The sequence below is a fragment of the Lactuca saligna genome, chromosome 2, assembly GCF_052625555.1.
Source record: "Lactuca saligna cultivar CGN05327 chromosome 2, ASM5262555v1, whole genome shotgun sequence".
Taxonomy (NCBI): Eukaryota; Viridiplantae; Streptophyta; class Magnoliopsida; order Asterales; family Asteraceae; genus Lactuca; species Lactuca saligna.
Genome location: NC_136418.1, coordinates 171213888 through 171285807, shown reverse-complemented (window position 1 = coordinate 171285807; position 71920 = coordinate 171213888). Strand labels below are relative to the sequence as shown.

At 34.5% G+C, this 71920-nt stretch overlaps 6 protein-coding genes across 8 annotated transcripts; 2 read left to right on the top strand and 4 right to left on the bottom strand.

Moving 5' to 3' along the window:
• Positions 1-13279: 13279 nt before the first annotated feature.
• ELF6 (Zinc finger (C2H2 type) family protein / transcription factor jumonji (jmj) family protein) lies at positions 13280-17875 on the top strand. 2 transcript variants are annotated; one of them, XM_078981689.1, is made up of 7 exons: positions 13280-13423; positions 13647-14780; positions 14961-15039; positions 15190-15257; positions 15346-15496; positions 15608-16242; positions 16341-17875. In XM_078981689.1, the coding sequence occupies exons 2-7, from the start codon at positions 13649-13651 to the stop codon at positions 17711-17713; spliced, it is 3438 nt and encodes a 1145-aa protein (XP_078837815.1). In that variant the 5' UTR covers positions 13280-13423; positions 13647-13648; the 3' UTR covers positions 17714-17875. The 2 variants fall into 2 exon arrangements, with proteins under 2 accessions (XP_078837815.1, XP_078837814.1); XM_078981688.1 differs by having other exon boundaries at positions 13515-14780.
• A 2606-nt stretch (positions 17876-20481) lies between these two features.
• LOC145029337 (H/ACA ribonucleoprotein complex subunit 2-like protein) lies at positions 20482-21481 on the bottom strand. The gene is made up of 4 exons (XM_078977903.1): positions 21256-21481; positions 21076-21145; positions 20828-20933; positions 20482-20739 (listed from the first exon to the last, which is right to left on the bottom strand). Exons 1-4 carry the CDS (start codon positions 21392-21394, stop codon positions 20578-20580), a joined length of 477 nt encoding a protein of 158 aa, XP_078834029.1. The 5' UTR covers positions 21395-21481; the 3' UTR covers positions 20482-20577.
• Positions 21482-26227: 4746 nt separating this feature from the next.
• On the bottom strand, positions 26228-34846 carry EMB2788 (ribosome 60S biogenesis amino-terminal protein). Its single transcript, XM_078981686.1, has 12 exons — positions 33472-34846; positions 32654-33389; positions 32097-32574; positions 31860-32017; positions 28609-31776; positions 28312-28521; positions 28031-28231; positions 27748-27951; positions 27199-27669; positions 26763-27129; positions 26594-26666; positions 26228-26457 (listed from the first exon to the last, which is right to left on the bottom strand). The coding sequence occupies exons 1-12, from the start codon at positions 34608-34610 to the stop codon at positions 26298-26300; spliced, it is 7365 nt and encodes a 2454-aa protein (XP_078837812.1). The 5' UTR covers positions 34611-34846; the 3' UTR covers positions 26228-26297.
• A 3280-nt stretch (positions 34847-38126) lies between these two features.
• ABCG24 (P-loop containing nucleoside triphosphate hydrolases superfamily protein) lies at positions 38127-48911 on the bottom strand. 2 transcript variants are annotated; one of them, XM_078981685.1, is made up of 14 exons: positions 48479-48911; positions 48041-48117; positions 47677-47940; positions 47521-47584; positions 47280-47426; positions 47168-47202; positions 46941-47014; positions 45949-46856; positions 45580-45876; positions 45008-45496; positions 44785-44933; positions 44420-44709; positions 44166-44299; positions 38127-38302 (listed from the first exon to the last, which is right to left on the bottom strand). In XM_078981685.1, exons 1-14 carry the CDS (start codon positions 48703-48705, stop codon positions 38146-38148), a joined length of 3312 nt encoding a protein of 1103 aa, XP_078837811.1. In that variant the 5' UTR covers positions 48706-48911; the 3' UTR covers positions 38127-38145. The 2 variants fall into 2 exon arrangements, with proteins under 2 accessions (XP_078837811.1, XP_078837810.1); XM_078981684.1 differs by lacking the exon at positions 38127-38302 and adding an exon at positions 43660-44083.
• LOC145032766 (TMV resistance protein N-like) lies at positions 39081-43070 on the bottom strand. The gene is made up of 4 exons (XM_078981683.1): positions 42455-43070; positions 41190-42285; positions 40828-41097; positions 39081-40734 (listed from the first exon to the last, which is right to left on the bottom strand). The coding sequence occupies exons 1-4, from the start codon at positions 42988-42990 to the stop codon at positions 39082-39084; spliced, it is 3555 nt and encodes a 1184-aa protein (XP_078837809.1). The 5' UTR covers positions 42991-43070; the 3' UTR covers position 39081.
• Positions 48912-55251: 6340 nt separating the features above from the next.
• On the top strand, positions 55252-58324 carry LOC145030381 (uncharacterized). Its single transcript, XM_078978758.1, has 4 exons — positions 55252-55303; positions 55397-57567; positions 57649-57840; positions 57941-58324. The coding sequence occupies exons 1-4, from the start codon at positions 55252-55254 to the stop codon at positions 58322-58324; spliced, it is 2799 nt and encodes a 932-aa protein (XP_078834884.1).
• Positions 58325-71920: the final 13596 nt, after the last annotated feature.

Below are 71920 nucleotides of genomic sequence, written 5' to 3'. Positions count from 1 at the left end.
AAAGATAAATGTTGCATAAATAAGGATGTAGTAGGCATGTGGTAAAACTTTGTTAAACTGAATATCAAGCACAATAATAAAAAAATGATGTAGGTGATGCCAATCAGTGATAAACTAGGGAAAGAATATTCAAACACGTCAAAATGACAACTAAAAATTGCAGTTAGGAGGATGATATAGTTTTATCAATGGTGCAAAGAGGAAAAGACGACCATGATGGAAATGAAAAGATACCATAAGGTTAGATTTGAAGGAGTTGACTCTTATCGAGGACATGAACTCATATTGTAGGGCATGAGCCATGAAGGCTTAGTCTAAATCTAAACATTGGATTGATATAACTCATTTTCACTGGTTATGCTTGCCATGATTTTTTGCCCTCTAACTATAATCTATCATATATATATATATATATATATATATATATATATATATATATATATATATATATATATATATATATATATATATATATATATATATATATATATATATATATATATATATATATATATATATTCACGTTGTATTGATATTATCTATTTTCTGTTTTATTGCTAATATTTGTTGCCACTATGTGTGTATTTGTACAATATTTGTATGATTACCCTTGCTCATTTTCACTTTTTTTTTTTATATGCATGTATTTGCCTTTTCTTGCTATAGCCACACAATAATGTTTATTTTTCATTGTAGGTTGACGTTTTCATATGCAAGAGATCATCTCGAGTGGGTTCACATTCCCTTTCTCACTCTCTTATATTGGATGTTATACATGGAAGTAGTTGCCCGATCTTTAGGTAGGTGCTGCCGACATGTTACCTCCCTTTTTCCCAATCTTATGAAACTTGAGTCTGTTGTTGTAAGTTTGTGGTTTAATTGTTTAATTATATGGTGTATATCGTGATGCATTTACCCCATATTAGAAGGAATAAGGAGAGCAGAATCTAATTCTTTGCTATTATCCCTAAAAATAACCAAATCCTTTACCATCGATTTTGTCAATTAAACACACCATTAAAGTACCTCATATTCAAATATCTATGGATTCTATCCGAAACAACATATTAAACGTGTCTTTAAGGTTTTAAGTTTTTAAAATTTAAATTATCAAACCAAATGGGCTATTTTAAGTCAACTTGTATGATCGAATCGGACTGAAATAATTTTATATCGACCCATTTGATTCAATTTATTATCGTCTTGGATTCATGCTAGTTTCAAGTCAAGTCAAGAATTATCACTTTATCAACCTACTTTTAATATAGTGGTCATAACTGATATGAATTATTTAAAGAGTGTTTTCCGGTTGACATACCTAGTACTCATTGACATTTTTTTGTGTAAAATGTGTTGCATAAGTCTAAGCCATTTTAATGTCGTGTTGCACACTAGCAATAATTTACTTGTTGATAGTGTCCCTGAAATATTTTGCTATAGTTAGTTACTCTGTGAAATCAAAATATATATCAAATAACACATTGTTGCATCAAACCAGATAAAATGGATATGTTGTTACGCAATCCAATGATCTTCTATCAGGTTATTTTTTTGAAGAAAGTTTATTAACTTTTAATTACAAGTAATCGAAATAAATAAGTGAGGAGATGATAATACAATAATTAATCGTTTCAAACTTCTATTTTAGATTCGTCGATTAATATTAAACTTTTAATTACAATAATATAATTTATATAAATAAAGATTTTATAAAATTGCTTAAATTGTTAATACATGTGACCTTTAGACAAATGAGTAGTTATGGCCCAAAACAAATGTTTACACAAAAAACTGTGGCATTTGGTGCGTGCGTAAAATATTTTTGGGGGAATGAATTATGTCGGTAATTGGAATGCATTATGTGTTTGGCTATCATGGAATAAAATCTGTTGTTTGGTTTGCATATTTGTCAAAAGATTGTGAAATTAGTTATATAATATGATCAAAATATAATTTTATTGATTTTTTGTAACTTAATATTATTTTTAAAAAAAATGATAAAAAAAATCATCTATTGAACTCTTACCTACCTAAACCTATGTTGACTTGTTGGTATGGGTGTGAGCATATGGGGTGTGGGTTTGGGTTTAGGTGCATGGATGTGGGTGTTACGCTGGGGGTTGGGGCCTTGGGGGTGCGGGTGGGTGTGATTATGGGCGTAGGGTGGGGTGAGGATGTACGTGCATATGTGTAGGGGTGATGTGGGGTGAGGGTAGCGAGGTAGATGTGGGCATATTTGTAACATTCAGTTCAGACAAAGGATTGCTAAAGTTTAAAAATTCAAGATTTAAACCTACTCACGACATGAGCCCTTGGATGTCACGTCGTGAGAAAGATGGTGCAGCAGGGCATCATTTTTGGGCATCACAACGTGAGTGTAATGGCTCACAACATGAGGTTAGTCATGGATGAAACCTTAATTTTGTGGTTTTATCCCGTATTTAAAGGGAGTGAGGGCTAGGGTTAGCCCACCCTCATCTTCCATCAAGCCTTCTGTCACGTTCTGGAGCCTTTGTGAGTTTCAAGTTCATTGCTTTATGAGTCTATAAGCTTAGATCTACGTTTTTATGATTAAATCCTTCATTCCCATGATGAAATAGTGGTTAGAATCCATAAAGTTAGCAACTTTATGGATCTCCAGTGCCTCTTGAGTATTATAAGTTCTAGATCGGGATTTTGGTGGAGTTTTATGACTCTTGCATGAATATTTGGTATCATTTTCTCATTTGCACTTAAGTAGTGTTTGGGACATGCATGTCCAAAAAGCCATGATTTTTATGATACTCTGGATTGGCTAAGACCCTAGGAAAGATTTGGTTGTTTGGCAAAACGGAATAAGAACTTCATTAAGAACTTCTGTTCAGGGACGTTCTCACGACGTGATACCCTGGATGTCACGACATGAAGATGGCGATCCTCGTCTATTTTGGACTTATTAGGTTACAACATGGCCATTAGAGTTCATGACCTGACCAACGAATCATGGACATGACCAAGTTTGACTTAAGGGTATTTTGGGAAATTGATACTAATTTAGATTGGAAAATGTTTTAATCACTAGGTGTCGAGTAGTTCCGGTTGTCAGAGCAAAGATTCATTCAGACTGTGTTCGACTTGAGATGTGAGTTTTCCTCACTATACTTATGGGTCGAAGACACCGACGCCAACTGATTGGATTGATATTCTGGTTTACGGTAGGTTGCTATGTTGTAATGATCAGTTAGATATGTATCCTGGTATATAAGATGTTGCTATGCTGTAGTGATTTGTATATTGGTATATAGAATGTTGTTATGTTGTGGTGATCTGTTAGATCTGTATGGCTGCATGTATATGCTAACTATTGATTGTTATGGTATATGTTGTGTATGTGATATGTGAGGGTATATTGGGTTGAGGTGATCCTGCTTTGTGCTGAAGGATAAGATACCCGGGGCGATCCGGATAGACTGAAGGCCTGCGAGGTGAACCAGTCTGGCCGAAGGCCCGAAGAACGGTCCAGATAGGCTGAATACCCAGTGAGGCAGTCCAATCATGCTGAAGGCTTTGTATGCATTATGTTGTTTTTTATGTTTATGTGGTGATACTTTGGGGGAACTCACTAAGCGTTGGTTTACACTTTTATTATTGTTTCAGGTACTTCGAACGATCGTAGCAAGGCGAAGACGTGACCGTACACATCATTGGTTTCGTGTTTTTGATCTTGGGAGACTCGGATTTTAAATAATGTTTTGGAAACAATAATTTTGTAAACACTTCCTTTTAGTAAATGGGTTGTTTTGAAAAGTTTAAATTTGTTATGATTTTTGAGACGTTACAAGTTAGTATTAAAACCTTGGTTTGAGCGAATTGAAGGAACATCCGTGTGAATCCAATCTCAAACTAAGGAACTGCAAAATTTTTAAAAATGATTTCCAAAATTGTTTTCAAAAATAAACAAGAAAGGATGTGATGTGTACGATCGGTTAAAGCCAGTAAGTAGACCTTAAGTTACCACATTATCATTTAATGTTATGGTATGTTAGAACAACATGCTAGTGATAGGCTAGGGATCTTCAGAAATTGCATGATAGAATTGCATGATTATATGATGCCTGATAGCCTAGGGTTTCTTCCTAATATGAAATTTACATCATTATTGTAGTTTCTTAGTGTATGCATCATAATTGTACATAATTAAGATTCAATCTCCTGAGAATGTTGGTTTAAGCCTTATTTCTTAATCTTGTCTGATGAAGGTCTTAGAGTTGAATCAGGTATTGGACTTCCTATAGGATCCAATGTTATGTATGATTAGCATACATAAGTGTTGCAGGTGTGGTGGAAGTTTCATGGATGAGTTATGTGGGATCAGCATGCCAGTGGAGTAATGTCTATCCTTTCTCTAGGAAGAGAGAATATGATATATGCGTATTCTAGTGTGTGTTGTTAGGTTCGTTGTGATGATCTTCTGAGACAAATACGGGTAGGTGCGAAAGGTAGTATGAGCTCGTACTACTGGAAGCACATGACGCATATGTGTAGCAAGGAAGTCACAACCCCTAGGGTTTTGTTGTGGAATGGTTCATACGGTATGTTATATGCCTCATCTGATATTTTCTGGTTTATTTTCAGTATGGTGGTTACAAGTCGAATTTAGTCAGGATCTGGATTAGGAGCAGAAGCTGGTGGCTAGAATAAACTAGGGTTGACTGAGGACCGATTATAGAGATGATTCATGATGAGGTGGTTTCTATTGTTCGGGGGAAAATGTCGGAGTTGTTTGGGTTTATCAAGACCACCATGATGGAGTTCTTTGATGACCGATGTGATGCACTTTCTGAGGCTGTCGCCGCTGTAGCTACAGCGACCGTCGCTGCAGAAGGGATTGGTGATGGGAGGGCCTTCCAGTATCGGGACTTTGATAATACAAAGCCCCTGGCATTTGACGGGGTCTAGGATCCAATCATAGTGATGAGGTGGTTGTTAAGCGTTGAAAGGTGTTTTTTTTACTTGCTCATGCCCAACTGACCAGAAGGTCAAGTGAAAGACCCAAACTCGGTACTTTCATAAATTCCAATACCATATTACTCCAAAACATGCTACATGCATATTCATAAAATAATATTTTATATTGATAATACGATTACAAAGTTGGATACAAACGATCTATTACAAAAAGTTATATATTACATAACTACCCATGATATTGTAATTTTTATACATACTAAAACTTAAATACAAAAGTAATAATATAAACTATTCTATTACTTCCGACAGTATAAAGCTATACTGGATGCTTATTGCCTGCAAATATTAAAAATATTGAGAGGGTAAGCGGTGACGCTTAGTGAGTTCAATAATATATACAATATAACGTTATGCTATATATATATATATATATATATATATATATATATATATATATATAGACACACACACACACACATCAATATGGCAGAAGTAAAGAGGAACAACAAAGATGTATGTGAATCATGTGATAGGCGTTCATATCAATCCAAGACATTGAATAGGCATTCTTATCAATCAAAGACTTTATTCAAAGATATACAGTCAAGAGACTTAACAATTTCAATATTTGATAAACATCAATAACGCTTTGGCCCAAATGGCACAGAAGACATACAATTTCTGGTAAATATTTGGTTATAGATTTCAGGTATTCACGCCCTGATTAACCATCAACCAATGTCATAGAATAGAAATCATTCTCTTACGGAGACCTGTTCTACATGGTCAGAGGCTCGTACCAGTACCAATGTGAGTCTAAGTCCTTTCACTGATCACATGGTCAAAGGTATTACAATTGCTAGCAAAATAGCGAATAAAATTTAACACGGGAAAATAACCCGGAATAATAATACTGAAAAGTACATAGCACATATAACACATAACATACAATTGTTCATATGTATTGAACTCACCTTGGAATAACCGGGGGTTAAAATAGTAATTTGAACATCACTTTGGCTCTAAATACGACTTTATGGGGAGAAACCGGGGTTTTTAGTTGAAAACCGGACTTTATTCGGGCAGAGTTTCGACTTGAAAATAAGATTTTCTTGGGAACTTCGGGGCGTCGGGGCTTGCTTCAGATGTCGGGAATGATAACGGGACTTCTGGGGGGTTAAAAGTAGCTAAAAATGGGAGTATAGGGTGAAAGATTGTAAAATTTTCCAAACAAAACCGGGCAGCCTCGCACCCTATTTATAGGAGTCCGAAGCTGTTGACTACGTTGGGCGTAGTCTTCATGTACGCGGGGCGTACGAGTCGTGGCAGCAGCTCGGATCTCGGGCTTCTATGTGGCGATCATGTGAAGACAGGTAGACGTGGCTGACTCCAGATCATCTATGTGCAAAGTACGTTGGGCATAACTCTCGCGTACGCGGGGCGTACGGCTCCGAATAATACTTCGATTTTTCATTTATTTTTATTTAATAACTTCAAATTTTCATATCTTTCACATATGAACTCCGTTTTTGACGTTCTTTATATGCACGCGTAGGTGAGAATATACTCTACAACTTTCGTTTAGACTTCATAAACATAGTTTTACTTCATTTCTAGTAAAAACCAACAGTTAGAACTCAACACTCAATAATATATAATATTTCATAATATTATTCACTTTTATAATTTACAATACACAATTTCAAAACGTGTATGTTTCATCAAGTGCGCTTTGAACCTCCTTCGGTCTGGAGCGAAGGATTGGTGGAGGCTGGTTACTAGTTCATGCACTCCGAAGCAGAGAGATGTTGTGTCTTGGAGCAGTTATCAGAGATGTTCCATTCGAGATACACCCCTTTGGTGGAGAGAAAGAGAGAGAGAGAGAGAGAGAGAGAGAGAGATAGAGATAGAGATAGAGAGAGAGAGAGAGAGAGCGAGAGATGGATATAGAGAGAGATTAGCCCAAGAGTAATTGGGCTTGCGGCAAGGTACTAAGTTGATGACAGAGATCACCAATACGTTCACCGAGAGAGTGTTGTTCTCCCCTAAGTTTGTTACTTTTGAGCAAACTCAGATGACCCGGTACTTGAGCATGCTCAAGACATATATTCGTCAGTTTGTGTCCACCCAACGATATGGTTCACTTATTGAGTTACAGGAGGCCGTGAGGTGATGTGAGATTGAGATGAAGCTCTAGACGTGGTAGCTGAGGCAGGCCCCTGTGCAGTCGTAGCCTGCAACAAAGTGGTTCAAGGTCGCTGATGTGAGATATAGGAGTCAGAGGAGTTGTACTTGTGGCAAGTGCGGCAAGGTGCATGAGGGTTCCCGTCGATCTACTTCTGGATGCCACAAATTTGGCAAGGAGGGGTACTTTGCGAGGGATTGTCTCTAGCCGTCCACAATACTGAGCACCAGGATTTGCTACCATTATGATTAGGTTGGCCATGTGAAGGTCAATTGTCCATTGCTCGCCGCCAAGCCAGCATAGGCCCCGACACTAGCCACCTTGGGGATTAGTAATGGGCACCAGGGTAGGGCGGAGCCCCCAAGGACCTGGAGTCGTGCTTTTCAGCTCTCTGCCGAAGAGGCCAAGGCAACGCCAGTCATCGTGAACGGTATGTTTCTATTTATTATTCTGTCAATTATATCATGATATGCTTATGTTTATGTTTCTGATAGGTACATTCTTAGTGAACTCTTTGCCTGCACTTGTGTTATTTGACTTGGGCGTGAGTCGGTCCTTTGTGTCTCGATATTTTAGTAGGGATTTTGGTATGACCGTTAGTGATTTGGAGTGTCTGTTGTTGGTTTTTATTGCTAACAAACACGGGGTTTTTGCATCCAGAGTGTATCGAGGTTGTGTATTGGAGATCTTCAAGGTGCCTTATCCGATCTATTTGATTTTGATCCCCATGGGGGATGTGTGTGTGATAGTAGGGATGGATTGTCTTAGCAGGTTTGGTTCTATGATCAATTGCGAGGTATAACTCATTAGTGTGGGGGTGGGCTTGCGTGTGGTGGTGGCGGTGGGGGTGGGCATCGATTTTGGCATGGGTTTGTTAGTGTTGGTGTTAATGTGGATGTGGACGTGGGTAGGTAAAGTTAGGTAATATGGTGAGGGTGGATGGGTGGGGTGGCGTAGGGTTGATGATAATATGTTTTGATTTGATGAATCATAAGTATAATAAAGAGAAGCTAAGATGACATTTTTATCATTAAAGAAAAAATAAGAAATGTAATCTAAAATATTTAACTTCAGCTAAAAATGACAAATTTTTTTGGATAAAAAATTTAATGGAATCTAAAGAATTCAAATTACTTTTATTTTGTCAACCAAACACACGTTTTAAAGAAATTTCATTCAAATTCTTTCAAACTTAGAACATAAGATCGTGGATAATATGTCAGACTACTATTTAAAAAAAAAAATTGAGTAACAAACTATTTAAAATTTTTAAAGAGTAAATTACACGAGTTATCCTTGTGGTTTATGATAATTAGCGTGTTTGGTTCCTTACTCTGTGTAAAAAACGAGTTATGTACTAAATGCACAAATTACCCCAAAACATAAGGACCATTTGTGTAACTTATTTTATTTTAAAATATCATTAAATTAAATAAATGATGTTGGAAGGTACCAAACTTTTATTTTTGTTTTTTAAACATAATTGTAACCCAAAAATAATAGGTTTTTCACTCTTACAATGATATTTTAAAAACAAAGATAAAATTAAATTACATGTGTATCTAAATCTACGATGGGTCTCGGTGAAACTGATGAAGGTTTTCATGTGATATTATGGTAAGGCACAAGTTGATGATGACATTGAAAGTGTGTATTTATTAAGATTTAGATGTGAGTTCTAGTGTTTTGACGATGGATTTGTGGCGAAGATCCAAACAGTTTTCTAATTAGATTGAGGTTGTAGTAAGAGTGAAATGAAATTAAACATATGTATTATTATTTCATTAGTAGCTATTTAGGAAATGGATTAATGGAGTATATCTCTTTAATTTAAACCCACACATGAAAGGAGAGAGATGTGACTTAGAGTAAAAATGTTGAAAATATGCATTTTAGACTCCAAAATCCGACAATGATATTCGAAATGGTATACTTCGTGGACATACTACAAAATACTGAAATAGTGACTTTTTGTTTATATTGAATGAAATATAACAAGTAGAGAAACAAGAAATGATATTATGTTATAGTAGAAGGTTTGAAACAAAGCATTTAGATTTTGAAAATTGATAAACATTTTTGAAATGCAAAAGTTACATCATAAACATTTACCAAAGATGAAATACATTGTAATAAGGACATAAAACTATCATTTCGTTGAAAAAACGATGATCCAAAACATTTCAGAGACAAGAGTCAAGAAAGTTTTTTAAAAAAATGTAAGATGTAAATGTAAAAAACATATACTATATAATATATGGAGTTTGAAATATGAAATGAACTTATTTCAGACAATGAAATGTCATTTCGGTAAAAAAAAATAGTTCATATATATATATATATATATATATATATATATATATATATATATATATATATATATATATATATATATATATATAGAGAGAGAGAGAGAGAGAGAGAGAGAGAGGGAGGGAGAGAGAGAGACAGAGAGAGAGAGAGAGATGAATGATCATTTGAGAACTCAAAGTTTCCCGAGAACTAAAAGAGGACCGTTAGATAAAAAAAATGATGGTCAGGATGTATTGTGACATTTTTTGTAAATAAATAGATCAATAAAAGGACGGGATAACAATAAAGTGACCCCATTAAGGGAACAAATATATCAGATCCCTCTTCAATGAAACTACACACCGACTATCGTACCTTTCCGGTGGATGATCTCTCTCTAAAACCTGCACCACCACAATCAACTCCACCAATCTCCCCTAAAAAAACATCACTACCATCGCCTACTCCAAACCTACACCATCGTCGCCTCCTTTAAAACCTACACCACAATCACCTCGCATAATCTATTCGCCTGAATCGTCACATCTGTTCCGAAATCCACATCAACGAATGACAGTGAAACATCGATGCCATCTCCAACAATTGCAATGACCATCCCTTTCGCCTGTAAGTCTTTAATTCTATTGGCTTTCCCTATTGGATCTATCTCCACAAACACGTTGCTTCAACTGCAATTTTGGTATGAAAAAACACCTTGTAGAGACAACTACTCTTTTTCCCTCTTCGATACATTTACGGAACCAAAATTGAAAAATTAGGTCAAGCAAAACGGAAAATGAAGAAAGTCGGAGCCAAGAAGAAGAGGATCTGACGATCCTCCCCTGAAATCGCTAATGTACTCGGAGATGTAAACATCTTCATCGCTTTCGGAGACTTCGTCGCCTTCAATCAAGTCTAGGATCAATATGAGGTAATTACCTACTTTCGTATCTCTCTAAATCATTTATACACTCTGTGTCGAATCATCCGATGGAACAATACACATGTTCTTAGTCGATTACGTCTCCTGAGGACTCAGAACACTTGTTGAGAAATACTCCGAAATCGTGGATGACAAACGGAATTGAATTGGAGAAGGTGCGATTCTGATATACTAATCGTGGATCTGTTTAACTGTTACTTTTAGTCCAAAGATTAAAAGCAAGATTCCTCCAAATATACAGATTTACATCTACCATGACTTTTAACATGATTGAAATTTATCCAAATGTAGCTCAAGGAATATATCGATGACACTGAAGATCTCATCAACATTAAGATTGTAAGCAAACCATATTCCTATGGGTGTGAGGTTTATCTCTTTTTCATGATTATTGATTCAAAAGGAAGTTTATATTATAATTAAATAGTTTTATCTCTTTTTCTTAATTCTAATGGTAGAATAATTATGTTCTTGAAACGTTTATAATTATACAGAAAAATACTTTCATTTATAGTATGATTCTTTTGTTGTGTGGGTAGTTTTGGTATGATGGAATCAAGGAAGGAATGGAATGGTTCATTCTATTCAAATGAAAAAGGTTGTTTTTTTTTGCCCGAGGGAATGGAATGGACCATTGTGATTCCTATCATATTGTTAACTTTCATTTTGTAGCAAAGGAATGTATTTTATTTAATCTCTATCATGAAATGGAATTTAAAAGAAATGCAATATTAGCTCTTTTTTGTTTATGTAAAATTTTAATGGTGTTGTAACAAATTGAATCATTTTGAAAATTCATTTCTATGTTTAACCATCTTTTATAATGTATATCATGCTTACTTTTTAAGTTGATCATCATGTATAATATAATAAAGAAATATATATATATATATATATATATATATATATATATATATATATATATATATATATATATATACAGATAGGATTTTATTAGTTTCATTGAGTGAGTCAATCCTTGAGACTACTTATCATACAGAAAAACTCATTGTTGTCCCTACTTTCAAGAAATGAATAACCCTTAAGCTTCTTGAAACTCACAGATTACCCCTAACCTTAATGAATTTGATAATTTATCCAAACAAAGTTCATGAAAAATGCATACTCCAATAGGATTTCAAAGGTTTACAAACTGAATTATATGTGATTCACATGTAAATCACATATGAATTATATGCGATTCACATGTAATTTACATATGAATCACATCTAATTCACATATAAATCCCAATCACAAGTGAATCACATGTAATTTACATGTGATTAACATGTAAATTACATATGATTCACATGTAAATCACAAGTGAATCACATGTAAATCACAAGTGAATCATATATGAATTACATGTGATTCACATGTAAATCACATGTGATTCACATGAAAATCACATGCGATTCACATGTAAATCACAAGTGAATCACATATGAATTACATGTGATTCACATGTAAATCACAAATGAATAACATATGAATCACATGTAAATCACAAGTGAATCACATGTGATTCACATGTAAATCACAAGTGAATCACTTTTGATTATGAATCACAAATAAATCAAAAGTGATTCACATGTGAATCACAAGTGATTCACATGTGAATCAAAAGTGAATCACATCATCAAATATGAATTATGTGTATATGCACACATGCATTTTTGTGAGTGTTCTTGTACTAATCAATTTTTTTTTTTTAAATTTTCTTGTAGATTTGGAAAATTTTGTGGAAAATATTGAAGAGGTGAGAAGTGATAAATTGAAGAAAATATGAAAATCTTGACACGAAGACATGAAAACGTTTTGAAATTTTGTAGCATTTTTTGTTTCTTATATTTTATTTTGTATCGAATAAAATACTTATATTATTGTGTTTATATATTAGTAAATACAAATGAGTTTTTTGGTGATTTACTTACGAATATTATATTTTCTTTTGTATAAGAAAAATTCATATATGCACTTTAAAATATATGCATACATACACCTAAAATATTGATTTTTGGTTAAAAAAATTATAGTTTTTTTTTAATTATTCTAGTTTTTTTTTTTTTTTTTTTTTTTTTTTTTTTTTTTTTTTTTAATTTACAGTTTATAAAAAACAACAATTTTTATAAAAAAGTATATATTTTTCAATTTTTTTTTAAAAAAAATCATGTTTTCTAAAAAAAAGTTACAAAATTTGCATTTGTTAAAAAAAATCAAAAATTATTATTTTTTAAAAAATTCAAAATTTTGATGTATTATGTTAATTTTTAGACACTTTTATTAATATTTCCAATAATACACAAAAAAATTAAACACTAAATTAGATTGGTAATATAATGATCATGTCCTTAATGAGATAATTTTGATCAAATGTTCCACCTTTAGTTCTCGGATTCTCGAGAAACTATGAACTCTCAATCGATATCAACCCTATATATATATATATATATATATATATATATATATATATATATATAGAGAGAGAGAGAGAGAGAGAGAGAGAGAGAGAAAGAGAGAGAGATTACACTTTAATCATAATCATAAGTCACATGAAAAATAGCAAAAATTTTATTTTGACATAGTGCCTTTTTTTTTTGAACAAATTGGTTACGAGAAGTATAGAGAATTATTAATTTGATTGATATTGTAATAAAACTATAAATATAATAATATATTTGAAAAAAAACAAAACGTCAAAATTGAAAATTTCAATAAACATAATGACTTCAATTAACGGCTAATTTGGGAACAAAAACAATCAGAATAAAAAAACTTAATATACACCTTTTTTTTTTTTTTTTTTTTTTTTTTTTTTTTTAAATGGAAGAAGGGATAACATAGAAAGGGAAATGTTGCAAATTTGGAAATATTCTGGCGCACTTTAAGATGAGTACATCACATGCTCTAACATGCGCAACTTTCCTCTTTCGGTTGCATAAATGATAAAACGGGAAGAGAACACGCACACACGTATCTCTCTCTCTCTCTCTCTCTCTCTTGCTGGGGCTTTCGGGAGGTCAAAGACTTCGCATCCCATTGACGTTTACAGGTTCTACTGCTAATAAGTGTATTGAATTCGTTGTTATAGTTGTTTGAATAGAATAAATTTTGCCCTAAATTTGTAGTTCCCGTCATAACAGGCCCATGGGCAAACCAATTCTAGGGTTTTAATCGAATATAACAACAAATCATCTGTGCCCGTTTAGTATTTGTGAGTACTTTTTGTGGTGTCTGCTGAATGATTCTGTTATGCTTGTGATTGTTATTGATAGTAATGAGGGACGGGGAAATACCAAATTGGCTCAAGGAATTGCCATTGGCACCCGTATTTTACCCAACGGATACGGAATTTGCAGACCCAATTGCTTACATCTCCAAGATTGAGAAAGAAGCTAGTGCATATGGTATATGTAAAGTAATTCCGCCATTGCCAAAACCTTCAAAAAAGTATGTTGTAGGTAACCTAAATAAGTCTCTTCTCAAGTGTCCAGAATTGGGGAACGATGTAAAACTGAATAATGTGGAAACAGTAAATGATGGGGAGGTTCGTGCAGTGTTTACAACAAGGCATCAAGAATTAGGTCATAGCAGTGTGAAAAGAACAAAGGAGGTTGGAGAAGGGACATGTCAGCCTCCTCCTGTGAATAAGCAAGTATGGCAAAGTGGGGAAATTTACACATTGGAACAGTTTGAATCCAAGTCTAAGAATTTTGCTCGAAGCCATTTGAGTATGATTAAAGACGTTTCTCCATTGGCTATAGAGTCACTTTTCTGGAAGGCAGCTTGTGAGAAGCCTATATATATAGAGTATGCTAATGATGTGCCTGGATCAGGATTTGGTGAACCAGTGGGGCCATCTAGATTAGTACATAGGCATAGGAGAAGGAGAAAGACATTTGATAGAAACAATAAAGATTGTTCTGATGTAAGATCACAAGTAGAAGATAATAAAAGCAACAACTGTGAAAACCAGAAAGGTGAAGAATCTATAATAAGGTGTAGTAGCTCTAGTTCTTCAGTAGATATGTTAAAGAAAGAATCCAGTTCCAGTTCACTGAATATGTTGTCAGATCGTGTTGCCAGACAAAGGGTTTCAGATGAGATTGAAGGGACTTCAGGATGGAAGCTTTCCAATTGTCCTTGGAATTTACAAGTAATTGCAAGATCTCCTGGATCTCTTACACGTTTCATGCCAGATGATATTCCAGGTGTCACTTCTCCCATGGTGTACATTGGCATGTTATTCAGCTGGTTTGCATGGCATGTTGAAGATCATGAGCTTCACAGCTTAAATTTCCTCCACATTGGCTCTCCCAAAACCTGGTATGCAGTCCCTGGGGATTATGCATTCACATTTGAGGAAGTAATCCGTTCAAAGGCTTATGGTGGAGGTGTAGATCGGTTAGGTATGTAAAATGCTTACTCTAGTCTTGATTATATCATTGCAATGCATCTCTCACCTTCTTAAACCACTTTTAAGAAACAAAAATGAACTTATATAATGACTATTTGTCGACATGGAATGTCTAGGGCTTCAAATTACTTCTTTAGCAATTCATAAAGCTCCTGCCATTTTTGTTTAACAGCTTCTCTAACACTCTTGGGCGAAAAGACTACCCTTCTATCACCTGAAACTGTTGTTGCATCTGGCATTCCATGTTGCAGGTGTGTTATTTCTTTGTTCAAAATCCATGCTTTTATGCCTTGCACTTCACATTCTCAACTTCCTTTGGAAAATCTCAAACTAATTGTGTAAAACTTATTGTTGAGATTTGGGACATTCTACTGAAAATTTCTTCTGTTTCATGCTTGCAGGTTAGTACAGAACCCTGGTGAATTTGTAGTGACCTTTCCAAGGGCTTATCACATAGGATTCAGCCATGGTAATGTTTTGCAGATTTTTTTTTTTTTTTTGTGGTTTGATATATTTATACTTTTATAGACTCTAATATCAAATGATTGTCTTTAAAGGTTTCAATTGTGGGGAAGCTGCTAATTTTGGAACCCCAAAGTGGCTTTCAGTAGCTAAAGAGGCTGCAGTGCGCAGAGCTGCGATGAATTTTCTTCCTATGCTTTCACATCAACAGCTGCTTTACCTACTGACCATGTCATTTATTCCAAGGTGAGCTAGAAATCTTTCAAAGTCTTTTGACATATGAAGCTAGAAAGAGTGATTCCAAATATATCAGGAGGGGTAAATTGGTAATATTGTTTAAATGTATTTTAATGGCAGGGTGCCTAGGTCCTTGTTACCAGGGATAAGAAGCTCGCGTTTAAAAGATCGTCAGAAAGAAGAACGTGAGCTGTTAGTGAAGAAGGAATTCATTGAAGATATTCTCAAAGAAAACAAACTGTTGACTTGTATTCTCAATAGATCTTCCTCTTATCATGCAGTCCTATGGGATCTTGAATCCCTCTCACCATCTGTCATTAATAATAGTACAATCATCAATCCACAAACTGAAAGCTTTCATGGTGAAAAAGACAATGAAAAACGTGTTCATGTAGAGGATGAGGACATGTCGAGTGATTTTCAAATTGATTCAGGGACATTACCCTGTGTGGCTTGTGGTGTTCTTGGTTATCCTTTCATGTCTGTTATACAACCATCACCAAAAGTGGTGTTTGATAACATTCCAATCAAGGATGATCATCCAAATATTGCATCTTCAGAAACTCAAGTGGTTAATGCCAAGGATGAGTCTGTTGAAGCTTCAACATGTTCATCTAAAGTGAATGTTGACAATGGATGGAACATGTGTAATGGGTATTTAAGACCTAGAATATTCTGTTTAGAGCATGCAAGCAAAGTTGAAGAGCTGTTGGACTCCATAGGTGGAGCAAAACTGCTTATAATATGCCATTCAGGTCATCATCATTCACAGTTGTCTCTGTTTTTTTTCTTTAATGATTCGATTTTTTTTTTTTGTGTGATTTGAAACTAACTTATGATATACTGTTTGTAGATTTTCTGAAAATTAAGGCACAAGTTTCAGCCATAGCAGAGGAGATTGGCAGCATGTTTAGATATGAAGATGTTGAATTACATGATGCCAGCAGGGATGATTTGGAGGTGATAAATCTTGCAATTGACAATGAGCAAGAAGATGAATGTTTAGAAGACTGGACACTGAAATTGAATGTTAATCTTCGACAATCTGTTAAAGTCAGCTGCCCTAAATCATCACCTGATAAGATGATAAATATAATACATAATGCTTTGACTATAGATGTTCTGTTTGCTGACACAAGCCCCATCATCTCACAAGCAATGATTCAGTGGCAAGCTACAAAGTCTCGGTCAAACAGAAAGTCAAACCGTTGGATCAAGAAATCATCAGAGACTGTTTCTGTCACAGAGGATGTGAAATCGAAAGAGAAGTCATCTGAAGCTCAAATGCCTAAAAAGGAAGAGAAGTTTATTCAGTATTCAAGGAGAAGCTTCAAGTCAAAGCCACAAGATTCTGTAAACAAAAATCATGAAAAAAACACAAACAAGGTTATTTTGGATGATTCCATTATTCCATCACAAAAGCAGAAACAACAAGGTTATGAAGAAAAATGTGGTGTTGAAAACTCGTCAGGTTCAGTGTCATGTGCGACAACTATTGAAAAAGATGAGGAAATGAGTATGCAAAATGAGCAAGGTTCTGGAAAAGAGTGCAGCAGAGAGGAGGTTGTTAATGAAGATGGTTTGATGGAAACGGATCCAAGTATTAGTATCGGGTCAAAGAAAAGTGACGAAAATACCCCTCGTGTATCAAGTTGTTTCACTTCAACAAGTGGAAGCAAAAGAAGGAAGACAGATTTTGATGGATTTATAAGAAGCCCATGTGAAGGATTAAGACCGAGAGGTGGAAAAGACACAAACGCAGAAAAAGCTTCCACGAATGTGAAAGAAAAATCTTCCAGAAACAAGTCAAAGTCTTGTTCGAAAGTCAAAATCACGGAAAAAGAGGAGCAAGGGTCTGGGTCCCATTCCTATAGATGTGATCATGAAGGTTGCAAATTGAGGTTCGGGAGTAAAAGAGAGGTAGGGTTGCATCGAAAGAACAGGTGTCCTCATGATGGATGTGGGAAGAAGTTCAGTTCGCATAGATACGCAGTGCTCCATTTACGTGTCCATGAAGATAGCAGGCCTCTTAAGTGCAGTTGGAAAGGTTGCAAGATGACATTCAAATGGGCCTGGGCCAGGACTGAGCATTTACGGGTCCACACTGGTGAGAGGCCCTACAAGTGTACGGTTGAAGGTTGTGACCGTACCTTCAGGTTTGTGTCTGATTATAGCCGCCACAGAAGGAAAACCGGCCATAATCTGCATGTAAAGTCAAACTCTTGAAATTTTTTAAATTGTTTGTTTTTTTTTTTTTTTAAACTTTTATACAGTTCACTTGGGTTAGTAAGTTTTATAAAAACCGAAAAGAATCATTTCGTTGTTTGGGAACTATGCTTGGTTGGTGGGTTTAGCGGAAACCAATTTATTTATTTTATTTTGAAGACACTTTGTTTATTGGTAAGGTTAGGGTTAGAGTGGTAATTACCTGGGCAGTTAATCACACGCTATAGCGATTCACGGATGACGGATGTGTAAGAACGTGATTTACCAAATGGCGGTAGCATCATTAGTGCCACGATTTTCCACAATTTGTTGCGATTATGGCAACCGCTATAGCAGCACTATAACCGTTATAGAAAAAAAAAAAAAAAAAAAAAGCCCATTTTTGGGCTATCACATAAAAAAACATTTTTGTACCATTCTATTAAAACCATGTGATGTCTTGGTAATTGTGTTGAAAACTTGAAGTGTTGTATTGCTTAATCATTTTCTTTGTTAAATGTGATTGTGTTGAAGTATGATTAACATGCTAAATATTATTTATGTTTTCTTGTTAACTGTGTTAACGTATGATTAACTTTAACATTGGAAAAAAAACCCTGTGAAATAAGATTAACTAATTATGATACGTGAAGTATTGTAGTTATACTTGTCAAAATTTCAATATCGTCTGGTTGCTATTTGAAATTACGGTGGTATATTTTTATGCATAATTTTCATTATAAATGTATATAGAACTTATATATTAGAATATTAATACTATATTCCATATACAGAAAAAGACAAGTTGTTCGTTGCTTTCTAGTTTCTAATTACGTTTGTTATTTGACTGTTGGGCTTATTAAATAGAAAGTGTATTCGGCTAATTAAAAAACAAATTTAATGTTGAAATAGCCAATAATCTTTTTTTCTTTGTTAAAGTAACCCAATATGGACAAATTTGTAAAAGCTGGTGTAACGTTACTATAGCGATGATGAGATTCACGGTAAATAGCGGTCAATAGCGTCGATGATAATGCCACTACTATTCCAAAACTCTATTTTGAAAATAATAGTTCTAACCTCCGTGAACCGTAATAGCACGTTATTGATAGCATAAGTGAAATATAATTATGGTAAATAGCACAAAAGACACTAAGTTTGCACAAAAATTCTAATTTGACACTGTTTTTGTTTCATCTGAAATTTGACATTGTGTTTTCCAGTTTTTTACAATATTGATCACTTGACCGGTCAACCAGGTTACTTGCTGACGTAATATCATTCTTTCCTATTACAGTATTAAAACTTTGATTATGATATATATATATATATATATATATATATATATATATATATATATATATATATATATATATTCTACAATGCTACAGAATATAAAAAAAAACACTATACCACAGTTAAAACTGTAAAAATACCTAGAAAATTATAAAGCATCTATATAATTTATTCTGAAATACTTTTAGTTTAGAAAATAACATAAAAAGTCTTTTGGTCATGAATATTTAAAATAGCATGATAGGCTTAGTGGCAAATTTAAAAAAAAAAATTGATACTAATACTCATATTTGATAAATTCAAGTCAAGTGCATGAAGGCAAGATAAAAACAATTGTGTCCTCAATCAAAACATAGATGCAACGAAGTTATTTCTATAACAACTTTATCATATTAAGTTTTCAGTTTTAGTTGGATTTCCTTTCCAAGTTCTCCCTTTGTTGGCTTTGAGAGCACCAAAGCACAACATGTTGGCCTCTCTGTAGCACCCACATTGGCTAGATCCTGCAACCACCATACAATTTTTAAGGGCAAAATGATTATTTAGTCAAGTCACATGGTTTATTCGGTTTAAAAAAAAAAAGAAACAAAACTTATGTATATAACAATTTATCCATAAAGTCAACATTACCCATTCAACCACTTTATCTATACAGGACTTAATATGGTAAGCTATACACACATAAGCAAACATACTTGTGACTTTTAGGTCTTTCTAGAAACTCATGCCAGGAAGTATAACCATCACATAATTTCATACTAAATCCCGAGCCTCTTGTAGGAATGACAATGGCAATTGGTTGTTGAGCATCAGCAACTCAACTACAATATTTTATGTGAGAATCATGTTATTTGAAAATATAAAAATAAGAAGCTTAAAAGAGTGTGAAAGTCATTTTTAATGTGGGAAATGAGAACAACACATGTAAAAATGAAGGCTTCATACTAAATTTTAGCATTTCGGACTAATTTTATTTCGTACTAAATTTTTGAAATTTGTTTGGTGCAAATGAAAAACAAATGAACATTATATGTTTACTGAAACCCAAAATGCTGCTCATTCCAAAAACGGTCGTTGTATTTGCAAATGCCAAGATTTAAGTCATTTTCCTATATCTTCTCAAATGATGTTGTCATTTTTGTGAATATCCATATATCTTCTACTGAAAATGAAATTTTGTGTATTGGGTTTGACTAAAAATGATGAAAGACATAATATTTTGGTTAAATAATTCCATATTTGTTGATCCTTTAACAACACCCTTCTAGGATAGCTAGTCGTACTAGTATAATACCAAAACTACCATGAAAATTGCTATTTTCCAGATATAAATGTCATAAATCATAAAGATATATCTATCATCTATCTAGTTTATTCTGAAACACTGAATCTGTTTAAGAATATAGATTAACTTTTTTGGTTAAAAATACCAGATTGATGTGCTTGTTTTTGTTCATGAATATTTAAAATAGCATGACCGGCTTAGTGACAAATTTAAACAACTGATACTGATACTGATACTGATAAATTCAAGTGCATGATTTAAGTTAAGTAAGGAAAGATACAAACAATTGTATTCTCAATCAAAATCAAAACAAAGATGCAGCAAGTGAAGTTATTTCTGTAGCAACTTCATCATATTCAGTTTTGAGTTTTTGCTGGATTTCCTCTCCAAGTTCTCCCTTTGTTGGCTTTGGGAGCACCAAAACACAGCATGTTGGCCTCTTTGTTGCACCTGCATTTGCTAGATCCTGCAACCACCATATCATACCATTTTTCTCATGTCCATGTCCATGGCCGAGTCTAAGATAAATATAAGAATTAAGAAGGAAAACTTACTTCTTTTGATGTCACATACACATATGGTATCTCTGCTTCTTCACATAGAATTGGAACATGAGTTATCACATCGATTGGAGTTATGTTTCCAGCAATAACACACACCCTGCATTCATCAATGGATTCACCTTGTTGTTATCATGTAGATTTGTAAATTAAATAACAAGTAATGATCTATAACACATTAAGAGCTAATCGATCTAACTTCATACAATCAATTTTTGCATAAACAAATCTCGCTAACTTACCCTTTATTACCGCGTCTGATGCTCTTCACGACCTCCTTGACTCCTCTTTTCAAGCATTTGTGTTCGGCAGCTAAATAACATCAATACATAAACATACACAGCTAAGTAAGTTTCACCATGTTCGTTGAGTTTAATTAAAGAAGAAAATCAATGTGTGCGAGATTGTATGATTGATTGTACCTTTGCGGACGAGTTTGAGGGTACGTTTGGAGAGTTTTTTGCCAGCAAGGGGTTTAGCGATTGGAGCTAAGGCCTGAAGCTTCTTCTTTTCCTTCTCCTTGTGTGCTGATTTCTCTACTTCACTGTCGCTTCCTCCCATCGCTTTTCTTATGAGTCGAAAAATAAAGGAGGCAAAACTAAACCAACAGAAGTAGGGTTTATTTATTCGCAATTTTGATTTTAGGGTTTAAGGAGGTTGTAAAAGATGAGGGGAAGCAAATGCTTGTCATGTGCTCCGCACGTGTGTTTCGTTCGCCTACAGTTATCTTGGGCTTACAGTAGTAGTAGCCCGGCCCAGGAAAAGTAATGACAGATTTTTATAGTAATTAAAATACTTAGGGTAAATTACACCAATCGTCCCTCGAGTATGTATCCAAAAGCACGTTTGGTCCCTATTTTCAAAAATTAACTCGGACCGTCCCTCATTTGGTTAAAAGTTGCATGCTTCGTCCCTCGCAGATATAAAATGACTATCTTGCCCTTTTCTTTTTCTTTTTCATTTATTCTTCATTTGTTTATAATTTATATACTATTTTTTTTGTTAAGTATAATTTTTAGAAAATGGAAATTCCACTTAAATTCGTTCCGAACCTTCTCACCATCAACGACCTCTTACAACCAGTCACTTCTGACACCAGCCACCTCCGGCCACCAGCTAACTCCGACAAACACCACCATTCATCTCCAAAAATAAAAAATAAACCTGGAATTAAACCCTAAAACAAAACCCAAATCCATACCCTAGATCTACAAATCAATTAAATGAAGAAGAGAGATGAAAGGATATGAGAAACACTGTGGTCGGACACCAAGCGTTCAATCCCTTATCCTACCATTGCCATGAAACCTGAAACCTGGAACTCCGGTTGGTTTCTCCCCAAACTTGTTTGAAAAAAAAAATCCCAAAATTTGTTTCAATGAGGAGAGTTGATGTGATCTATTCGGACATTGTTCTTCTTCCACCAGGCATCGTCGTTCCCCTCCCTTTCCTTCCTCTTTGTCTCGAAACTCAAGGAGCTGACGATCTATTAGATGATGGTGTAGATATGAGACAATGGTGCCGATGGCTTACAGGTAGAGATCGACATTTTCAAGTGTTTCCGGCGAAGAGATGGTGACGATGGCTTACAGGTCTAGGGTTTCCGGCGAAGAGATGGCGAAGAGATGGTGACGATGGCTGACGATCTAGGGTTTCCGGCGAAGAGATGGTGACGATGGCTTACAGGTAGAGATCGACATTTTCAAGTGGCGATGACAATGTTGTAAGTGGCTTTAGACGTTGATGGATGTAGAGAGAAGTTTCATTGGAGGTTAGGGACGATGATTGGAATAGCCACCTGAGGGAGTGGTCGTCGGAGGGAGTAGCTGCCAGTGATGGTTTAAGGATGGTGGTTTTGGGTTTCTTAGAAGAGGTTAGAGACGAGAGGAAAAGAAATATCGATAGAGGAGACGATGAGGTGGGTGGGAAGGTAGGACAGGGGCCTTTTTTTCTTTTTTAAATTACTAATAATAATAATAACATTAAAGTTAATGGAAAACAAATGCACAAAGGGCATTATAGTCATTTCAGATCCAGCAAGGACTAAAACCGCAACATAATAATTTGTTAGGGACGAAGCGTGCAACTTTTAATGACACGAGGGACGGTCTGAGTTAATTTTTGAAAATAGGGACTAAACATGCTTTTGGGCACATGCACGAGGGACGATTGGTGTAATTTACCCAAATACTTACTACTATTTTATTAGAAAAAAATGTAAAAATTGTTAATGCGATGTGTATTTTTTTTTTCCGTTTCAAACCCCAATTATTTTGGATTATTTAGTTTCGTTGTTGCGTGGTCCATCTGAAAATTGAAATGCCTGTAATATTTTGATGTATTTACTTTTCATTTGCCATTAAAAAAAATTATTTTTCATTTTCACATCACCTAGTCTTTTTTCCCTTTCCCCATTTCCATTTTAGATCTGCAAGTGGCTTCTCTCTCTCTCTCTCTCTAACCTACAACCGAAGGAAAAACACACAAACACACCCACAAAACTACACTCGAAGGAAAAACACCTCACACACACATTGGATGATATGAAGGCGATGGATATTGTCAAAAAATCCCCATAAAAAATTAGTGAGCAAACAAAATAAATATTGGGTAGCAAAACTTACAACATCATCTTTCCCGGTGTTTGACTTTCCTGAACCAGTGTCATTTTTCTCATTAGTTGAAGCGCATACCCCTTAGTTAACTCTACTAGAAGCACCCGTTGTCCCTCCACGAGCAATTATTCTACCTTTTGTAGCAGAACTCCAAGCCTAAACAATATCTTGATTTGCCTTTCTTGTACCTCCTCAACCAGCTCTTGCAGATATTCTATTTGAAGTTTCTCAATTTGGTGGTCTCCATACATCAGGATTATCCATGGAAGGAGCATTAGAAGAAGTTGGTTATTCATCTAATGGTTGAAAAACAAATGATGATGTTTTGTAGAAATTGGAGGTGAAGAAGATATCCTACCCATTATAGTCCCCTTCAATGACATCTTCTCAACATCAATATGTGTTACAACCTTCTCTACTTGGCACGAATCATAGGATCATCAAAGGACCTTAAGTGTCTTCTAGAAAAAACGTAGTTTTTTTTTTGTCTCAGACAGTATCCAAATAATTATTTTTCATATTATAAGTGAACTAAGAATGGTTGAAATCTATATCTCAATCTATATTCCATGGGTTGAGAAAATGGATTTGCAGGTGTAGTTTCAATGCTTTTGGATGTGAGGGAGAAAGACAAAGGTGTGTGTGTGTGTTTTTAAGAGAGAGAGAGAGAGAGAGAGGTGGGTCCTAATATTTATTATTAATAAAACTTTAAATTAAATAGTAAAAACATTAAAAATATATCAGGAGGGTATTTAAGTCTTTATAGTTTTTCGATGGACCAAAACCACAAGCAAACTTGTTCAAAATAACCATCAATCCAAAAAGTTAAGGTTTTGACCAAAACCAGAAAAATGCATAATACAGGAACCATTTTGCAGTTTTGTCAATTTATTTTGATTATTATAGACATTAAATTTTAATTCAGAAATCAGTAGTATATTTTTAGGTTTTATATTTTGACCACAACAATTTTATATTTTGGTAGGTTTGATTTTTATGTAAAAAATAAATTATAAAAATTATTCCTATAATTTATAGACAAAGTGTAGATTTTTATTTTTACAGAAAACGATGTGTTTAAAATTTTCTTATATTGGCATGTTTTGTCTCTGTATAGAAAATAAATTTTAAAACTATCTTTGTAATTTGTAATTTACAGAATATATCATTGTACAAATTTTCTTAAAGAAATGGTCCATATATTTTAAAAAATTACAACAATGATTCATGCCTAATAGAAAATTATAGAGTACACCCCCACACACATTGAAGTTTATATCACCCTAGTTATTTATTATTTGTTAATATCAAATAGTAATTAACATTATTTTATTTATGTTTTATATTTATTATTACTAATTTGCTTTATATTATTTGTACTTGTTATTATATTTATATTTATATTTTTTTAATGATTACCGTTATTAATATTATTAATTTCCAAAAAGATATTATAAATCTAAATGGTATTATAGCAATTCGGAAGATGGTCTCCACTTAATTGCAATTTCAAGACTATAACAATGAACAACATATATGAATTTATAGATAATTAAATTATAAAATGAAAAAAAATGACATTGTAACCCATCGAACTCTTGACTTGTAGTTTAAAAGGACCCTTAAAGTATTTTTTGACTTTATGAATGCATAAAAGGTGGGTTTTGACCTGTTTATTTGGTCCATCTAACCTAAAATAACCAGTTTCATGTGTCACATAATCAAATAAATTGAAATATGATAGCCACCCTTATCTCTCCACTCTAACACCACCACAACCTACACTACCACTGCCAGGCCACCAATATACACCTTCTGCGATCGTCTCAGCCTCCTGTTCTTCGTCTCGCCATCATAGACCCACCATTAGCTCCTACCAAGACCTTCATCATCCACGATTATCACTATCCCAATATGCAACTTGAAAGAGACTCCAAAGGGAAAGGGATAGTGATTTACTAGTTGTGTTGGGAGGTGGTACATGAGTAATGTTGCTTAATTCCTTATTCCAAAGTACGAGGAAGTCGTGAATAAAATGTTAGCATTTAGGACTAGTTTTATTTCATTCTAAAATTTTGAAATATGCTTGGTGCAAATAAACAACAAATAAACATTATATGTTTACTGAAACCCAAAATGCCCATTCCAAAAATGCCAAGATTTAAGTCATTTTCCTATATCTTCTTAAATTATGTTGTCGTTTTTGTGAATATTCATATATCTTCTACTCAAAATGATATTTTGTGTAACAGGTTCGACTAAAAATGATGAAAGACATAAAATTATGGTTAAATAATTCCACATTTGTTGATCCTTTAACAACATCCTTCTATGATGGCTAGTTGTACTGGTATAATACATAAAAACTACCTTGGAAAATGCTATTTTCCAGATATAAATGTCACAGATCATAAAGATACATCTATGATGTAATCTAGTTTATTCTGAAATAATGCATCTGTTTCAGAAAATGGCATAACTTCTTTGGTTACAAAGACGAGAATGATATGCTTGTTTCTGTTCATGAATATTTAAAATAGCATGATAGACTTAGTGACAAAAAATGGTGTCGTAGATTATAGTGTTGAGATTGGAGTTGGTCTTAGTAAAAATTATTGCATTATTTGGTGAATGTAGGTGTGGGTTGGATTTGTTTACAACTTACTAGATGCGTAGAAACTTGACTTGGAATGTGGAATAGGTTGAAAAATACTTAATAGAGAGCAACTAATGTTAATACTAATATATTATCCTTCAACAAGGACAATGATAAGACTAATAATCAAAATTTGGAGGCTTTTTTCTCTTTTAGCAATGAATAACAAATACATGATTCATTGAGTCAGACTCTAGAAGACGAGTTTTGTTGAAGTTTCTACATCTAAATTTGTAAGAAAGTGCGAAAGTGACAAGTTTTTGCCAAGAACATTTGAAACCACCACTAAAACAGACTGGCACGCTTCAATCTCATCTTCAGAACAACTCACCTTCCATGGCTGCTCAAATGACCTGTACAAAGAATAAATAAAACCAAACCTATCAATTATTATTATTATTATTATTAAACATCCTCCATCATTTATATTTTATATTTTATCCAGACAAGACAAGACAAGACAAAGAGAGAGAGAGATGAGAATTTTACCAATTCCATTTAGGATCGGCTTCAGGGGGAGAGCCTATTCTGGATAGCAACGACCTTAAACTAATTTCTCCATCTGGAATGTAATGGATATACATTATTTAAAACTAATCAAATTAGGAGAAATAATAAATGATATTATTATTATAAGTATAAATTGATTTGATATTACCTGTGTCAGTGTGGGAGGAAATGGAATGAGGAAAGAGCAACAAACAAAGTGAAGAAACAACAGATGTAAGCAATACTACTTCATATTTCCTCCTCCCAACAATCTGTTGAAGGTAATATATGATTCCCCCTAATAATTCTTCATTGCCAGATTTAGATTCCACACCTCTTACTCCTACTCCTGCCTCCAGAAAAGATTGTAAACTTTTGTAACATTTCATTTTTGATCCCTCCTCATCTCCCAATTGCCATGAAAGAATTACAGAAGCCGTCAACCACCTTAAAAGCTTCAATACCAATGAACCATTACTTTTTGATGAAGCAATTGAAACTGCCCAAAACACAAACTTCTCAAGCTTTTCCCCATCCTGAAATAATTATTAATAAATATTAACTCAACAAAATTCAAACTTGAGATTAAATATTTTAATACTGACCATGGTGAGTAATCCTGGTTGGGGAGTGGTCATTAGCACAACTTCAAGTCCTAACTCTCCATTACAACAACATGCATTAACTGCTTCAAACAATCCATATACACCTTCAATTGAAAATCTCAAATGTGGCTCAAATACATCCCTCCTCTTTTCTGATATCTTCAATGTTGAACAGATTACTTCCAAAACTGAATCAACCAACTGCATTGCTTTCACCACCTCAAACTGATTCGTAAAGAGCACACACAAATGGTGTGTCAGTTGTGTCAGTTGCTCCACACAGTTTGTTTCCAACCATTGACTTGTGTTCATGGAGGTGACAACACCATTTACTATCTCCAGTTGTGTCTTTAAAACACCCTTATGTTCTTTGTGTGTGTTGGAAATAAGGGAACACAACCATGAAAGCACCCCACATCGTTCGATTAAATATCTTGATGTCTTATCAAATTTCATAAACTTCTTCACAATCTGCAGAGCATACAATCAACAGATTTGTCAGGAACCAATACAAATGCATCATAACTGTAGAAAAAGCTTGTTTGTTACCTGAAGGATTAATTCCCTTGATTCATTATCTGAAAGAGAAGAACTATAAAAACTAAGCAGTTTCTCTAAAATTGAGCTCCTGATGTAAATCTGAGCATCATCTTCCGAGTTATGGCCACAATATAGTAGGCGAAGAATCCATATCCTATCTGCTTTAAAACTAGCAGAATTACTCCAGAAGAACTCATCAAAGAATGATATCATCTGCAGGATAGTTTAAGAGCCAAATAACATTATTAACAGAATTGTATAAGGAACACAAGAACACAAGGAAACTCCATACCTTTGTATTCATAGGGGAATGCATTACAAGTTTGGTTATAGTTTTGTAATGATCATTTGAAGGATCCAATAACAATACAGAAGCTTCTGCAGCAAATAGAGCATGCACACAAGAAATCCTCTGCCATGGCTCTGATATGCCATTTTGCACATATGTTAGCAATGGGCGAACTCGGTTTATATCCTTTCTTTTTTGACTTATCTGACAAAATACACCATAATTACATCAATAATAAATAAATAAATAAATAAACTTGAATAATAGTAACAAGCATTGCTAACCTCTAAAACATTCCTGAATACTGCAAGAACCTTGTAACCCAATTTTCTCATCTCATCATCAGGTGAAGATAAGCTAACAAATGCAACACCAAGCAGGCCTAAGCTTGCAAATTCAACAGGTTCGATGTAATCCATTGACAAACCATGTAGTGACATGCGCAAGATAAAAACTGGATCATATATGTTTCTTGATTCGATATCAGCTTCTGCCTGAATTACAAAAATGCCCTCATAAAAAACCATAACAATCGACACATGAACAGGCTTCAAGAAAAAATAAAAAAATAAACATAGTACCTCAGCCACATGTCCAGCATTATCTCCTGGACTCATGTTTCTGTGATAGGGAAAATGAAGTATTGTTGCTGCACACATTCTTGGATCAATTGGAAGGTTTTCTCTAAATTGACTTTTCCGCCCTTTTTCAACAGCCTCTGAGTCATCATCCATGTCATCAGAAGAAAAGGCCTTTTCTGTCTCACGTATTTTTCTAACCCTTGTAGCAGCTGCTCCCCATAGATAATCCATATCAGCTATATAACTAGGGTTTGTTTCATCAATACTTTCAAGTTCTTGAATGAGTTTGTATATCTCCAAGTCTTTTTTAGTGAGTGTAGCACCATAAGAAGATAGAAGCAAGAACATCAGATCTCTAGTAGTTACCCCAATATCTTGTTCAAACAACATACTGCCCATCTGAGCCCTGAAACTGCATAGCACCCTAAGCAATTTAACAACTTCCAATTGCTTCATGTAGAGATCAGGATCTGATTTAACAATGGCATTATGAAAAGTAAGTGATCTCAGAATACTTGACATGGGTCTAAAAATGATACCAAACTGTAGAGAAGTAGAAGGTTTGGAGGCAGATTGAATGGTGGGTGGAAACTGTGAGTGATTCACCAGTAGCTGAAGAATTTGAATATGGAAGGATTTATCTTCTGCTTCAAATGTTAGAACAGATTGAAGCATGCTGAGTGTTGCAGGATCTTCAAACCTGTAACGAAGACAAGATCTTGCAAGTTGTTCTAGGTTAATAACAGAGTTTGATTTCATATCAGAATTCTTATGAATCTCTGCAGTAACTTCAATGATAATCCTCAAAATAAAAATCTCCAAAAGCCTGAACAATGCACATTTTGTGCCTTCAACTGAAATAGAATTTAAAGGGACTTGTTCGACTATTAACTGCCAAGTGTACACCAATGTGTTCATGAACACTACACTTCTTAAGTGTTCTTTGTTAGACATTACTTCTGAACAAGATTGCTCTTTCTCTCCATTTGCTTCATTTCCTTTAGCAAGAGGTTGAAAATTTCCTTTAGGAAATAGCAATATCTTACAAAGTTGTACCTTTGTTACTACCTTCATAACAAGGTTCAAAGATTGATCAATGGAATAACGATCAATTTTAAAAGCACCACAGTCTAGAAGATTATCAGTTCCAGATGGAAGAACAGAATCAAATAACTTCAATCGTTTGCTCAATTTGACAGTGGCCTCACTCGATACAAGATGATGTTGCATGACAGCAACTGCTCTTCCAAGAAGAGTATCGTTGAAAAGATCACAAAGTTCTTCCACAGTTGAAGGCACGGATTTGTCTGGTTTCACTTGAAATATGTCTCTAGAAACAAAGCTCTTCCAGTTAGAGAACCCATTGGATAATATCTCCCAATACAAAGCATGTATGCTTCTAAGATGTTCATAACACTTGTCCCCATATCTCATGGAGATGAAATTTGTGAAAGATAGAGCAGTTGGCAGAAGCATTAACATGTCATCATCATGTACACCACTCTTCCTCTTTTTGCTGACTGAAGATTTGTTCACCATCTCCATGAAAGTAAGTCCAAAGAAAGATAGATGAAGGGGACTCGACTCGGTTAAATGAAACAAAAGTTTAGCCTTAATCATGCTAGTTTTTTTAAGGCATTTTGAGAGCAAATTCATGGGTGTGGCTTCTATGATCCTTGAAATGACCATGGAATGTGGAAGAGATTGAGGAGTTGGAGTTGGACCAGTATGTATATTTGCAATCTTAACAGCTTTATTCAAGCAAAGATCTGCAACAACTAGTTCAGAATGGGAGGCAATCTCAACTATATGAAAATACACTTTCTCAAATAGAGCAACATCAAAATCTTGTATGCCACTAAAATTTAGAGGCACTTTCTTGACATCACAAAGCAGCAAGTCGAAAGCACAACCAGCAATGTTTAATCCAACACAGAGAGCGGAAATTTTAAAAGATTCGGGAACAGATGATTCATTAACTCTGGAGAAAATCCAATAAGCCAATTCAAGAAGCTCTTGAGGGGATATGAATCGAATCAAGGTGTGAATAGCAAATAATGTTGGAATCAGGGAGAGAGGATCTTGGGATTCTATGAACTGATCAAACCTGTCCTTTAGCATCAGAACCAATTTCTCAAGGAAACACTTGAAAACCCTTGCAATCGTCTTATTTCCATGCCCAAAATCGTCATGCATACGGTTAGAAAACATTTCTACTGCTTGTAAAACATGATAATCCATTATATGAAGTCCTTCTCTTGCTAAAGAAAGAAAACTATCTGTTGGATGCTGAAAAATGTCGTCTTTTAGTTCTTTTTTAGAAGATAATGGGCTTTCTAAAGAACTTACAACAGCAGGATGACAGAAAATGGTTTCAGCAATTTCTTGGGCATAAAGATTGGATCCAGGAGCCAACATGCTCTTTATGAGGGCAAAACAGATTTCAGAAATCTGTATATACTCTTCAGCTGGTTCATTATGGTAGGAAGCCTGTACATGATGAAACCAGAAAAACACAAGGCGGAAAGAAGAAACAAAATTATCAGACATCTCTTTTGACAGCTTAGCCAACAGCAAGCCCTGAAGGTTGGATGACTTGGATAAATACAAGCATCCAGGGCTTATAATAGCTGGAAACACCACATAAAATGGAGCATGCTTCAGAAAACAAGAGAATGCTTCACAAGAGTTTGTTGAATCCCCTTTGCTTTGATCATCAACTGCCTTTTCTAATCCCGAAAATGACATTTCAGGCCATGACTTGCAGATATCATTGAAAAAACTCCTTTCAAGTAAACAGATAGAATATAGGATAGAAAAAGGAACTCCACTTAGTTTCTGTGAAATAGATATAACTTCTGGGAAATGCTGCAATATTAGATCAGGTGAAGCACACAGCAATGATGATATAAATGCGTTGGTGACCCCAGAATCATGCTCACTCTCTGCTAGAGTGGCATTTTCACCAAGAAGATTGACAAAAGAATCATCATCAAGGCTCCTATTTCTATCAACTGAAGAAAATATGCAACTTTCTTGATTCACAATACTCCTTGAAAAGTGCAACAGGCTTTTTAATGGCCTCCACTCACAGGAATTGTCATCAACATCCTTGAGTCTCTCGGATAATGAAAGACATATCAGAGAAGATAGCAATCCAGGCTCCACCTACAGAAAGCAGATCTCTCTATTGTTATGCATGAAATCAAGACATATAGATCTTCTAATATTAGAAAACAAGAGCTACATACCTGAGTTTGCAAGAGGTATCTCAAAGTGCTGCTGACATATATAGATATCATTGATTTTTCAGGTGAAGTAAAGGTCCCAGACTCAGAACCAAGCAGCCTTAGGCACTTTTCAAGTACACAAACAAAGAGAGGACTGAATTGAGCCTGAGGATGCACATCTGATAGGAAAAAAGATAAAAAGATGTATAATTACAAGGATTTATAAAAGATATTCAGAATAATAAACAAAAGTCAAACCTTTAGTGTTTTCCAATTGGTTGATTTGAGACCTGAAAAGATCCCAATATTTGAATAAATTGTTTCCAAGTGTAGAAACAACATCACAGAAAAAGGAACTAACAACAGAAGAGAAGTTCTGTACAGTTGATTTGGTGCTAAACCTAAACCCAGGAAGAAACAAAAGCCATGCATCAATCTCCCTTTTGTTATTGTCAAAAGCTCCAGTACTTAACATGGCTGCATGTGCCAGCACATAAGCTTGATCTTTTATGATGTCTTTCACAGGTGAATTCACAACCAAATTAATGAAATGCATCAGATGTTTGTACATCAATGGTGGGCATCTCATGGGAACATCTTTCTTTGAAGAGCAACCAATGTGTTCAACTAATAGTGACAATAAAGATTGCAGCAGGATATTTGGTAATGATATAGCATTGGTTGGTAGAACTTTAAAGAAATCAAATGATCCTTCTAGAACAGATGGCATTGTACGCTGCAAGTTAACACCATACACTGTTAGAAACCAATATTATGTTATCAACATGACCATTATTCTGAAAAACTCAACTTACATGATAAAATCTGAGGGCTTCAAGCAACTTGGAGTAGAAATATGATTCTTCATCTTCTGCAAGCATGTTAAGATTATTGCTTTCATGTGATTCCCAGAGTTGTGTGATTAAACTAGCATCACCCTTCAGATTTTCAGAGTCTTTCACAACATCCTCTTCCTGAATTATTCCATCATCATCTGGGATTTCCATGTCCAGGGTAGAACTGATACCACCAACAAGAATATCTGTTTCCTCAACTGTAGTATGTGTTTTTAACTTCTTACTTCTAGAACCATGTTCAAGTAAAACAGATGTATCTGGACCTCTTTTCAAACTTCTTTCCTCACTCTTGAAGCGGCTATTGAGAGAAGAAATCAATGACAACAAGACTTGATGATCAGGGAGCAACAACTGCACTTCATTCTGAATATCTTGCTTAAATGATGCCCACTTACACTCAATTTGCTTGCTGGATTCTGATCTATGGTTTATAGCAGAAAAGAGAGAATCTAATAACATCAATGCCTCCAAAACAAGCCGTAATGTTCCATGTTGTATCTGAGACTCAGAGTGAAGTAATCCCTTATTCATGACTATTCTATTAAAAGAACGAGGACCTATGCACTTTATTATACTTTGCACTTCAGATCTGTTAATAGACAGTGGCTCCTGGGGCTTTGAATCAAGAAAATCAAAAGATAAACCTGCATTCACCGAAGCGATCAAGTTTGCAGCCAATGAAACAGCAGCAAACCTGCAAGTATTTCAGTAACATAATAAAACTAAAAGTAATATCACACACACACACACACAAAAGAGTAAAGAAGGAATGTAACCAGTTTGCATGATCTTCAAGGTTGTTGTAAGGGAACTCATCAAAGTATGCAGAACCAAATGATGGGCTTCCACGCACAATCCCTAATAGCAGATCCCTGTGAAAGTCAATCTCAGTAGCTTTGAGCTTCTTCATAACACCCAAAAGTCGTGTTGGATTTCCCTTCAAGGGAAAGGGTGATGCCTTTGTATCTGGCATCAAACCATTAGAAGGATCAGTGCAGACCATAAATAGAACCTTCTGTGCTACCTCAGTGGAAGCTTCACCATCATCTCTTCCAGATATGTCAATCAACTGTTCCAAAGTAACACTCCCGAATAGAACACTTCTAAGCCCCACAGGCACCAAAGACTCAGGGACAAGCACCTTGTCCCTCAATGTAGATAGAACATAAACAACAGTGTCTTCTTCATCACTCCCAAGCCCACGAAGAACACCAGAAAACATTTCCTTCTGCTGCAACACCCACCTTAACAGCCTAGGCTCCCCAATTTCCAGAAAGGACATAGCAAACCTAACATATGACCTCCTGGTAGAACTCTTTCGTTTTATCTTTTCCATGTTCTTCCTCCTCTTATCATACTCTGCTAGCTTCAAAAAGTTTGGTAATTTAAAATCAAAACTCTTAGCAACATCAGAAGCCAGCCCAGAACCCCTTCTAACAACAGAAGCCATCAACAACAATGCAGCATGCTTCCCTTTGCCTTCTTTATTGTTCAACTCCTTATAAACATCTCCCAATTTTTCTTCAAGAATCAAACGAGCAAATTTATCTAAAGCCCGACTGAGTGGAATCCTGGCCACATCATTGGGTTTGAAAACACCATCTTTATGACTCAAAATAACGTTAATTAGCGACATTATATAAGACAAACCAGGCTTCGATTGTCGTAAATTCCATGCTTGTAGAAGCTCTGAACAATTGGGAGATGTCTGTACATACTGTCTTAACATTTCGCCTCCTTCATCGCCTCTAAGTAACTTCATAAACTCTTTTGACGCTTCTGAGCATAACTGAAGATCAATTGAGGTGAGGTTACGTAATAACTCTCTTAATTTAGCTTCGTGAGACACTTTGATTACAAAAGTAGGAACTTTTTGGCTCTCCGGATTCATAGCATCGTCCATCTGCAAGAACATATAAAACAACGAGCAAAACTTGTGAGTTCGGTGTTCTGCGCATGAACCGTAACGGAGGTGTCTAGCCTTCTCCTGCTGCTTCGGTGGCTGCACGATGACTAATTAGGAGGGCGTTGGGGTGCAGAAGAAAACCGGTCGATTGAGCCTTGAGGAAGAGCAGTCGTGGCGGCGATAGGCGAGAGAGAACCTCGGAGGTTTATGAAGGGTATAGTGGGAACATAGACGAGACTGAAGACCTCCTAGCGTATGCTTTAGAGCGTTGTACCGTACAATTTTAATTGAAAGAATAAATATGGTAAGCGGCCGGGTTAACTTTAACGGGTTGGGTTTTGTGGACTCAATCAGACTTCAGCAAGCTTAATTTAACAAGACAAAACAAGTCACTCATGGGCTCATGGCATGCTGCATCTCCTCACATAACACTCCAAAAAAGCTGTTAATGACCATAAATGATACTCTTTTCTACCTAAATTATAGTTTTTTTTTTTTATTTTTTGGTTTATCTCAAAATAATAGTTCACTTCTAAAAATAAATAACATTTTTACTAAAATACTCCTTATTATTACTTAACCAAATAAACATTTAATGAAACATTAAATGCAAAGTAAGGATAAAACTGTTATTTTATTATATAAAGTTAGTGGTAATTAATGTTTTTCTTAATCTGTGTGTTTTTTGTCTGTGAACAATAATATTGGGACGGAGGGAGTACAACTTTAGGTTAAATTCATTAACAACATTTAGTTATATATTATTACTTTTTTTTTCAATTACAACATTATAATTTTAATATATTTACTTATTACAACTTTATACTTTATAAAATCTATTAAATTTAACAAGACATAACATCTATTTTCTTTTTGCTAGTTTGATCTTTAAACGAGGTTGTGTTTTTGGCTGACTCGGTCAGCAAAAGTTGTCTGTTAAACAAATTTTGGATGTCTGATTCGGTACGTAATATCTAAGCGGAAAAGATGAGGGAAATCGTCTGACTGAGAAATAGAGTGATGTTTCTAAAAGTGCCCTTGCTCTACGTTCCAATTTCCAGCGTCTTCTTCCCCGTTTATTCTCTCTTTTAGTGTCGATTTTCTTTACCTGCAACAACAAGCAAAACTTGTGGGTTGGTGTTCTGCCTTCTCGAACGAGCCATAATAGAGTGAAATCAGAAGATGATGGGCATGAGAAGGATACGCACATGAACCGTAACAGAGGTGCCTAGCCTTCTCCTGCTACTTCAGTGGTTACACGATGAGTAATTAGGAGGAGATGGAGGATGGATGAAGGTGAGATAACGACTAAGATTAATTTTGGTGGGACTGACTATTTAGGTTTATGGTAACATGAACATCCAACAACTAATTTTTCTATGGGTTGGGCTTTTAGTTCGTAAGGGCGTTCCTTTTTATTAATTTTATATTGAAAATTAAATATACAATATAAATCAACATTCATATAATACAAATACTTAATTAAATATACAATATAAATCCACATTTCTAGAATTACATATTAAAGTTTAATTATATATTACAGTTTAATCATATATATATATATATATATATATATATATATATATATATATATATATATATATATATATATATAAGCAGCAGAGTAAAATAGTCATTTTTCATCAGTCAACACATTCAAACAGATGGACAATCAAACAATATGGTTTCTTACTCAGTCAACATTTCTTACACAGACAGATTTTTCCCAATCATCACTTTCTCAATCAGCAACTGTCAAACTAGACCTAACTTCAACATCAGGGCTACAGTTGTTAATGGGAAAAGGCAAGATGAACTCCAAACTTCTCCACTTTGGCATCTCTATGTTCTTCCAACTCAAATGAAACTTCAATATTGTCTCCACTTTTAATCATCGACCCTAGAATCATGCACGACTCTACTGATTGTCTCCCCCTAATTTCACAATCCCATTTAACACCACTTGTTTTATTGTCAACCCTAACGCCAATGTGAAAGAACTTATCACCATCGTCTCCAAAAAAGTAAGCAACCAAAATCATCAAATGTAAGGAACCATCTTCAACACCAGAAGGTGTATCTGTGTCAGTATCGATCAACATTGATGATTCCCCTACTCCCTGAAACTCAAACTAATCTGGAATCCCCCTCCTTGAAATATAAAACTTATTAACACATAGACCTCGACCATATCCCTGAAGAAAGAAGTTGTCCATCACCATTGACAAACTACTACATCCATCCAGGTAAATTTCTTGTAAAGATGAAAGATTTTCCAACCCCATGATTTCAACCAACTTGCTGCAATACTTCAAATCTACAACCCTTAAAACTTCAAGACCTAATACATCTGGGAGCTTTAACAATGATTTACAACCACCAACATATAACATCTGAAGATTGTACAGTTGACCAAGTCCAGAAGGCAAGCTAGAAAAACTATTGTTTGACAAGTCTAACACCATTAGCCCTGATAAATCCCACAAAACATCAGATTCATAGCATCGTCATTTTCCATAGTTGCAAGAACATATAAAACAAAACACCAAACAACGTGTAAGTCAAATTACACACAAAAAAAAAAAAAAAAAAAAAAAAACTAGCAAAGACGGTACATAAATAGACAAATACACATTCATGTTACCTCTACCAAGAACTCTTCGATTGAGGGCGTTGGGGTGTAGAAGAAAACTGGTCGATTGAGCCTTGAGGAAGAGCAGTCGTGGCGGCGATAGGCGAGAGAGAACCTCAGAGATTTATGAAGGGTATAGCGGGAACATAGACAAGACTGAAGACCTCCTACCGTATGCTTTAGAGCGTTGTACCGTACAATTTTAATTGAAAGAATAAATATGGTAAGTAGTCGGGTTAACGTTAACGGGTTGGGTTTTGTGGACTCAATCATTCAGGCTTTAGCAAGCTTAATTTAACAAGACAACAAGTCACGCATGTGCTCATGGCATGCTGCATCTCGTGACATAATGCTCCAAAAAAGTTGTATTTTTTAATGGCTGTAAATAATAATAATCTAATCCAAAATTTGATACTCATTTAACAAATAAATTTCAAAAACGTTTACATGCCATTGTTATGTCATCGTCAAACAAATAAACATTTTACAATTGATCTGATTTCATATAATAATTAAAATAATATATAAAGTTTGAGGTGTTACAAATGATATTACAATGAATAATAAGCTTTCGAAGAGAGGTGTCAAGCCTCACCAAATAATCATTTACTAGCTAATTCACTAGCCGGAACATAGGCAGTTTTATGGAGATATTATTATTACATGGGAATGGGATGGTAAAAGCAAAAACCGGTTGCTTTGCTTTTCAGTTTCACACAAACAAATGAAAATGAATGAAACTCAAAAAAATGAACTTTTCTACTCCTGGTATACTACATGTATAACCTAATATAACTAACTATATCTCACTAATACAACATTCATTTCATATCTCTCTTATATGTTGCAAAGCAAATATGAAACATTGAGATTTGAGAGTTGAGTGTTTGTCTGTTTGTTAGGTCTTAATTAATTCTTATGAACAATGAGCATGCCAAAGAAGGCGGAAATACGGCTAAGAACACCAATCATGATAAGAATGAATATACAAAGACCCCAATCATGTACATTGTATCCGAATTTTAAAAGTGCCCCACAACGCGTTATCAGCCACACCCCAGAATACCTGTTTCAAACCAAAGCTCAATTTTCAAACCAAAACGCCTTATTTTATTCAACATAATAATATTTTAAAGGGTAAATTACTGAAATCGTTCCTAATGTTTGATCAAAATTTCAAGTTTGGTCCCTAAATTTTCTTTTGCACTCGGATCGTTCATATGGTTTGATTTTGTTGCGTTTTTCGTCCCTTACATACATAAAATTAAGGACCAAACGTGCAATTTTGACCAAACCATAGTGACGAAAAACGCAACGAAATCAAACCACATGGATAACCTTTTACAAAAAAAAAAAAAAAAAAAAGAAAGAAAGAAAGAACGCAAAAAAATAGTAAAATCATAGGTTTCGTATGAAGCCTATAGTTTTATTTCTTTTTTTTTTCATTTTTTTAAACTTGTTGAAAGCTCGTTAAGCCATCATATATATGTTATGATTTCATGATTTTTTTTCAAAAAAAAATAATAAATAAATAAATAACAGAACCTTAGGTTTTTTGGTGGCTAAGAGGAAGCCTTAGGTTTCCAAAAAACTACAGTTTTACAAGTTCAAAATGAATTTTTTTATACTTATCACGAAAGAGTTGACTATTTTATGAAACATTAGCCCACTCTAATTACCTATGGTTTTGTGGATTATTTTGGAATAATTCCTAACTTTTTGCTAAAAATGATTAATTACTTCATTAATTAGGCTAAATTAGTAAATGTTTACAACTTTGTACTTTACAAAATCTATTCATTTATAAGACATAACATTCATTATCTTTTTGCTAGTTTGATCTCTTTAAACGACGGTAACTTCAACATCAGGGCTACAGTTGTTGATGGGCAAAGGCAATAGATGAACTCCAAACTTCTCCACCTTCACATCTTCTCTGTGCGCTTCCAACTCAAATGAAACTTCAATTATGTCTCCGCTTTTAATCATCGGTCCTAGAACCATGCACGACTCTACTGACTGCCTTCCAGTAATTTCACAATCCCATTTAACGCCACTTGTTTTGCTGTCAACCCTAACACCAATATGAAAGAACTTATCACCATCGTCTCCAAAAAAGTAATCAACCCAAATCATCAAATGCAAGGAACCATCTTCAACACTAGAAGGTGTATCTGTATCAGTATCAATCAACATTGATGATTTCCCCACTCCCTGAAACTCAAACCAATCTGGAATCCCCCTCCTTGAAACATAAAACTTACTATCACATAGACCTCGACCATATCCCTGAAGAAAGAAGTTGTCCATTACCATTGATAAACTACTACATCCGTCCAGGTAAATTTCTTGTAAAGATGAAAGATTCTCCAACCCCATAATTTCAACCAACTTGCTACAATACTTCAAATCTACAACCCTTAAAACTTCAAGACCTGATACATCTGGGAGCTTTAACAATGATTTACAACCACCAGCATATAACACCTGCAGATTGTAGAGTTGACTAAGTCCAGAAGGCAAGCTAGAAAAATTGTTGTTTGACAAGTCTAACACCATTAGCCCTGACAAATTCCACATATCATTTGGGAAATCGTTATCTGATAGATTACAATCTCTTAGTGCTAAAACTCGAATCAATGATAACCCTAGATTCCTGCCTGGAAGGCTTTCAAGAGTCTTGCAGTTGTTTAGCAACAAAGTATGTAGATAAGGTATTTGTTGAATAGAATCAGGTAATCTTTTTATGCTAGTTCCACTAACACCAATATCTTCTAAGCGTTCCAAATCTCCAAGTTCATCTGGTAATTCTTGTATATTTGAGCAATCAGTGAGACGTAGAATGTTGAGTGTCTTCATTTTGCATATACTGTTTGGAAGACTTTTGAGGGTAGAACAATCGGTTATAGACAGACTTATAAGCTCACACATGCCGATTGAATCAGGTAATTGTTGAATCCTAGTTCCACTAGCATTAATCTCTCTCAACCCTTTCCAATCACCTAATTGCTCTGGTAAACTTTCAAGACTTGAGCAGCCTTTAAGATGTAGAATAGCAATTGATCTCAAATTGCAAATGCTACTTGGAAGATTCTTGAGGTTTCTACACCCGTTCAAGTTCAAAGACTCGAGCTGAGTCAAATCCCCGATTGAGTGAGGTAACCGTTTGATCCCAACATGACTAGCATCAAGAGTCTTTAAGCTTTTTAGATTCCCAAATTCATGGGGAAGTCCTCTAAGTTTTACACACTTACCAAGTTTTAATTCTTCGAGTGACTTTATATTGCATATGCTGTTTGGAAGAACTTTGAGATTCTTGCACTCTTCCAGATCTAAGCTGACTAGCTTCTCCAAATTCCCGATTGAAGTATGAATACTGGATAATTTTTCACACCCTCCAAGTCTTAGTTCGGATAGATTTGGTACTCCATTGAAGTTAAGAGTTGTCTTGAGGGACTTTGATTCACGAAGATCAAGCATAGTTAAGTTACCAAGAAACTGTTGATCGAAATAAAAATAAAAAGAGAAGAAATTTTAGATGATGATGAAGAATAATGATGTGACACATAAAATTTGATTAAAGAAATAGACCTTTGTGTGGCGCCACAATACATGAAGATTACTTTTCTGCATATCGAGTGAAATAAGTTTTTCAGGATGGAAATCCATTGGTAAAGACTCCAATGGGAACCGATGCCAACAAAGCCATCTTAACTCTTTAAAAAGACCTCTAAAGCTTCCAACAAGATCTATGTTATTGATTTGAAGCAATCTTAAATTTGGCATTTTGGAAAAAGGTCTTGTACTAAAACGAGATTGTGTCGATAGGTCCAATATCATACCTTCAATCGCTTCGGTCACCTAATAAGAACATATAAAATAAATGCATTAAAAAACTTGCTACAAATAAAGATTTTAAGCTTGAAAATTCTCCTAGAAAATAATGATCATACCTCATTTTTTATCAACACGTTACATACATCATCTTGCAACCACAATCGGGTACGTTTTCCGGGCTCTTGAGGAAACTTCTCCCACACAACTTTTCTTCCCATATCTTGAACCAGATCATGCATTTTAACCCTATCATCCATGTCGACTTTCAGTAAACATCTGTCTACAAGGGTACTAATTCCAATTGCTCCAAAGAATCCACACCCATCAAATATCTTGATTGCAAATTCTTTTTCGGCTCCATTGAAAAAACATGCAATATCAAGAAATATATCCTTTTCCGTGTCATCCAGAGTGTCAAAACTTATCCTTAATCTTTCCAAAACATCGTCTGGAGCAAATTGCTTAAGTTCCTCAAGCATATTTTTCCATTCTTCCATGGTCTTGTTATATAAAGAAGATCCTAAGACCTCAAGAGCTAATGGAAGTCGTCCAGCATACTTTACAATGTCTTCCAGAATGTTCTTGAACGATTCTAATGGAATAGGGCTTTTAAAAGCATGCCAGTTAAACAACATCAAAGACTCTTCATTGTTCAATTCATTAATCTCGTATTTGTAATCAACTTTAGCCTGATCTAGAAGATGTTCATCTCTAGTTGTCATAATGATTAAACTTCCCTTACCAAACCACAAAGATTCTCCAATTAAAGAATCTATTTGGGTCAAGTGGTCTACATCATCAAGAACAACAAGAACTCTCCTACAACCTAATCTTTCTTTTATTAAATCAATCCCCTGGTCAACGCTTGTGACCCTATGATTCTTTCCTTTTAAAGCAGAAAGAAGTCGCTCTTGTAAACGAACTAGACCATCAAACTGTTTTGATTCTTGTCTAACATTTTCAAGAAAACAAGTATGTTCATAGTGAAGAATGGCTTCATTATAGAATTCTTTTGCTATGGTTGTTTTACCAATGCCACCCATACCATAGATCCCAACTACACCCACATCTTCTTGTCCGAATATAGCCACTAGGTTTTTTAGATACAAGAGACGTGAATGCAAACCAACTGGATGCTTTACAACAAACTTGTTACGTTTTAGTCTTTGCACAACCTTTATTACAATATCTTTAATGAATTCTTCGGCATACCTGCATATATATATATATATATATATATATATATATATATATATATATATATATATATATATATATATATATATATATATATATATATATATATATAAACGATTTTATATTCTAGTAAAATCCTCTTGTGTAAAAAACGAAGAATGCATAGTGAATATGAGAGTGTTACCATCCATTGATGTCATCTTGTATATCCCATCCAGCTAGATTTCCAGCCTCGGTTAATGCGACTCGCCATTGTTTAATCTTTTCAGGATCAAAACAATCTTCATGTTCATGGTTTATAAAAGCAGCTTCAAAGCTCCCACTTTGTTTGCGTACATCACTAGGATCAACATGATGGAACACCGGAAGAACCAACTGTCCGATGCTTTTCTTGCAATCCATGATCTTCACTAACTTATCAAGACAAGACCTTGAAGAAGCATATTCTTTTGAAAAAATAACAATTGAAATGTTTGACCCCTCAATTGCCTCAAGATCGTTGACACTTGGTGGCAGTTGATCAAAGCCATCAGCTCTAAAAGTGTGTATATCGTCTCCAGCTAAAGTTGTGTATAGATGATCTGTAAATGTTTTTCCATGTCTATCTGGATCTTCATGTATGGAGTTGAGATACACGTCATACTTCCATTGAGGAGTTTGCCATGAAGATTTGGTGAATGTGAGGGTATACCGCTCATCGAAACTGCTTTCGGAATCCATGGAAATAAAAAGGAAATGTCAAGATCAAGATCAAGTTAAAAAAAGAACATTTATAAGCTCAGATTATTAGGCTAAGAAGATGAATATATTTAGGCAAAGAGCTTTGTAATCTACAACAGATTGAAGGTTTAGTGAAAGAGACAAGAACCCTTTGGAAATTACATTCGTGGGGTACGTGGCGGCTTAAATTTATGGTGAAACTCTTTTAAGCATTAGATTATAAGTGAGTCACCATCACTTCCATTAGTTTTTTAACATTAAACATTTGTTAAGCTAAAACTATATAAATCAGGGACGACATAATTCCATTTTTAGTGAAACGTAACATATACTGTTACTAAATTTTGGAATGAGAAATAAAGTAGGTTGAAAACTAGGGCAGGGTTTTATGATAGGTTCAAATTGAGGGTTTATGTATGGGATATACATAAGTGGACAGGGTTTTATTCCTGTAACGTAGCCAATTCTTCTTACCTAAAGTAAATAGATACAACATATATGTACTTTTTGAGGTTAATGCTATTAAATAATAATGTAATCCCAAATTTGATGCTCATTTACTAAAGATGATTTCAAAAACGTTTACATGCCATTGGTGTGTCATCGTCAAACAAATAAACAACATTTTACAATTGATATAAGAATTAAAATAATATATGAAGTTTGAGGTGTTACAAACAATGAATAATAAGCTTTGGAAGAAATAATCATTTAGTTTTTAGTTTTCAGTTTTCACACAAACAAATGAAAATGAATGAAACTCAAAAAATGAACTTTTCTACTCGTGGTATACTACAAGTATAACCTAATATAACTAACTAACTAACTATATCTCACTAATACAACATTCATTTGATACCTCTCTTATATGCTGCAAAGCAAACATGAAACATTGAGATTTGGGAGTTGAGTGTTTGTCTGTCTGTCAGATCTTAATTAATTCTTATGAACAATGAGCATGCCAAAGAAGGCGGAAATACGGCTAAGAACACCAATCATGATAAGAACGAATATACAAAGACCCCAATCATGTACATTGTATCCGAATCTTAAAAGTGCCCCACAACGCGTAATCAGCCACACCCCAGAATACCTGTTGGTTTCATGAAAGCTCAATTTTCAAACCAACGCCTTATTCTCTTCAATACAAATATAATATTTCAAAGCATCATTACCTGTTTGCATTCGCAATTACAAATGCTTCAAGGGCCCACTTAGGGTAGCACAGCTTTGACACATTCTTCAAGAAGTCACTATTTTCCGTCTGTGTCGACACAAGAGTCAAAACTACAGGAAGCAGCACCGCAAACTGCATATAACCCATAAAGACTTTTTTAAACTTTGTAAATTAAACGCTTATTTAATGAAAAATGGTTGGTAAGTAATTAATTAATAGGGTGGGGTTATGTTATTTTGATTTGTTACCCACCAGCTGTGATGGACCGGGATCAAGAAATATGGCCAACATGTAGGCAATGCCAGTGACACAGTACACAAGGCACAACAAAACCGTGTAGTTTTCTGCAAAAGAAGATCTCGGGTAGCTGAAGAAATAGAACATGGACAAATAAACCGCAGGTTTTATCACTGTACTGAAATGGTCAATTGTATCTTTAGCTAGAAAATGAGCCAGACTGCTAATCCCAGATGCACGCTCTCTCCAATATTGTAACTTATCCAATGAAAACGTTCTCAACGCCGCAACTTTACATAACAAAGCTGCAAAACCCCACACGCCACCATTTGTCAGTATCAGTATCAGTAACAGTAACAACAGTGACCAGTGATACTTACATACTGCAATAATGGAGTAAGTGTATCCAGGAGCCCCGAAAGTCTCTTCTTTTGATTTAATAATCGAACCCAAGCATGCTCCAGCAAGTAATAAGATTAAATAGTCTATTAATTGTAGCTTAGATTCCCGTAACCGCTGCTTAGCAACCCTTAAAAGTAAAAAACATTCATTCAAAATTATGTAAAAAAAAAAAAAAACTAATAAAGAAGAAGGATCAGATACCTTCCGAGAAAGTATCGATACTGCATGAAAATTCCAGGAGTAATGCGGTTTGACAAATCCTTAGTTGGCAAGAAATTATGGCGTAAAACGTCTCTTCTAACCTCCACATTTGTCTTTACATCCTGCCAAATCTCACCAGCAAAGGAATGTTCCTCTGTGGCACTTCCAGCATCATTATTACTATTAACTGAAGCTTCACCTTCTGGAAACATAGCAGAGTTTCTACGCATGTCAGGGGGTACAGGGTAACCCTTGTGAAGCATCCATCTAACTGGAAGCTGTTCATGGGTTACTACACCTGAACCCGTGCTTGGTTTCACCATTCCTTCTAGAACATCTATGAAATAATCTGGAGGATTAACACGATCTGGAACCTTGATCCCCATCCCTGAAAAGTATTCTTCAACTTTCCTTACTGGTCCATGGTAAACAGTGAGTCCGCCTTTTGCTAAAAGTATTAAGTCGTCAAACGTCTGGAACAAAGAGTAGCTGCAACAAAAGTACAAAACCAAACCATTTATTATTTTAATTCAAACTTTCAAAATTTAATTCACTACTATTTATTACTTTACCTTGGTTGGTGAACAACCATGCTAACATTCACCCCTTCAATAGTCTCCCTTCTGAGAGCTCTAAGAAGCAACTGAGAAGATGAACTATCTAAACCAGAAGTGGGTTCATCTAAAATCAAAACAGAAGGTTCCATTACCATTTCCAAACCAACATTTACTCTTTTCCTCTGTCCTCCAGAAATCCCACGCTTCTCTACAGTTCCAACCAAAGAGCTTCTCACTGCTTGCAAACCTAACGACTCTATAACTCTCTCAACAACCAAAACCCTATCTTGCTTCAGCATCTTTGCTGGCAACCTACAAACAAAAATAACAACATCAACATATATATATACGTACTTTTACTCTTTTACTCTTTTAGTTTCATACCTGCATTTTGCACTGAACCAGAGATTCTCCTCCACAGTCAGATTCCCATGGACAATGTCATCTTGTGGGACAAATCCAATGATTTTTTTATATGAATGGATTGAATCCGGTTTCCCATTTACAGAAATGGAACCGGTTATACTGCATCCATGTGCTTTTCCAGCTATTGCATTAAGAAAAGTTGTCTTCCCTGCCCCAGATGGGCCCATCACAGCTGTGATTCTTCCAGGCATGATTTTACCAGTCACACATCTCAACAGATGCTTCCCTTTCCCTTTTAAAGTTAGAGTAAGATCTTTGAAAGCAATCTCAATTTTAGGTCTTTTTCTCACCTCAGTGTTAACAGCCATTGAGATTACTCCAGAAAAAGTCAGGTTTTGATTCTCTTGCATGGCTTTCTCTTTCTCAATCTGACCATATGCATAGTTAAAGATTTGGCTATGGGTATGAATTTGTTTCTCCTTTTCTTTTTCTTTTTGCATTTTCTTTTTACCATTTGTAGCTTTACTCTCTGTGCTCCGGCTCAAACCTCCTTCATAACTGTAAAGATCCTTATCGACTACTTGTCTATCAAATGTTTGACTGCTTAGCTCCAATCTGTTCTCATTGGAAGAGGAATGGGACACATTTGAAGTGGTTTGATCATCATCGATTTCATCTCCACCATGATGTAATATGGAGAGTTCCTCGGTTTGTGGAGCAGCCTTTTTACGAGAAAATGTACGAGAGATTTGAGCTGCATGCTTCTTAGCAGCTTCTCTAGCCATTTTCCATCTTTCATGTGCCTTCACTTTCTCTTTTGCACGCCTTGAAGCTGCTTCTCTGGTTTTAGCATGCCTTCTCTCTCGGGTGCTAAGTATTTGGTCAGAGCAGTTGTAGATGATGAGCAGAATAGTAAATATTGCAGCCTAGTAGTAGATACATAAACAATAAATAAAACTTTACATGTTTATTTTTTACCATTTCATAAAATATAACTGTAATAAGCTTACTATAAGCATTGCCCCATATGCATGAATATTTTGGTGGGAACTGTTGCGATCACATGAAGTCAACTTGAAGCATGCTGAAAATAAAGACACTAAAGGTCAAATGCTCTTCCCCATTAAGTTCTAACTTTATACACATTTACTCATGATCTCAATATATATATAAACATCATTTATCCTAGTACAGCATCACCAAAGGGGAATAAAGAAAAAGAAAAAGGAGGGATTACGTTTTTCAGAGGTAGAGCCTGTTGAACAGTAATGCCTGAAATTGCAAGTGACATGGATATGAGCATTTGGCAAGAAAATGTTTTGGTTTTAGGGACATAAATGAATGAATACCCGCTGCTGCAAGGTATTTCTTGTGTAGTTGATGGACAATATGAGCCTGATGAACAGAACATCTCACTACTGCTGCGAATATCTGCCCATATATTTGCTCCACCACAAGTATGATTTGGCTGTCCAGGTGGCAGTTGGTAAGAATATCTGCATGTAAAAAGTAATAAAGTTTCTCTCAACCAAATGCCAACCAGTGCAACAAACATGAAGGAGCTTTTTTACACAAGGGACTCAAACTTACGGTGTACATATGCCACTAGCTCTATCAAGGGTTGCAGTTGGGCAATGTGAACCCAATGGGCAAGCTGTAATAAAAATAAAACAAGATTCATGAATTAGTAAAGATAGTGTCTTTGAATATTCAAGGGTTAGTGTTCCAAATAGCAATGATACTTACGAATCATGCAAGTAAGACCATTGGGGCAGAAGAAACCCTCACAACAAGGCTGACAGTTGAGAGTTCTAGCAGGAATATTCTGAGAATCTTCCATGTCAACATCATCGGTGGATGACGTGGCACATGCCCATCCTGGCTCGCAGCCAGAAATCATGGAGGTTAGATTACAGTTCCTGTTAGGCTTCATATAACTGCTACCTGAAAAGAACCCTCCAAAGTAGAACTTTAACTCTGCTGCTGTGCATATGCGCTGTGTAACATCTCCTGTTGAATGATCGGAATCCCAAATAGAATGCAGTCGTTAGAAACTAGAATCAGAGAAGCGAAATTAGGGCAAGTGATTTGTAAGAGACTAGAATCATACCGTTGGTTCTTAGAATGCAAGCAGTCAAGAAGTCCAAATTAGAAGAATAGTTGAAAGCTCGATTCCACTCAACCTCTCTGTTAACAACATAAAAAGTAGACAATCGAATCAAATTCACCCAATGAAAATGTTGATTTGACTTTTCATTCAAATAGAGCTCTACTTTAACTTTCTAAATTCAATTGCAGATCGACTGTCAAGTTTGTTGCAAATCGAAAATCAAAATGATTTTGTATAGTTGAAAATTTTCCGTGTTCGATATCTAGAAAACTACATCGTCGCTACAGTTTTTGTTTCCCTTTTCCCAAAAACTGAACAAAGAGTTTAGTCAACTATCCGTTTTACCAAATAATTCAAATCTCTTACGCTTGCTCCAATTCAATTACATCTTTTAGCATTATGCTACAGATTCTATGCAAATGAACACAGCTTGCTTACCGATCCTTAACGCAGAAGGAGGATCGATTTCCAACATCGCTATTAAGAATTGTAGAGGTGGCGTTGGAGAGACTGCTATATACTGCCTGGGTAATGAACGGGAGGAACGCAGTGTCGTTGATCTGACCGGCGAATTCGTCGCCAACCACTTGACACTGTACGAATTCCGGGAAAAGCAGCAGAGCAACAATAGCTACGGCGGCGGCTAAAAGTTTCCATCCGGTCATTCTCCGGCAAGAAGCAGCAGCTGCGTGCTTGAACGTGCATAGGGGAACAAGATTTCAGGTCGAAATAGTTAGAAATAGAAAGAGTATTAATAATTTATCTGGGATTCGGACCACGTCCCAACTTGCCGGCTTTGACATGGATCTCTTTGGAGTTTTGACAAATCTGTGTAGTAGTATCGTGTGTATCCTTGAGTCCTTGACCTTCACCCACCAGTTTTCAGCATTTCAAGTTTTGAACATACAAATCGGAGTAAAATACGGTTTCGATCCCTTTGGTTTGGCCAAAATCTCATATTTCGTCCTAGTATTGATGACTTTTTGTCATGGATGGTCCATGTGGACGGTTTTGGTAACAGCGGTGATCCTTAGATCGGTTACCCTTAGTTAAGCTTTGTTACTAATAGTAGAAAAAGACTTTGTTGCCCTCAGAATAAACTTGCTCAGAATAAACTTGATAAAAGTTATAAATTACAAGGACCATAACTATAAATATAAACTCTGGTTCTTCTATCGTCCGCAAACGCTTCCTCATCTGCTTCTTTGCCTGGAATCACTACTCCTGACCCTCAACTTGTGGCTAGGTTTGCTAGCCCTTGCATTTCAGCAGTTGGAATCTTCATCGCCAACAATGGTTGAGGAAACCATTTCTTTGCCCGTTTTTGACAATTTGATTGTGTAACTCCTTGTTCGGTTTTAAAGCGGCTAAAACAACACAAGTTGGTAAGGTACTAGAGAGTGTGATTGGATTCGATTTCATTTTTTGGTTAATCAACCATCTAAACATCTCTGATGTATCAAAGTTCAACTCGTTAAGCAAATAACCAGAGATATTAAGATGATGCATATCATAATGTTGATATGACCATTTCGCCACCTCCAATTACTAAATTGGAATTTTCTAACCCTAGTAAGTGTTTTCAAAATGTCATTTAATGGTATCATTCAAATGGGTGTTTGAATTCATACAATGATTTCTTTCTTATAACATAATTAAACTTAATTGAGATTTTGGAATTTGAATTATGTAATCAGGGTTTTGTATGTGTAACTTTGTTTCTTCAAATTAGTGTAGATGATCATCTAAAAGATGTGAAAACAACAAATATTGGGCACAAGCAGTAGAGAATTCATCAAATCCCATAAAGAATGATAAATTCAAGAAATTGGTGCTCCTTTGTCTGTGAATGGTTTAGTGTAATTCTCGATCATATCATGGTGGTGGTGATTGGTGATAGTGATGATTAGTAGTGCTCGTGGTAGTTGGAAATGGCAATAATTATGGGGTTGTTGGTGATTGGAGATGGTAATGGTGGTGAGGTAATGGTGATTGGAGACGATAATGGTGGTGATTGGAGATATTTAATGGTGATGAGGCTAGCGGTGATTAAAAATGGTAATAGTGGTAAGGGCTCGCAAATATTTAGAGATGAGCATAGGCAGGTATCCGTTCTAATTATCTGGAACCGGAACCGACGATTATTGTGATATTAGAACCGGAACTGAAACCGGCGGAATCGGTTCCGGTACTGGGTAACCGGTTGTTTTAAGCCTTTTTAGTTTTTTTTTTTTTTTTTTTTTCATTTGAAAAATATGCATGTCTATTAAGAAGCTTTAAACAAAAATAAGAATGTTGATAATTTCTCTATAATTAATATTGGTATTCTCAAAATGTTTAGCAAAATACAAATAAAAAACGAATAGCAACTGGAAAATTTGTCATTTCCGTTTAATAAAATTAAATATATCTACTGGACATACTTGATATATATATATATATATATATATATATATATATATATATATATATATATATATATATATATGCACACACACACTCTTATTTATCAGTTCTGGCGGTTATCGAACGACTAGCGGTTCCAAAAAAAATGAGAACCAAAACCAGAACCACTTAAGACGGTTCCGGAACTAGCAGTTCCGATGCGATTCCAGTTTTAAAAGCGGATAACCAGTTCCGATGATCATCCCTACAAATATGTATCATAAAAAAACAGCCAACATTTTACCAATCTAACCAAAAATGTTGGTAACCAATATGTTTGGTAGTCAATATATTTGGATGTTAGTATTATACCAATTGAGTTTTAATATTAGCATTTAATGTATTAATAAAATTTAAAGTTTAAACTCATGATGGCATTTCGTATTTTCTTCCACTATTTTAACTTTTAAACTAATGGCACATTAATAAAATCTCTTAAAATCTCTTTGGATTGAATTACCAACAATTGCAAAACTCTTAATAATAAAAACCTTATTCAAATTTCATAATGGTGAAAATAAAACTCCCATATATGTTTGTATTTAGCATTACCAACATCTATCAATCGATTTTATTGGTAGTCAAATAACTTGGTATCAATTATAGTTGGTACGGTAGTGGAAGAAATTTTTTTATACTAACTATAATTGGTATGGTACATAGGTTAAAAAAATGATTTGTATCATACCAATTACACCCATAAATGGTGGTGATGGTGGGGTGGTGATTGAAGATTGTAATTATGGTAGCAATAGTGGGTTGGTAGTGGTAGTTGTTTGTGATGATGGCGGGAGCGATTTTACTATGGTGTCTGCAGTAGCACCAACAATGTCTGGTTTTTCCAGAAACAGTGCAAAAAAAATCGATTTTTTTCTACTATAATGATACTATTAAAATTTCACATGACACTTATTTTATGAAATCTTGCTTAGGTGCATAGATGATGGTGATAACAAGAAAGTGGTAATGATGGTGGTGGGTTGGGGTTATGGTTACGATCGTGGTATTGGACTATTGGTCGATATGGTGGTTGTAATTAGTACTAATAGTCATTAGTTCTAATTAGTTAATAATAAATTATAAGGGCAAATTAGTTATATTCTGAAAATTAAGAGCTAGGTTGTTAATGATAATATTCCTAGAGGCCAAATATGTTAACACAAAAAAACCAATACTAAAACCAAAAGTATGGTTTTGGCCAAACCACATGTACCAAATCTGTAATTTACTCTAAAAACCGATAAAGTTAGAACCTTAAGCTAAACATATTTTTTTCAAACGTTTGTAAAATATCGGTTTAGATATTTTTTTATATTATGAAAGTAAATTAATCATGAAAGTATCATAATTTGGTCATGTCACGCGTTTATTATAATTTATGCTCAAATTTTAATTTTTATTATTAATTTGGTTCAAATTTGTGTTATAGATTTGCATCATCTATTTTTATAATTTTATAGTGTTTTGTTTTTAAATTATTTTTAATAACATTTTTACATATTAGTTAATATAGATTTGTTTTATGAAATAATTCTTCATAAAATTGCTGTTTTTTTACAAAGTATTTTTATAACTTATTATTATTATTTTTATTTTTAAAATTTATGAAAAAAAAACTTTTACATGTTTTCACAATCTTAAATTCATAAAAGAAATTATAGAAATTTTTTTTAATATATTTATAAAAACAAGAAAATATTACAAAAACATACATAGTTCAGAATATGTAAAAGAGTAATGTTTACATGTTTTCTTTACAACCTTAAATGCACAAATATGATTATTTTAAAAAAAAAGTTAGAAAAAAAAATCATAAAGTGAAAACTAGTTAAATTATTATAACTGGTTTAGAGTTAAAATATAAGATTTTTAATCCAACAAGTAGAAAGAAGATTATGATTCTAAGTCAGGATAGTTGACCTAGTCAATGTTAGGTACATGCGGTAATACATGTGGAAAAAATATTATAAAATGTAAGATTATAATAAAGATGGCTTTGAATATAATGTATTACACACTTTAGCAATGATATGGGAGTCGCAATGCGAATGCATGTGGAAGCATATACATTGAACTACATATGATATATATATGGCTATGTGAATGTGAGGTATTGAAGCGATCCAGCAAGGCTATATAGAGTGTGGTTGGAGTATGATTGTTCATTTTCAGTACTAACTTTTCATTTGTATCGATGAGAGTAGGAGCAGGTTTTCAATATGACATCCAATACTTCCATAATATGTTTCTTTTAACATAAAAAACAATACACTTCATGGTAGAAAATAGTGACATCGAAAAAATATCTGAGAGGCCCAAGATCCTTCATTTGCATATTCATGTGCAAGTTTAACCATGATTTTAATATGAAAGTGATATGTTGATGCTTAATACGCACATGAGTTAAGGGGGTATATGCTTATGTATTGGTAATTACTCCATTAATAAAATAACAAAGAATAAATAAAAATTTGATTTATTTTGAAAAAAATAGTTTTAGAAGGAAAAAAGAAAAATGACAAAATATAGTCTTTTATTAAATAAACTCAATAGGGTTTCCCAAAATGACTTCAATGAAATAATCATAAATAGATGAAAATTAAGTTTATATATAAAAAAAATAAGTATAAAACAGAAAAAGTTATATAAAACATAAATTGTTTATTGAATAAACTCGATGGGATAATCTAAGATAAGAAAAGTTAAGAAACTATAAATTGAAAGGGGTAATTACTAATCTAGCCAAATTAAGGAAGTGATTATCAATTTTTAGCCAAAAATTAGTAAATCTCCAAATATAGCCCACGAAACCGTAGGTTTCTAAAATCGTCTACTGTTTCGCCATATTGTCTACTGTTTCGTGTTTTGTATAAAATCATTTGAAAGCTACAAAATCGTAGATTTTGGGAAACCTACAGTTTCCTCTCAGTTAAGCTACGGTATCCCAAACCGTAGCCTACGATTTTGGGGGGAAAATACGTTTTTTTTGTTTTTTTTTTTTTTTTTTTTTCGTCTACTGTTTTTGGAGTTTCGTCTACTGTTTTGTGAAAAAAAACCTACGATTTTATTTATTTTTTATTTTTTTTATACGAAACCGTAAGTGTATAGGTCGATACTGCACAAATCTGTGCATTGGGCACTTGTACACCTTAGTTTTCGTATGAAACCTACGGTTTTATATATTTTTTTCGATTTTTTTCAAAAAAAAAAAATTAACCACATATATAAAACCTACTACTAATCACAAACACGGTAAAATTTTGATGAAAAGTAGACAAATTTGGTTGTTCTCCGGGTGTTCAATTGAGAGAAAAAAGTAGTCAAACCAAAAAAAAACAATAGGAAAAATGATCTAATCTGATTTTTTTTTTCATTTTATACTTTAGGCTAATGGGTCACGAAAAAATAAACAGGCACGTGAAACTGTAGCTCATTAGCACAAAACAATAGTTTAGGGCAAAGAATAGTAGTCAACGACGTTGACCGTAGTCAACCAAAAGTTGACTACGGTTTTAAGGGTTATTTTTGGCTAAGTATTATTTTTTGTCTATTTTTTATAAGTAATTAACAAAAATGGCTAGATTTTTATTTTTCCTTAAATTTATTATGAAGAAAATTGATGAATAGACTTTTTATTTGCATTTTGATCTTTCGTTTGACCAAATATCTATGATTTGATTTGATTTTTATATATCCGAGAGAATTTGATTTTTTCAATGGTCAAAGTTATTGAATTTCTTTTTAAAAGGTTAGTCTCGATTTTGTTTTAAATAAAAATACACACAAAAAAAAAAAAAAAAAAAAAAAATTGTTTAAGGACTCTAAACATAAAAATAAAATAATTGCAAAAATATTTTTAAGTTAACGTATATGTATAAAAGTATTGAACAAATAATAAATAAATTTTGTTAGATATTGGTTTCACATTGAATATGTGAAACTTACGACGAATAGGAATGAATACACTAAAATATCTAATATTAAAGTCAATTGTCAAATGCCAAAATAATGTTCTTATGTCCCTTTGTTATTCTTGTTGCATCTGAAAATCTGTGTTAGCGTGTAAGCTTCAAGAAAATCTCATATTAGGCCATCCGTAATGCTCTTCACGATCAAGGGTCGTGGAGAGCTTTCAAATTAGCCACCATGAGCAACCACAAACCTCCTAAACAACCGGGAAACTCTCCACGACCACGAAGAGAAAGAAAGAAGAGATGACGAATAAGAAGAAATCTGAGAGAGGAAAAGATAATGATTGGGCGTTCTCCTTCATCTTTCCCACCACGTCTGACAACAACGGCGAAGGATAACGGTGTATAGGGGTGGCGTGTACGAACCACTCTCGTTGTCACGTCAACCACGAAACCACTCGAGTTCAGTATATCGGTAGGCGGCAATCATTGTACTTTGTACAACTTTCAATAATTAGACAAAACTGTGAATTTGGTCCTTGTGGTTTGCCAAAACCTTTGGATGGGGTCCAAATAGTTTCCAGCTTGCACCAAAGGTCCAAAATCAAGGTTTTCTTGGGTTTTTAGTCCATTCCGTCATTGACCGTTTGTTTGGGGCCGTTAGTGCCTACACGTGCCCTCCATGTGAGGGCATTTTGGTCATTTTAGGTCAGCCTCCGTTGCCGCCACTTCAATTAATAAGAGTTCAGACTGTACTCACTCCTTCGTCTTCTACTCATTCCTCACTCCTTCGTCTTCTACTCATACCTCTTGATTCAAACGCAAAAACCCTAACGATCATCTGAAACTTTGAAAATGTGGGGACTTAGAAATGTTGGAGAGATTGTCAACGTTCAAGAAGTTTATGGTATGATTCAAACTTAGAAAAACTCTGTATTTTATGATCAAGCTTCAAACTTTGAAAAACTCTAACTAATAATCGTCTCTTTCTGTTTTGAAGATGGTTACCCCAACATATTCTCTATTGAACTTCATCACGGAGGGAGTTTCACAAAGTTTCCAAATATCAGGTATATTAATGGCCAAGTAAGGTACTTTGATGTTGTCGACATTGATGAATTTTCTGTTCATGAACTAGACTCGATGATGAGAGAATTAGGGTATGATGGTACTGAAATCATGTATTACCATTTCCGTTTGCCTAATGAAGGATTTGACTTTGGACTCCGAGCATTAGGTAACGATGATGATGTGCGTAATCTCTCACGATATGTTACCCATAATAACAAAATGATTAAAGTGTACACAGAGCATGGTCAAACGAACTTGCTTACATATTTTATGTCCCCAACTGGTCCAAAAAGGGTTATAATAGAAGACATGGAGAAGCAGGATTGCATTAGATCCTCATCACCTGTAGTTGCTCATGAAGTGGTAACTCCAATCCAAATTGATGTTGGTGAGGGTGATTTAGGGTTAGCATTAACCTTATACAAATCAGCAACACCTGAATTTAGTAGGTCTAAAGGTTGGAAACATAGTAAAGGGGCATCGTCTTGTAGTAGAATGCTTAAATTGGATTGGGAAGGTGCTGAAAAAACAATGGCAAGTGGTGAAGTTGATAAGGGTAAGGGTGTAGAAGGATTTGTAGATGAATTTGTTGTAGTTGATGCAGAAAAAGAGTTAAACAAAGAGATTGATGTGAATGAAGAACTTGATGTGAACAAATCCAATGGTGAGGGTATAGAAGGATTTGCAGATGAGGGGTATAGAGTTGTCATGGATAATGATCCTCAAGGAGTCAATGAATTTTCAACTAACATCAACATAGATGATGAGTTAATGACAAACTTTCAACCTTTTGAAGGGTTTGAAGACGAAGATAGCATCCCATTTAATGGGTTTGAAGGCCAAGATAATATTACTTTCAATGATGAGTGCAGACAAGAGGAGCCTGATGACATTGAGTTTGAGAATCAAAACAGTGAAGATGAAGATAGTGACTTTATGATTGATGAGGACAACATAATTGAAGATGTTGACGTTGACATGGAGGATTTCAATCTAAATATTGATATAGAAGCAGAGTTCAATGGATGTCAAAGAATGGGTGGTCAAAGAAATGAAGATAGTGTTGAAGAAGATGATTTGGAGGTAATTGACAATGACGAGTGGGATTCACTAAGTGATGACTCAGGGGACAACAGGAAAAGAAGAGAAATGATCAAAGAGCTGGGGAAACAAACCTTATGTTCTGCTGGTGAGGTGCACAAGGTAGCTTTTCATATTGGGCAGAAATATAAAGCCAAGAAAGAATTGAAAGATAAAATTGACCTGCATGCTTTAGAGACAAGGAGGAATATCTCATTCACAAAAAACGACAAGAGTAGATTAACAGCTGTTTGTGATGGAACTGTAGTTTTAAATGCAAGTGGGGTAGGTGGACCTACCCCTGGGAAAAAGGTAAAGGGTAAAGATGTAAACTCAGATAAAGTTAAATGCACATGGAAACTTCATGCATCTAGGTCAAGTGAACAGGACTATTGGTTTATTAAGACGTATAATCAGAAACACATCTGCCTCCAAACACGAAAAATCAGATCTTGCACAGCAACATTTCTTTCCAAACGTATTATGGATCAGATTGAAGCTAACCCTGGACTGCCTGTTCGTGCCCTACAAGAGCAACTCCAATCAACTTATGGAGTTAGTATTTCAGAAGAGAAAGCATTTAGGGCAAAATCATTAGCCACCAAAAATGTTGCAGGGGATTACGTAAAGCAATATGCAGCTTTGAGAGACTATGTACTAGAGCTACAAAAGACAAATGAAGGTACAACTGTAAAGATTGATGTGGTTTCAGAACCTGTGGTTTCATCCCCAACCAGGCAATTCAGAAGGATATACGTGTGTTTGGGTCCTTTGAAGAAAGGTTTTAAGGCAGGTTTGAGAGAATTTTTAGGTTTAGATGGAGCCTTCATGAAGGGACCTTTCCCAGGTCAAATACTAAGTGCAGTTGGTGTTGATTCCAACAATGGAACCTACCCATTGGCATATGCTGTTGCTGAAAGTGAAAACACTTCAAGTTGGAAATGGTTTCTTCAGTGTCTTGCAGAAGATCTTGACTTGTATTCAAATTCCAACTTCACCTTTATCAGTGATAGACAGAAGGTACTAAAGTTACATTTAATATTGCATACTAGTTTCATTACAAACTAATGATAATTTCTTATTTTGTTTTGGTGACAACAGGGTCTTCTACCAGCCATAGAACAATTGTTCCCTAATGCAGAACACAGGTTCTGTATTAGACACATATACCAGAACATGAGGATGTTATTTAAGACTACAGAGTACAAGGAGTATTTTTGGAGGTGTGCTACAGCCACCACCATACCAGAGTTTGAAGCTGTTATGGTAGAGCTAAGGAATTATGACATAGAAGCATATCAATAGCTCTTGAAAATCCCTCCACATCATTGGGCTAGAAGTCATTTTTCTGGTATTTTCTCAATTTGTTGTCTTATTTTTTATTGTAGTATAGATATACACTAACTGTTGTTTTGTTAATGAACTATTAGGAAGGGCAATTTCAGACATGTTATTGAATAACCTTTGTGAAGTGTTCAATAGCAAACTTGTAAAAGGGAGAGACAAACCCATTATCAGTTGTTTGGAGTTCATCAGAGAGTACCTTATGAAGAGAGTATGCAATGTGATGAAGGTGTTAAACAAGTGTCAAGGTCCATTAACTCCAACTGGTACTAGGATTTTGGAAGCAAAAACAACACTAGCTAGCAAGTATCATGCACGATGGAATGGGGGACAAAAGTATCAGGTTAAAGGTCCATGGAATGATCAACATGTGGTGGACATGGAGAAAAGGGAGTGTAGTTGTAGAAAGTGGGAGCTTACTGGAATTCCTTGAAAACATGCTATTGCAAGCCTAAATGAAATGGCAGACAACAATGAAAAGGTAGGAGAACTATACACCTATGTGCATAAGGTGTATTGGCTTGATACATGGAAAGAGATGTACTCCTTCAAGGTGGAGCCTATCAAAGGTAGAGCCATGTGGCCTAAGAGTGACTGCCCAACAACTCTTGTGCCTCCACCACACAACAAAGCTATAGGCAGGCCAAAAAAGAAAAGAAGGATTACAGCAGAGGAAAGGATTGAAATCCAGCAACGTAAGAGGCAAGCAAACAGTCAAAGTCAAAATGATAATGAAACTCAATCACTGAGCAGGAAGTTTTTGACTGTTACATGTAGTAAGTGTAAGCAAAAGGGTCACAATGCCAGGACCTGCAAGGCCAAAGATGGGAATTGATGTTTAAGTACTTTTTATGTTTGTCAAGACTTGTTAATGCACTTTAGTTGGTACTTTGTTGCCTTTTTTTTGCTCCATTTTGATAATGTACTTTGATGCCCTTTTGATAATGTACTTTAATGCCCTTTGTTGGTAATGATTGTGTTTTGGCATTTATCTGTTATGGTCCCCTTTTGGTAATGTTGTTTGTTATTTGTTTATGTTGTACTGTCAAAGCATGAAGATGTTATGGCAATGTACTTAATGTATGCATATAAAACCATTACAATTGCATATTCAAACGTAGAGAAAAACCATTACACTTGCATATCATGTCAAGATCAAACCTTTATAATTTCATATTCATAAAAGGATAAAACCATTACACTTCCCATTGTCATAAAAGCATTACATATACAATGATCCAAAAGATAACACTTTTAAGTGGTTACTACCAACAAAAACATATATAAACCACAATTAAACCTTCTAGCACCAAAAGACAACATTTTTAAGTGGTTACTACCAACAAAAAAGTCCTAACCTCTAATTCCTATTTCCAAAACAGCACAAACAACAGAAACAAAATCCACGAGACAAGCAAACACATCTTCAGCTTGCCTACTTCAACCTCATACCTATTCATTGTTCTCAACAGTCCTGGTATGATAACAGTTGATCTTTGACACATAGGGGGATCGAACCACCCCAAAAATGCACATCTGGATCCCTACAAGAATACATTAAAGTAGAAGAGTTATTGCTTAACTACCGACTTCTCTGTAACCTAATATCAGTTTGCTAACCATTTTAGGGCATGCATAGAAACGACGACCAGGGTTTCGTGAAGTCCATGAGGTTCGCACAACAGCAACATTCCCACAGAAGCAGAGCACCATTTTTGAATCTCGTAGCAGTAGAAGTAGACGAGAGATGAAGAAGAAGAGACGAAGTAGAAGAGGAAGAGGATTCTTCTCTGTAAATAAAAATGAAGAAGAGGAAGAGGATTGCGTATATGTATATAAGGGAGAAATATGATATTATTAAAAAGCTGACCTAAAATGACCAAAATGCCCTCACATGGAGGGCACGTGTAGGCACTAACGGCCCCAAATAAACGGTCAATGACGGAATGGACTAAAAACCCAAGAAAACCTTGATTTTGGACCTTTGGTGCAAGCTGGAAACTATTTGGACCCCATCCAAAGGTTTTGGCAAACCACAAGGACCAAATTCGCAGTTTTGTCCAATAATTATTCCAAAGTCCAATATTAAAGCTTTTTATATTTTATATAAGGGAACTATGGTTAATTCTTTTTGATATTGACGTTAGTTATTACCGGTAAGACCATCATTTGTTTCTTTTTTATCCTCACAAAATGTGTTGTTTGGTTTAGATTCTCAAATAATGACATTGGTTTCTTCTTCTTTCTTTGTTTTTTTATTATTATTATTTTATTGATTTAGCAACTTATATTTTTTTTATTATTATTTTATTCTATTGATAACGTTATTAACATAAAAAAAAAAATTTCATTCTAACATAATATAGTTTGATGTATATTCTATACCATTGTTCTTTTCATTGTTTTAAAATCGATAAGAATGATTACACGTAGAAAATTCTCTAAAATCAATCATATATTTTGGGTAATAATGATAAGAATGAACACTCAATATCCATTTACTAATATTGTGTATGTATGATTAAATCATTTTGAAAGAATACACAAATATTCTTTAAGAATAAACTTTTAATAATCCAATTTTTTAAATTACGAAAATTAGTTATTCGTAAAATTCAAATTTTTTATTTTTTAAATCTAATTTGATTGACTAAAATACATTACAATAAGACTTATATTATTATAGGGTAAATGGTATATCAGCCCATCGAACTTGTCGTGTTTGTTTTAAAATGTCATCCAACATTTTTTTTTTTGTAAATTAAGGGAATGCACTTTCGTTTTGCTGTTTTAAAATATATTTATGTTGTCTGATATCGGGTAAGACTGAAAAATGTGTGTCTTGACCACTATTTGACCATCAACTGCACATCCACCTCCATTGAAGTATATTAACTATATACACCCTTCTTGATCAGGTCAACTAGTTCTTTTCATTTTCAGATCAATCAAATGAAAAAACTTGATGATTGATCATATGACTCTGTACACTGAAAAAGAAGAACAAATCAAAGAAGGCAAAGCGGAAAGGAGATAGAGAGAAATTATCTCTGAGGCGATTGGTAATTTTTCTTTTTTCCGTTTCCTTCTATTTTACTAAAGAAAATTGATTTTGAAGGAAAACAGAATGTATAAATCGGTGGTAGCTATTTATGATGGTGAAAAAGTCATCCGCGATGTTGGGTTTATTTTAATCCTCGTATGATGAATTTGAATATGAGAGAGAAACTCAAGAACAAAATCAGGATTTCGTGCAATTTGACACTAAGTAAGAGGTGCTTGCCACTTGCTATTCTTCACATAATTACTTCACCAACAACTGGGGGTTGCATGAAAATGGAGTGCAACAAAACCATCAACTAGAACTCACAGCTCAATTTGTTGCACTCTACATGTCTTAGGGAGAACAAGATATATATACCAAACCTCAAAATAAACAGATTCACTAAAAAAAGATAAAAACAACAATCTAATGAAATTGTAAAATTGTAATCAGAGTTTAAACTCAAACCCTAATTTGAGCTGCAAACTTTTTATTACGAGGACTATGTTGGACAAAGATAAGACCCTTAAAGGAAACCCAATAATTGGAACTTTGAACGCTTTTACATTCTACTTTTTAACTACATATTGAACCTGATGAACAAATCACAAAGTAATATTAGGTTGGGCATTTTCTGAAGATTGTTCTTTGGTTTAAGAGTGTTATCCCTTTCCTTCTACTTTGTAACCTGCAATGAGGACACGCATAACTGTAGAGAAAAGGTTGGAGGAGATGAGGCTACAATGAGATTAAAACTTGTTATTATGGGTTAAGTGACTTTTTTAACAGGTTAAACGAGAGTTCATTGCCTTAATATACAAAAAAAAGTTAGGTGACCTTTTAAAACAAACACGACAAGTTCGATGGGCTAATATGATATTTTTCCATTATTATATGGTGCATGTTATTCCATTTTAATAACATATAACCAAAAAACTTAAATATTCATTTTATCGTCTATCTGTTCAAAAAATTTCTACAATCACACAATAAATCTTATTTTATTATTATTATTATTATATGTATGTATATATATATATATATACACACATATATATTGTAACGCCCCGACTCCCAGGTATTGATTTTACAGCTTTATTTTCATTTTGGAAGGTCTACTCGACGAGTTGATGCCCTGACTCATCGAGTAGGAACTTTTGGGGCCACATGTTTTAAGTGACCAACCCGCCGAGTCGGGGATATGACTCAACGAGTTGGAGCTGGAGGATGAAACCCTAATTTCCAGGGTTTTGCACCCTATTTAAAAGGATCATTAGCCTCCCTTACAGCCCCTTGTGAGTCCAGAAACCCTAAATCACCGTTTTCCCTCTCTTTGTGTGATATTAAGCTTATGGTGGATTGTGGAAGGAAGATCTTGAAGTACTCAAGCTTGGAACAAGAAGAAGGATTTATATCCGAGTTCTTCTTCATCTTAGCATCGTTTTTGAGGTAACAAGTTGATACCTTGACCTTCTTCTATCAAGATCTATGCATGTATGAGATTAGGGTCACTTTGGCCATGTTAACATGTTATTATTAGTATTAGCCATGATCTAAAGTTGCAACTTTAGATATAGGCTTATCTTGGCTTGTAAGATCATAAAGTTCCAGCCTTTAGTGAAGTAATACCCTCTTCATCCCTTAGAACCTTTCTTTAGTTTGATTTGGGCCATTATCACCTTGCATGTACGTAAAGTTTGCAAATTTACGTGAGAAGTATGCCTTATGAGCTTAGATCTGCATTATGGAACTTTTAAGTGGCTTAAAAATCGTATGGATTGAGAAAGGACTTAAGGGACTCGACGAGTTGCATGGCCAACTCGGCGATTCCAATGAAGATTGTCATGCAAGGACTTATGCATGGACTCGAAGAGTCAATAGGGTGACTCAGCGAGTTAACTAGGGTTTTCCCGACATTTGGGCACGCATGAACTCTGTGAGTTTCAGGGAAACTCGACGAGTCAACTGGGGATTTCACGACTTCTCGAGTTTAGGAAGGACTCGATGAGTCGGTGAACTGCACTCGAAAAGTCGAGTCAACATGGATTGTTGACCTTAACTATTGACTTAGACTTTAACTAAGGGTTGACTAGTTGACCTCAGGGGTATTTTGGTAAATTGGAATTTATGGAAAATATCTTATGATTATAGGTGTTTGAGTTCGTGACCGTGGTTCAAGAGCTTGATTTATCGCTTTGATTCGACAGTTAAGAGGTGAGTTGTCCTCACTATAATAAGGGGTCGAAGGCACCAATACCAGCCCACTGGATATGTTATCCTAGTAGTTTATAGATAGTTGAGTGTGAGTTAGTGTTGCTTGCTAGTTGTTATGCCAGTTGGTAGATATGTACGATTGCATGTATTAGTATGTGAGTTGTATCTGCTTAGTTGTGTTATATGTCGACATATTATGTGGGTTAGGTTGAGGTTATACTGCTCCGTGCGGTAGCTAACAAACCCTAGAGTATTTCAGATATGAGCTGAGGGTCGAGCAGGGCATGCCAGACTCATACTGAGGACTCAGGTGCATTCTAGATACGAGACGAGGGTCGGGTAGGTCATGCCAGACTCGTACTATGGGCTCGAGAGCATTCCAAATACGAGCTGAGGGCCGGGCGGGGCATACCAGACTCGTACTGTAGGCTCGGTGGCAATCCAGATGTGAGATGTGGGCACGGAAGGCAATCCAGACTCATACTATGGGCCCATGGGTAATCCAGTATGTAAAGCTGTGGACCCAGTACATACTGTTATTTGTATATGTGTTATGTGCAGTGTATCGATATTTTGGGGGAACTCACTAAGCTTTGGTCTTACAGTTTCAGTTTTTGTTTCAGGTACATCAGATGATCGCGGGAAGGCAAAGGCGTGATCGTACAACTCCTCATATTTGTGTTTATGTTTCTGGGATACTCTAATACTATACCATTTTGAAAACAAGTTTTGCAATAATTAATGGTTTTGAAATGTTTAATTTTGGTATGATTTTTATGGATGTTACACACACACACAGATATATATATATATATATATATATATATATATATATATATATATATAAAATACAAATTGGAAAATACCCTATTATATATACCCCCTTATGCCTAAACCCTAGATGTTAGGGTCGTAGGAGGTGGCAGTTATGGGTTGTTGTCAATAGTAAGGTTTTAACTTATAACTTTGATTTCATGTCAATAATGATTTGTTTGATTAATAATGAGGGTTAATTAAACCTCATATAAATAAGGGTACATGAGAGGTATTCTTGTCTAACGTAAACCATAAATGTATTAGGCCTACACCGTAGCGACAAATCCATCTTTAACATCAACCATTATCACTTAAGATGAGTTCAAATAATAATTCAAACTATAATTCGACATTAAGGAAGAAGTATAGGGTAAGCATGGGCTAGGTTCGGTTGAGTTAAGGTATAACCGAACCTAATACGTGTATTTCAGATTCTGTGTTTTAGAACCCGTTGGGTTCGGTTTTCGATCGGTTTCAGTTTTTGGCTTCTTGGGTCGATTTCATCGGTTTTTGGGTTATTGGGTTTGTTTCATCGGTTTTTGGGTTCAACCTAAGGTTGTCAAAATCACAATCTTGACCATAGGATCATACGATCCTATGTATGAAAAACGAGTTGGATCGTATTTGGGATAGTATCGCACGTAATATCGTAAGATTGTAGGATCTAGATGCGATCCGATCTTACCTTACCTTTTTTTTAATGAAAAAAAAACGAATCTACCACTTTATGTCTTTTTTCCTTTACCAATTTATCGTTTATCATTTATGTTATGAGTTGTGATTAATGTTTTGTACTATTTTTAGCTTTTAAGCAGAAAATTGAATGTTAGAGATATTTTTCATGTTTTAAAATTATAGATTAAAATTATGTTTTACTTTGTGGGATCTTTGGATCCCGATCTCGATCCCGATCTTACGATCTCAATCTTGCAAATCGGAAAACGATCCTACGTAGGATCCCACTATTGACATCCTTCGTTTAACCAATGGGTTAATGGGTTTTGGGTTTAAACTCGTGGGTTCTTGGGTTGTAACTCATTTTTCAGCAAATCTTTATAACTTAAAAAATAAAATAATTCAACAACCTAGATTAAAGAAGTATATGCTCATGGTTTCTTGATTTCAGTTTTGTCGATTTGGGTTCGATTTTAGTTTTTCGGTTTTGGTTTTGTCGGTTTTTGAATATTTGGATTCAGTTTTACTCACCCCTAAAGAAGCAGGGATGAGCATCGGAACCGGGTCCATTTTTGGAACCGGAACCGCCTCGGAACTACCGGTTTTGGAACCGTCTTAAGCAGTTCTGGTTCCGGTTTCGGTTCCTAATGTTATGGAACCGCCTTAAGCGGTTCTGGTTCCGGTTCTCGTTTTTTTGGAACCGCTACCCGTTGGAACCGGTTTATATATATGTTATTTTATATAAATATGTGTGTTACTTAGACCGGTTTAGAATATATTGGTTTGATTTTGTCCATCTATGGTCCGAACTAATTTGATTTGGATCGAACTAAATTGCGGTTTTATCGACAAAAGATAATAAAATTAATGTAACCGGGTTACCCGCTCCCGAAACCGCAACCGCCGGTTCCAGGACTGGTTCCAAACATTTAAGAACTGCCTAGAGTGGTTCCGGTTTCAAATCTAACTTTCTAGAAACCGCCAGTTTCGATTCCGGTTCCGGTTTTCGACAAATAAGACGGATACGAGCTTATGCTCATCCTATAAAGAGGTATATGTCCATGGTTGAGACATTATTTGAAAACTCAACGTACAAAAAACAATTTTTAGACCCAAAATGAAAAATGTTCTAAATTGAATTAAATCACTAAAAGTTTGTAAAGATTACACTATCTGTATATGGGAATTTTGTAGGAGAATAAAGGTGATAAGTGAAGATTGTGAAAATAATCTAGATCTACTTTTAAAGTTTAGTGATCAAAATAATATGGCTTATTGTTTTATTTACCTGAAAATCCGATTATAATACTTTATAAAGTTTTAACAACGAGCATTCAATACATAGTTTACAAACCCAATTGTAACCAAATACATCTATTTAACAAGAAGCATTCAAAATCAACATTTAAACACGGTTAATACAAGTTTATAACCAAAATCTTTTGATCATTAAATAAAATAATCATTTATCAAAAATAAACTTTCATTTTAGCGATGTAGTCAGGATTTTAGTTTAGAGTAAGCCAAATAATTTATAAAATATGAACAAATAGCAAAATACTTCAAATGGTAATAAAATGTAACAATATATGATTTTAAAGTAAATTGTTTATTTGAATTAATAAAAAAAATATTAATATATGAACGGACGAACCTCACGAACGAAGAATTCATTGTGAAGATTGAAATGTAATTTGATTTGTTCAAAAAATTGTTGTTAAATTATTTTTCCTTCGTTATAAATTTAAGTTTTGAATGAGGGGATCATATCACATTTCGTAGCCTTATCGGTTTTTATTCAAAAAATATAAATTGTATATATTATATGTTTCACTTTAAATTTGTGCGGCGTGGGCAAAAGCTTACCGTAGCACCCATATAGCTACCTCTTTGCATTTTAGGCTATCAATTATCAAAAATAAACATGCGTAATGAATTTTTTTTTAAAAACAAATTTTGACTAAGCAAATTGTCAGTGTCTAGTTTACCCATCTTTAAATCCCAAGATTTAAGGTTTTATTTATATCATAATAGTTCCAAAAGATTCAGAATGTCAAACAAGAAAATTACATGCATACAAATGAATGAATGATTAGTCCATTATGCTTATAACATGCATGCGAACCTTTACAATGAAACAAACGCATAACACATATACTATCATTTAAATATATGTCTATCTCCAAAGATTACAATATTTTAAGAAGTTAAAAGAGTAAATTACACAAATGATTCCTATGGTTTGGGATAATTTGTGCTCTTGGTCCCTAGTTTATTTTTTTAACTCGAAAGGTCTCTACTGTTTGTTTTTGTTACACATTTGGTCTCTATTGTTTGTTTTTTACGCGTTTGGTCCTTACTGTTTGTTTTTATTACGCGTTTGGTCTCTATCGTACCTAAAAAGACTATTATTTAAATAAGAAAAATGATGGGGTAGGTAAAGTAAGTTGAGGGAGTGGGGTTGGGGGTATATTTATTTAAATAAATTAAAAAAAATAAAAACAAGAGCAAAATAGTCTTTTTAGATAAGACAAAGACCAAACACGTAACAAAAACAAACAGTATAAACCTTTTGGGTTAAAAAAATAAGTTAAGAACCAAACAAACAAGTTACCTTAAACCATAGCGATCATTCGTATAATTTACTCAGGTTAAAAAGAAGCGCAAAATAATTTTACTTACATTAAAAGCATCAATAAACATTATATTTTCTGTAGTCATCTAAATGGTATTTCATGCGTACATTAGTTGATTTTATGTATAATTTATGCATTAAGATATACATATTGTGTCACACACACAGAGAAAAAAAATCTCGTTTATAATCATTTTAAAATTTAATGTGTTTTGAGCGAAGTCTTATCGACAACATGATGAAACATGCCAATCTCATTACAACAACATTTTTATGTCCAAATCAACCATACTTTTAGGATTACGTTTTTTTAATACATCGTCAAACGTTTTTGTTTATCTAGAAAAAATAATAATAATAAAAATCACTTCATATTTCAAAGGCCATAACCTTAATCAAAACTAAGGTATTAGTGGACTTAAAATTTAATTTTAATCCTAAACTCTATCAAAAATCTTATTTTACCTCGTTCCTTGTAGTTTTGGTGTGGCATCTTTTGGGTTTCATTATCCATTTTTGTCTTTTATCTTCGGAAGTTAATTTTATTAGATATTTTTTTATTTGAATTGTGGTGGTCACAAACAGCCACATTTAATATGAAGTTAAGGTGATGTGACAAATAAGTTATGAATGTGCATGATATGTATCCAAATGGGTTGTTGATTATTAGGGTCATCATTTATTAGGGGGACCATGGAGTTTGATAGAGAGTGAGAGAGAGTATTGTTACATATGTCATTTCATTTTGTTCATTCTAAATGAGTGAGACTTGGGATTTTATACATAAATAGAAATAAAATGAAGTTATAATAATAATAATAATAATAATAATAATAATAATAATAATAATAATCAATGTGTTTAGATGGTATATTTATTGTTGTAATATTCTTATTCCAAGTAAAATACGACCATTTTGTCTGGTTTTACAATTTCGGTAAAAATATAGGGAAATTTGTAATAAAGTCTCTAAAGTTTGATTTTATTAATGCAAAATTCATCCTTATTTTTTTATTTTATTTTATTTATTATTATTATTATTATTATTATTATTATTATTATTATTATTATTATTATTTTTCAATTTAGCCTAAAAAACCGATTAATATTTGCAAAAAAAAAAACCTTGTTCTCGGCTACCTTTAGTGTTACTATTGAATATTAACTTCGTGGGTGTTAAAGTTTAACGATTTTTCTAAACAAAAATTCTTTTTATATCTATTAAATTAATGAAGAAAACCCATATGGATGATATTTTAATGATTGTGGTTATCATATATACTTTTAATTTAAGACAACTTTGTTGATTTGTTGTATTAAACGTGTTTTTTAGGCCACATGTTACATTCATTGTTGAATATTTAGGTTTTGGGTGTAAAAAAAAAGTGATTTAGGTGTAAAGAATGACAATGAAAAGAGTTTTTATTTTTTTAGAAGTAGTAAAGTTAAGTTCTAAATTGTTTTAGAACATATAACTTAAATATCAATATGGTTAAATAGTTGCAAAGAATGTTATAAAAGTTACATCAGTTAGAAAACATATGTTAACCGTTGGCTGAACTAAAATGTTGGTAAGAATAGCAAATGATACCTCTCATTTTCTTCCCATAAATATTATAAATATTTATAGAGATCGGTTGAAAACTCATAATTTCTCGAGAATCCGGAAACGAAAAGTGGAGCGTTGGATCAAAAGTAATTCATTAAGAACATGATCATCATCTTACCAATCTCGTTTAAAGTTTAATTTTTTTTGTGTGACTTAATATATTAATATAAATGTCTAAAAATTTACATCATAAATCAATGTTTCAGATTTTTTAAATATAGTACCTTTTTTTAAAGAAAATGCAGATTTTTTAATTTTTTATAGAAAACATGAATTTTTGAAAAAAAAAATATATTTTTTTTAAAACTGCAATTTTTTCAAAAAACTGTAATTTTAAAAAAAACAACATTTTTTTTCAAAAAAAAATTGCATAATTGCATTTTTTAGAAAAAAAACCGCATTTTTAAATAAAAAAAAAACTACAATTTTTTCAAAAAAAAAACTGCAATTTTTTTAAAGAAAGTTACATATTTTTCAAAAAAAAAAAAAAAAAAAAAAATGTAGCACTTGGTTCCCGGTTTGGAGCTTAGAAGAAGAAGGAAGAGATTGAAGTGTGCAAGGAGGGGAGGTAGATTCGGAATCTACACTGTGAGAAGCTTCCATTCAGGTAGAAAAGTTCTTACCTTGATCACTAGTTCATTAGATCCCCCTTTTGTCCCAAATTAATGGTTTTCAAGCCCTAAAACCCCAAGCTCCATGTGTTTATGCTCTATGTTCTGAAAGGACTCCAGATTTGGACCTTATGGGCGTATTAGAAGTATAAAGTTTCTGTGGTTGAAGTGATTGAGGTCCCCATTGAGTGTATGACCTCATTAAGATCTTGGTTTTGCCTTTTTGAGCTTATAAGGCCATACATGCACGTAAAGTTTGCAACTTTACGTGATAAGCATGCCCAAGGATCATGGATCCATGGTTTGAAAGTGTTGCATGTCTCAGATTTTGTCTGTATGGGAAATGGGTCATAGGGACTCGGCGAGTCCCAAGGTGGAACTCGGCGAGTTCTATGAAGGTGGTCTTAGACTCGGCGAGTTGGATGAACAACTCGGCAAGTTATATGAATATTGCCTGGAACTCGACGAGTTGTTCTTCAAACTCGGTGGGTTGTTCTTGGATTCGGCGAGTCGGATTGCGAGTCGGTTCTATAGTCCCAAGTAGTGAGTTAAGGGTGACTCAGTGAGTGGGAAGAGGGACTTGGCGTGTAGGACCAGGTTAGTAGGAGAAGGACTCGGCGAGTCTGTGCCATGACTCGGCGAGTCCAGTAAACTGGAAGTTGACTTTGACTAAGGAGTTGACCTTGGACCAGGGGTAGGTCAGTAATTTGATCTAAGGGTATTTATGAGTGTCTAATGTATGTTTATGGATTTGTAGCCGAAGGATTTCCGGTGCAGCAGTCAGACGTCCGATAGTCGGACTTTTGGTAGCTACTTTTCGAGGTGAGTTTCCTACTAGTAGGAACGGGTCTAAGGCACCAAGGCCGGCTCGTATAGACGATATGATAGTATCGGAGTGTGGGCAGAGCCCGTATCTCATAGTTGATTTTGATGATGATATATGCTAGTGTGGTAGAATTGTTTATACTTGTTGTCTGTGTGATACTTGTATATTATGGTTTAGTAGCGGAGTGTGGGCGAGGCCCGTATCTCCCAGATAACGGGATGTGGGCGAGGCCCGTATCTCCTAGTTAGCGGAGTGTGGGCGAGGCCCGTATCTCTTAGTTGTTCATTATATGATTGTATGGTATGTGGTATTATGGGGGAACTCACTAAGCTTCGTGCTTACAGTTTAGAGTCTTGGTCTCAGGTACCTCTTCAGCGAAGGGGAAGGAGCTAACACGGTAGCGGCACATCATACACACCCCTTGTTTTCCGCATTATGAGATTGTTCTGGGATTTGTACTCTGACATTATGGTTGATTACATGTATTGGTTTTCAGACACATAACATGATTTAAGAAACAATATGATCGAATGTTGTTTATTTTCAAATGTTTTGCAAAGTGTTTAATTAAAAATGAAATTTTCGGACAAAAAAAAAATTGGGTTGTTACAAAAAAACAACATTTTTTTTAAAAGTAAATTTTTAGGTGCATATATGCATATTTTTTTCAAATGCATATATGTATATTTCTTATACTATAATATTCGTAAGTAAGTCATAAAAAATCTCATTTTTATTAATTAATATATAAACATGATAGTACAAGTATTTTATTTGATACAAAATAAAATATAAAAAATAAAAAATGCTACAAATTCAAATCGTTTTCATGTCTTCGTGTCAATTTTCTTATTTTCTTCAATTTATCATTTTTCACATCTTCAATATTCACCACAATTTCTTCCAAATCTACAAGAAAATTAAAAAAAATGATTGATGCAAAAACACTCACAAAAATACATATGTGATGTTCATGTGATTCACATATGAATCACATACGATTACCATATGAATCACATTACATATGACATCATAGGTAAATATGATTCACTACTGGTTCACATGTAAATCATATGTAAATCACATGTGATTTACATGTGAATTATATGTATATCAAATTTTATTTACATGTGAATCAAATGTAATTAATATATTAATTACATGTGATTTTCATGTGATTAACATATGAATGTGTGCATATATACGTCATTCGTATGTAATTCACTTGTGATTTACATGTGAATCACATATCATTCATATATGATTTACGTGTGATTAATATGTGAATCATATGATATTTACATACCTGAAAAAAAAACTTCAAAAATTATAATGCAATTAATTTGTTTAATACACAAAAGATTATGGATGAGCAGCAAAAGCGGGTACCTGCTTTCAGAACCGGAACTGCCTTAGGCGGTTCCCGTTCCGGTTCCGAAAGTCTAGGAACCGCTTTAAGCGGTTCCGGTTCCAATTCTCATTTTTACGAAACCGATACCCCCGGGTTCCGGTTCCTATACCAGGTACCCGAAACCGGCGATTACCTAGAACCGATACCGACGGGTACCCGCCTTTTATAATAAAAAATATTTATTATTTA

Coding starts and splice junctions, on each gene's coding strand:
- ELF6 (XM_078981689.1), top strand. CDS start 13,649: ATGAGGGACGGGGAAATACCAAATTGGCTCAAGGAATTGCCATTGGCA. Junction 15,258..15,345: donor TCACATAGGATTCAGCCATG/GTAATGTTTTGC, acceptor TTGTCTTTAAAG/GTTTCAATTGTGGGGAAGCT. Junction 16,243..16,340: donor GCTTATAATATGCCATTCAG/GTCATCATCATT, acceptor TACTGTTTGTAG/ATTTTCTGAAAATTAAGGCA.
- LOC145029337 (XM_078977903.1), bottom strand. CDS start 21,394: ATGGGAGGAAGCGACAGTGAAGTAGAGAAATCAGCACACAAGGAGAAG. Junction 20,934..21,075: donor ATCAGACGCGGTAATAAAGG/GTAAGTTAGCGA, acceptor TGATGAATGCAG/GGTGTGTGTTATTGCTGGAA. Junction 20,740..20,827: donor TGTATGTGACATCAAAAGAA/GTAAGTTTTCCT, acceptor TGGTGGTTGCAG/GATCTAGCAAATGCAGGTGC.
- EMB2788 (XM_078981686.1), bottom strand. CDS start 34,610: ATGTTCTTGCAGATGGACGATGCTATGAATCCGGAGAGCCAAAAAGTT. Junction 32,575..32,653: donor AAGCCCTCAGATTTTATCAT/GTAAGTTGAGTT, acceptor GTTAACTTGCAG/CGTACAATGCCATCTGTTCT. Junction 32,018..32,096: donor CCAATTGGAAAACACTAAAG/GTTTGACTTTTG, acceptor TTTTCCTATCAG/ATGTGCATCCTCAGGCTCAA.
- LOC145032766 (XM_078981683.1), bottom strand. CDS start 42,990: ATGGATTCCGAAAGCAGTTTCGATGAGCGGTATACCCTCACATTCACC. Junction 42,286..42,454: donor CAAGATGACATCAATGGATG/GTAACACTCTCA, acceptor ATATATATGCAG/GTATGCCGAAGAATTCATTA. Junction 41,098..41,189: donor ACGTGTTGATAAAAAATGAG/GTATGATCATTA, acceptor TGTTCTTATTAG/GTGACCGAAGCGATTGAAGG.
- ABCG24 (XM_078981685.1), bottom strand. CDS start 48,705: ATGACCGGATGGAAACTTTTAGCCGCCGCCGTAGCTATTGTTGCTCTG. Junction 48,118..48,478: donor TCCTTCTGCGTTAAGGATCG/GTAAGCAAGCTG, acceptor TGTTGTTAACAG/AGAGGTTGAGTGGAATCGAG. Junction 38,303..44,165: donor GTAATTGCGAATGCAAACAG/GTAATGATGCTT, acceptor GGTTTGAAACAG/GTATTCTGGGGTGTGGCTGA.
- LOC145030381 (XM_078978758.1), top strand. CDS start 55,252: ATGTGGGGACTTAGAAATGTTGGAGAGATTGTCAACGTTCAAGAAGTT. Junction 57,568..57,648: donor TTATCAGTGATAGACAGAAG/GTACTAAAGTTA, acceptor TGGTGACAACAG/GGTCTTCTACCAGCCATAGA. Junction 57,841..57,940: donor TAAGGAATTATGACATAGAA/GCATATCAATAG, acceptor ATTGTAGTATAG/ATATACACTAACTGTTGTTT.